This window comes from Mobula birostris, chromosome 22 (assembly GCF_030028105.1).
Source record: "Mobula birostris isolate sMobBir1 chromosome 22, sMobBir1.hap1, whole genome shotgun sequence".
In the NCBI taxonomy this organism is placed as follows: Eukaryota; Metazoa; Chordata; class Chondrichthyes; order Myliobatiformes; family Myliobatidae; genus Mobula; species Mobula birostris.
The window spans coordinates 60,282,231-60,343,178 of record NC_092391.1 but is presented as its reverse complement, the minus strand read 5'-3'; the positions used below and the strand labels follow the sequence as shown (position 1 = coordinate 60,343,178).

The window sequence follows — 60,948 nt, the reverse complement described above, 5'->3', positions numbered from 1 at the left end:
TTCGATAATAAATTGTACCTTAAACTCACAAAGGAGTAATGGGCTCTCTTGTCTACACTTTTATTCCTGATGGAGGGTTTCAACCCAAAATGTCAACAATTCCTTTCTGCTCCTCCCATGTAGGTGTTGCACAATACCCTGAGTTCCTGTAGCAGATGTTTTGTTGCTCCAAGTAACAGATTCTGCAGTCTCTTGTGTCTCGATTTGTACATCCAGCTGGAACCAGATGGGGCTAGGATCATGTGGAGAGACCTTGTCCCCATTTGCTTCCATCTTCCCATCATGCCTGCTCATCTGGATCCACCAGTCTCCTGCCAGCCTCTATCTCTGCCCCCATTCACTGCTATACACTGGTAATCCAACTTCCCTCTTAGTCTTGATGCAGAGTTTAGACCAGAAACATTGCCTTGCACCTTCCTGCCTTCACAGATGCCACTTGGCCCCTGGAGTTCTTCCAACATTCTGGTTATTTGTTAAAGATTCCAGCATCTGCAGCCTCCTGTTTTCAAGGCATTGAAAGATATGGGCCGAATGCAGGGAATGGAATTAGTGTAGATGGGCAACAAGGTTGGCATGGATGCGTTGACTGAGAATGTACACCTTCTTTACCGTACAACCATCAATCCTGAACCACCGTGGATCCTTTCACTCACCTCAAATCTGAGCTGATTCCACAACCTACAGACTCACTTTCAAGACTCCACAACTCATGCTCTCAGTTCCCTTATCCTGTGATGCAAGCCAATTTGTAAATGTGTGCACAGACACTCATATTTAATAAAATATTGGATCCTTGTGGTTACCGCCAGTGGTTTTGATCAGTCAAGTAGTCAGCAGATGCTTCCATGGTTGTGGCACTGAGTGAGAACATGGCAGAACATAAGCGGGGAAGATGGGCAGCTACACTGTCTTAGACATTGTGGTTTGGGATAGGTGACAAAACCCACCCGGTCACAAGGAGAACTTCTCACAGACAGTGGCAGGGATTGAACCCCGATCGGTGACTGCTGGTACTATCAATGATGTCTGATCGATTTAAGCACCAGGCTGAATGGGAAAGATCGGGTATGGGCTGGATTGTGGTGGCGGGGTCCAGGTCCTGGAGCGCTGCAAGAGTGAGGAACGACCCGGTGTTTGAACAATTTAAACGCTGGACCGGATTGAAAAGGTCAGGGTGTTGGGACCCGAGGTGAGGGACAGGCCAGTTCTGCCTGGTTCTGCTTGCTTGCTCCATGATATTTACTCGGCCCTGCTCCGGCTGCAGTGATGACTGTTTTCACGCCGGTGGTCCCGTGCTGTTTACTCGGCGCTGCGCTGAGTGACGAGGTTTTGCCCTGCTCCAGCTGCAGTGATGCCTGGCTTCGTGTCTTTCATCGAACTTCAGTTCCGAATGCTAATTGCTTACTTATATCCCTGAGTGGGCACGTGGCCAAGTGGTTAAGGCATTTGACTTGTGATCTGAAGGTCATGAGTTCGAGCCCCAGCTGAGGCCACGTGTTGTGTCTTTGAGCAAGGCACTTAATCACACATTGCTCTGCGACGACACTGGTGCCAAGCTGTATGAGTCCTAATGCCCTTCCCTTGGACAACATTGGTGTCGTGGAGAGGGGAGACTTGCAGCATGGGCAACTGCTGGTCTTCCATACAACCCTGCCCAGGCCTGCGCCCTGGAGAGTGAAGACTTTCCAGGTGCAGATCCATGGTCTCGCAAGACTAACGGATGCCTTTACCTTACTTATATCCTTGTTCTCCCTGCGCATTGGGTGTTTGATGTTCTTTTTAATGGGTTCTTTTGGGGTTTCTTTGTTTTGTGGCTGCCTGTAAGAAGTTGAATCTCAAGGTTGTAAAATGTATACATACTTTGATAAAAGTGTACTTTGAACTATAAACCATAAAGGTTGCACTAACCACTAAGCTTCCTTGTCCTTTTGAGGACAAAAATCTCACACAGTATTTCTTGTAGTTACATCCTCACGCACAGACTTAGCGAAAACGCGGCTAATTCACTCCTGGACCTGAGTGGTTTTGGTAACCGCCACTGCTCACTGCAGAGGACTATCTATCAAGGCCGGGCTGGACTGGAGAAAGGCATCTCACTCCAATCACGATATCTGAAAGGAGCCACAAAGAATTCTAAACTTTGTAAAAGGAAAAAGGAGAGTTAAATCAAAGATAATAAAAGTAAGCAACATTTGGCCCAGAGGGGAACAGCAGAAAAGGTCAAATATTGCCTTTTTCAAGAATGCTCATTCAAAGCAGATGTCAGTTGTAATAAGGGGAGAATGATGTAATGGCCTTTGATTGACACTACAGATCTCTACCCAAACAAGATCTTGTAGAAACCAGCTCGTAAAGAGGGTGAGTGTGTCTGAACAAAGGTAATTACTAATATTTCTATAATAAGTATGGTTGGATAAACTGTGATTGAATTTTTTTTACAAGGAAATTACATTACTTCATCCCACTATCATTACCCCATGAAGCTAATGACAAATTTATTACAGGTCAGTTCTACTGGTACAGTTTTATATTATAATGCAGGAGTAGTGGACAGGTTAATTGATTATCCTTTGAAGTGACTGTCTTCAACATGGAATTAATGTCATTAAGATTTGGAGAGAACAGTTTTAGGAAAATACTCGTCAGTATTTTCATGCAGGTGCATTATATCCAGAGGGTTGTCAGACTGTTACCGTGACAACCGGACAGTCTCTGTATTCAGCTCCTTGACTGGAAAAGTCATTAAGAAGAAGCGCGGGGACGTTCTCGTTTCGTCTGAGAAGCAATGTGAGGGGAAGCCAAAGGAGAGGAGTAAAAGACTTGTCTGCTGACACAAAGAGGCACTCTGAGGGGCAGAATAAACTCTGCTGTCGGAATTGGTGAGCTTTCTCCCTCGGTGCAGTAACAACGGTAAGAAACACCATCACTTTGACTTGCAAACTCTTGTCTTTCATATACAGACTCTAGATGCAAAGACAGTGCAGGGGATCTCCTTGCATGAATATATTACTGTCCCGAACATTGCTGCCTCCAAGCCAAGAAAAAGACAATTGGAGGAATGAAATAAATTCTGTTTATTCATAATCATTGTTTGCTATAAATCCTTCCCTAATATTTTTATGTTAAAAAAAGGTCTCTTCGCTGGTCAGTTGGATACTGAAGATCATGTGGAATGACCCCATGAATGAGTTCTATCAGTGACCCTGTGGCCTCTTTCATCGATTGGCCCCGATTAGCTCAGGAACCAAGGTCAAAGGGATCCCAGCAGCAGGCAAGTGATCAGCTGCAAGGATCTCCTTTTTGGATCTTTGTGTAAGACCTTCAGTGTCGCACAATCTAAGCTGGAATGCTTTCTGCCTGACTTCCTGTGAGTTGGCAGATTGTTACTTAGTCATACTGGTCACAACTCTGGTGATCTCAACAGGGCAGGAGGTGGCAGGAAGAGGAGGAGAAAGTATGGTACATACACCTATGTTCTCGCTGTTTCTTGGAGTATCTATCTATCTATTTATTGATTGATTGATTGATTGATTGAGATACAACACAGAATAGCCCCCTCTGGCCCTTTGAACCATGCCACCAAGCAATCCCCCAATTTAACCCTAGCCTCGTCACTGGCCAAATTACAAAGACCAGTTAACCTACCAACCGGTATGTCTTTGGACTGCGGGAGGAAACTGGAGCACCTGGAGGAACCCCACGCCATCACAGGGAGAAAGTACAAACTCCCCACAGGCAGCATGGGAATTGAACCTGGGTCATCTGTACTGCAAAGCGTTGTGCTACCTTGCCACCCTTATAAGACCATAAGACACAGGAGCAGAATTAGACTATCTGGCCCATCGAGTCTGCTCCACCATTCCATCCTGGCTGATTTATTATCTCTCTCAACCCCATCCAACTGCCTTCTTCCCATAATCTATGACGCCCTTACCGTCGAGAACCTATCAGCCTCCGTTTTAAATATACCCAATGAATTGGCCTCCACAGCCACCTGTGGCAATAAATTACACAGATTCAAAACCCCCTGGCTAAAGAAATTCCTCCTCATCTCTGATCTAAAGCGATTTTGAGGCTGTGCTGTCTGATCTTAGACTCTCCTATTATTGGAAATATCCTCTCCACTTCCACGCCAATTATGATGGCTAAAGGCTGATTTATACTTTTGCTTCAAATGTACGCCGTAACCTACACAAGTGGCCTACGCGCATTGTGAGCATTTATACTTGTGCATTGGTGTGTCTGTGTCGCTCTACAATTCGGGCACGTCATGCATGCGCACACACCTGCCCGTGCAAGGCTTCATGGTCATGGTAGTCTCTCTCAGGGTAAACAAGTTTAAAGTGAACGTCTTTTTTCGTAAGAGCGAAATGTGTCCTCCATAATTTTGGAGGTCTGTAAAGCTTTATGGAAAGCATTGCAGCCAGAGTTCCTTCCCTGCCCTTCAGTCGCCCAATGGGAAGCTATTGCAGCATAGGAGGAAATGCGATGCTACCAAGTGGACTAATCACGGTTGTTGCGGTCTGCGTTACCGTGACGCATAGTTACATTTTGGGAGAGGTGCGCATCAGGCTACAGCATAGGGATCCACGTAGGCTTTGTGTATGTACGGGGTCTTTCTTTTGTTACATTTAAAATGGCGATTTTTGTTATGTTAATCTGTGGAATGCGGCTTTGTTGTGTTTTAACGCTGCAGAGAGTTTGCGCTAGCAGCTTATTGTGGTTTAGAGGGTGATAAGAGGGTGCTATTAGCCAATGGGTGGTTATGTATCGTTTTGTTTTCGGATGCCATGCTGTATGATATGACTGTGGACTGAGTTTTGGCGGGGAGTCGGGAGGAGAGACGAGGAGGACGGCGGACGTGCGGAGAGGCTCCGGTCGATCACTTCGGGTGGTCCCGAGCCGTGGGTCGACGGAATTCGGGTGGTCGTCTGACGTCGAACTTGAGCTCCAACGGTAGCGCGCGAAGAACTTGGACTTTGATAAGTGTTGGCGCCTTTTTTTTCATTACTTTCCTCTCTGTATCAAATGTATATTAATGCCCTAGAATTAGTAATATCTATAAAGTGTATGTGTTAAAATTTACTGGGTGTGCTGGCTGATGATTGATGTTTGTGATTGATTCGGGCGACGATTGACCCTGAGGGGACTGCTGAAGCAGGTGCTGGGCGGGATTTCCCCTAGACATACACGAGCCAAAATAATGGAACGTTACAAGTGGGGGCTACCGTCAGGGATTTGGATTTTTTTTTCGGGAAAGTTGTACTTGTGGTTGCGGTAAGTGGTGTGAAGATGGAGCGAGATAAGATTGTAAGTTGGTGTGAAATGGAGGAGGTACGGGTGAATCATGCGTGTGTGGTAAGCGGGGTCGATTATCGCATTCCGGCAGAGGTACTGGTGCGAGGGTTGAGTTTGATTAAAGGTATCGGGCAGGTAGAACTTGTAGCTAGAAGGGGTGGGAAAGAACTGGATTCCAGCTGGATGTTGGTGCGGACGAGTGCCGACGTCATGACTTTGGAACTACCAGCGACAGGCCATGCCCCAGGGGAGGCGGGGCCGTGGGGTCTCCACACTCTCCCCGAGGATGCAAGTGAGGAGGTGCCGGAGGAGGAGGAGCTAGATGAGGCCCCCGGCCGGGTGCCCGTAGCAAGAGGTAGAGGTGTGGAGTGGGAAGGTTTGGCCAGGCCTCGCCCCCATGGGCTTGAGGAGACCGCCGAGTTAACGGCTGCCATTACCTCCCTGGCGAGAAGGGTTTGGGGCATAAGAATTTTCTTGGGAGCCAAGCCCACCCCAGAAGGGGAGGATGACTAGGAGACCTGGGTTGAAGATACATCCCAATTGTTAGAGGTGTGGCCAGTTTCGGATGAGGAAAAGAGACAGCGATTGGTGGAAAGCTTAAGGGGCGGGGCAGCCCGGGTGGTCCGCGATCTGAGAGCGGCACGCCCCTTGGCTTCCCTATCGGAGTGTTTAGACGCTTTGGAGGAAGTGTTTGGACTGTCAGGGGATCCCTGGCGGCATTTAGCAGAGTTTCAACGGATGGGGCAGAGAAGAGGGGAAAAGCTCTCCGACTATGCTTTCAGGCTGGAAGGAAAGCTTACGGGGTTGCTGCGACGAGGTATAGTGAGGGAGGACGATGTGGCGGAGTTAAGGATGAGCCAGATATGTAGCGGTTCCCGGGAGGATGACAGGGTGGCTTGGAGTGTACGGCAGTCATTTAAGCAGAGCTCCCCTCCATCATTCGGACGGCTGATCCGAGAGGTACGGGCCGAGGAGTGTGCTTTGGGCCGACCAGGGGGCTCGGACCCTCAGGGACGGTCTTCAGCGGTTCAGGAGGTGGTAGCCGGGATGAGACCAGAGAAATCCAAGGGGTCCTCGGGGGCCCGTATCGGGAGGAGAGAGGCGGCGAGTAGTGGGTGCTATAACTGTGGGAGAGAGGGGCATTTCCGCCGGGAATGTGAGTGGCCGGGGGCGTGCTACCACTGTGGGGAAGCTGGCCACTTACGGAAGGATTGTGAGAGACGAGATGCGCCGAGGGGGGAGGGCCCCCAGGCCACCAAGAAGGGAGAGGTGTCGGGAAACTTGAGAGGCTCAGTGAGGGAACGGACTGGAGTCTCGGGAGGAACACGTTCCCAGAAAACCCCTATGGAACCCCGGAACGAACAAGCCCAAATTCCTGATGGACTGGTGGGACTCTGTTCCAGCGTGTCCCTACGGATAGAGGGAATCTTTGCGAAAGCCATCCTTGACACCGGGTCGCAGGTTACCTTACTGTACCGGTCGTTCTACAACAAATAAAGCATTTGGCAGTAACTCCGTTTAACGCATTGGAGATTTGGGGCATAAGTGATGGTGATTACCCGTACGATGGATACTTGTCAGTGAGATTGGAATTTTCAGAGGGAGATGTGGGAGTATCGGAAGCCTTTGAGACGCTGGTGTTGGTTTGTCCGGACCCGGTGGAGACCGGTGGTGCTGCCCTGTTGGTGGGGACTAACTCCCCTCTGGTGCGACGGCTCTTGGGAGCCTGTAAGAAGAAGGGGGGGGAGAACTTTTTGGAGACCCTCTCAGTACACCCCGTGTTCCGAGGAGTGTACGAAGGAGTGAGTGACCCCCAGGGGCTGGACCCGGAGTGCAAACGAGGGACGGTGTGGTGCACTCAGGCGAGGCCTAAGGTGATACAGCCAGGGGAGGCGGCATTAGTGATGGGAACCCCCAGATTCCCCGGATTGCCGCCGGGAGAGGCCCTGCTAGTAGACGTCCCCGACGACCTGGAAAGGGAGTCCTGGTTCCCGGCTGGGGCGCTGGTGAGACCTGAATTGCAGAGGCCCTCAGCTGTACAGGCACGGCGGATGGGGGTGATGATAAGGAACATAACGGAGAGGGAGATCACCTTTAAGCGCGGGATTGTTCCCGGTGACGGTGATGTCCAGCGCCCCCGTGAATCCCACTGGAAGAGAACTATTGGGAGACGGGGGGGCGGCTGACCGAGGAGGCCTTTAATTTTGAAAACTCCCCTGTACCGCCGGCGTATAAGAGCAGGCTGGTGGAGAAGATGCTGAAGTTAGGGGATGTCTTTTCTCAGGGCGAGTTTGATGTTGGGTTTTCCAAGAGCACTCGGCACACCATTCGGGTAACAAATGACACCCCGTTTAGGGAGAGGTCGCGGCGGTTGGCCCCAGCGGATGTGGAGGATGTGCGGCAGCACTTGCGGCTGTTGAAAGATGCAGGGATTATTGCGGAGTCCCGAAGCCCATATGCGTCCCCCATAGTGATGGCAAGGAAGAAAAATGGGAAGGTACGCATGTGCGTGGACTATAGGACCCTGAACCGCCGCACTGTTCCCGACCAATATACGGTCCCGAGGGTGGAAGATGCATTGGCCTGTCTGAGTGGTGCACAGTGGTTCAGTGTATTGGATTTGCGGAGTGGGTATTACCAGATTCCGATGAGCGAGACTGATAAAGAGAAGACAGCCTTTATCTGTCCCCTGGGGTTTTTCCAGTTCGAACGAATGCCCCAAGGTATCTCGGGGGCCCCAGCCACCTTTCAGCGGCTCATGGAGCGGACAGTGGGGGACATGAACCTGCTGGAGGTATTGGTGTACCTGGACGACCTGATAGTGTTCGGATCTACGTTGGAGGAACATGAGGAGTGGCTGCTGAAGGTGCTGAGTCGGCTGAAAGAGGAAGGGTTAAAACTTTCCCTGGATAAATGCCAGTTCTGTAAGACGTCGGTCAGCTATATCGGGCACATAATCTCGCGAAATGGAGTGGCCACCGATCCGGGTAAGATAGCCGCAGTCACCACCTGGCCAAGACCTCAGAAGGTGAGCGCGTTACGCTCGTTTTGGGGGTTTTGCGGATATTACCGGCGGTTCGTGAAAGGATATGCGAAAATGAGTCATCCATTGAACCAGCTGCTGTGTGGCTATCCACCTGTGGGGAGGAGGAGGAAGGGAGACCGAGGGTCGGAGGTAGGAGGATACTTGAACCCGGGGGAGCCTTTTGGAGTGAGGTGGGATGCTCAATGTGAGGAAGCGTTCCAATCTGTAAAAAGGGCGCTGACACAGGCCCCAGTGTTGGCTTTTGCTGATCCCCGGAAGCCATATGTTCTACACACTGATGCCAGTCACGACGGTCTGGGGGCTGTTCTGTACCAGGAACAGGGAAACGGATTGAGGCCAGTGGCGTTTGTCAGTCGGAGCTTGTCGCCATCTGAGAGAAACTATCCCACTCACAAGCTGGAGTTCTTGGCATTGAAATGGGCGGTGGTAGACAAGTTGAGTGACTACCTATACGGGGCCCAGTTTGAAGTGAGAACTGATAACAACCCCCTCACTTATATCCTGACTTCGGCGAAGCTGGACGCTACTGGGCACCAGTGGTTAGCAGCCTTGTCTGCCTATGAGTTCAGCCTGAAGTACCGCCCGGGGAGTCGGAACATCGATGCAGATGCCCTGTCTCGTCGGGCGCACGACAAGTCGGGCACGGCCGAGGAGTGGAAGAGTGTCCCTGCCCAGGGAGTAAAGGCCATGTGTCAAGTTGGGAGCGACGGGGAAGTAGGAGCACAGATGGGAACGGATCGGGCAGTAGATCAACTGGGGGCTGACGGTGACGCGCTGCCCACTGTTTACTGTAATGTGACTGCTCTGAGGAACCGGCAGCTGCCGGAGTTGAGTCACCAGGAAGTACAGGCGGCTCAGCGTGATGACCCAAGCCTTGGCACTATCTGGTACGCGGTGAGCCAGGGTGATATGGGGCAGGTGGAGAAGGCGAAACATGCCTCCGTTCCTCTACTACTGAAGGAGTGGCGAAGGTGTTATGGGAGAAGTACTTTGTTCATTATGGCCTTCCCTGGCGGATCCACAGTGATCAGGGACGGGACTTCGAGAGCAGGCTTATCCATGAATTGCTGGATATGCTTGGGGTTGAAAAGTCCAGAACCACTCCCTATCACCCGCAGGGTGATCCTCAGCCCGAAAGGTTTAACCGGACCCTGCTGGACATGCTCGGCACCTTGGAGATTGGACAGAAGAGTAAGTGGAGTCAGCACATCGCCCATTTGGTTCATTGTTACAATTGTACTCGCAATGATGCTACGGGGTACTCGCCCTACTATCTGATGTTCGGACGGGAAGCGAGGTTGCCCATTGATCTGTGTTTTGGGACTGAAGCGGGGGAAATACCTTCGAAGCCATGTCTGAAGTACGTGTCCGATATGAGGAGAGAGTTGAAAAGGGCGTACGAGTTGGCTGAGGTGGCAGCCACCAAGCAGAACCAGCGGAATAAAAGGAGGTATGATCAGAAGGTAAAGTTCGTCCAGCTATTGCCGGGAGACCGAGTCCTTATCCGGAATTTAGGACTACAGGGTAAGCACAAGCTGGTGGACCGTTGGGCAGCCACCCCATATGTGGTGGAGAGTCAGATGCCGAATCTCCCGGTTTACCGGGTGAGACCTGAGGGCGGGCAGGGGCCTGTCAAGGTACTCCATCGGAACCACCTGTTGCCTCTGGGTTGAGAGGTGAAGATGGACCCAGAGTCCGAATGGGAGTTTACTCCTAGTATGAGGACTCTGCGAGGGTGCGGGGCGCGGGAAGAGGCCGCTGCGAAGAAAACGGGGCCAGTCCCCACCTCGAGAAGGGATACGTCATCGGAAGATGATGATTCGGACGTGTGGTACCTGCTTCCGTTCGCTGATTCCCCGGTGCCAGGAGAAGAGACCCTTGGCCCTTCCATCACTGAGTCAGGGGAACCGAGGGAGGGTGTTGCAGAGCCGCCTGTATTACAGCCGGCATTGGGGGAGGAGAGGGTGGAGGCAGAGCCCGAGCCAGAGGGCTCACCGGGGCAGAGGGATCCCGGTGAAGGGGAAGGTCCGTCAGATAGGCTCGAGGGGTCAACTGAGGTGTCTGAACAGGGAGAGACGGCAGAGGAAGTCCAGAGGCCTCAGAGGAGTAGGCATCCCCCGGAAAGACTCACTTATATAGCGCCGGGAGAGCAGGGTGTGATCTCTACTGCCCTGCAAAGTTATGTCACTGCGTTATGCACCTGGGTTGGGTTTTGTGTTTTACAAGGAGTACTAGTGAATTCTGTTAACGTCATGAGGGCATGACTTTTTTAGGTGGGGGGAGAGTGTACGGGGTCTTTCTTTTGTTACATTTAAAATGGCGACTTTTGTTATGTTAATCTGTGGAATGCGGCTTTGTTGTGTTTTAACGCTGCAGAGAGTTTGCGCTAGCAGCTTATTGTGGTTTAGAGGGTGATAAGAGGGTGCTATTAGCCAATGGGTGGTTATGTATCGTTTTGTTTTCGGATGCCATGCTGTATGATATGACTGTGGACTGAGTTTTGGCGGGGAGTCGGGAGGAGAGACGAGGAGGACGGCGGACGTGCGGAGAGGCTCCGGTCGATCACTTCGGGTGGTCCCGAGCCGTGGGTCGACGGAATTCGGGTGGTCGTCTGACGTCGAACTTGAGCTCCAACGGTAGCGCGCGAAGAACTTGGACTTTGATAAGTGTTGGCGCCTTTTTTTTTCATTACTTTCCTCTCTGTATCAAATGTATATTAATGCCCTAGAATTAGTAATATCTATAAAGTGTATGTGTTAAAATTTACTGGGTGTGCTGGCTGATGATTGATGTTTGTGATTGATTCGGGCGACGATTGACCCTGAGGGGACTGCTGAAGCAGGTGCTGGGCGGGATTTCCCCTAGACATACACGAGCCAAAATAACGGAATGTTACACGTAGGTTTCGTGTCTACGCCGTACCTACGGCGTCGATTTGACGCAGAAGTATAAATCAGCCTTAACTCTCTTCTTTAGATTCTATACCAACTGCTAGCATGCACGCTCAGTTGGTAATATGTAAACCAAATTGATAGCTGGCACTGGAGAGGCCTCACTTGAGTATTGTGAGAAGTTATGGGACCCTTATTTAAGAAAGATTGTGTTGACATTGGAGAGACTTCGGGGGGGGTTCACGAGAATGACTCTGGGAATAAAAGGGTTAACATATGAGCAGCGATTGAAGGCTCTGGGCCTGTACTTGCTGGAATTTAGGAGAATGAGGGGAATCTCATTGAAACCTATTGAATGTTGAAAGGCCTAGATAGAGTTGATGTGGAGAGGATGTTTCCTTTTTGTGGGAAAGTCTGAGGTTGGAGGGCCTAGCCTCAAAACAGAAGGACGTCTATTTAGAACAGAGGTGATTTCATTGCCAATGGCAGCTGTGGAGGCCAGGTCGCTGGGTGGGTTAAGGTGGAGGTTGATAGGTTCCTGATAAGGCAGGGTGTGAAAGGTTGTGTGGAGATGGCAGGAGAATGGGATTGAGAGGGAAATGGATCAGCCATGATGAAATAGCAGAGTAGACTCGATGGGCTGAATGGCCTAATTCTGTTCCTCTGTCTTGTGGTCTTATTTGCAAAGGAAATGGAGTACATTAGGAGAGAGGTTTTGCTACAAATTGTAGAGTTTTAGTGAGACGTAACCAGGAGCACTGCATACAATTTTGGTCTCCTTATTTACCTTTATCAGTGTGAGTCATGTTGTATTATGTGGGCAATCATGGTCTTTCAATGAATATGATTGTTCTTGGCAATTTTTTCTACAGAAGTGCTTTGCCACTGCTTTCTTCTGGGCAGTGTCTTTACAAGGCGGGTGACCCCAGCCGTTATCAATACTCTTCAGCAACCCCAATTCAACTTCTGCTGCTGTCTGTAAGGAGTTTGTATGGTCTCCCGGTGACCGTGTGGGTTTCCTCCGGGTGCTCTGGTTTCCTCCCACAGTCCAAAGATGTACTGGTTGGTAGGTTAATTGGTCATTGTAAATTATCCTGTGATTAGGTTAGGGTTAAATCGGTGGGTTGGTGGGTGGCACGACTCCAAGGGCTGGAAGGACCTGTTTCCCACGGTATCTCTGTAAATAAATAAATCAGAATCGGGTTTAATATCACCGGCATATGCCATGAAATTTGTTAACTTTGCGGCAGCCTGAATGATTCAGGAACAGCTCCTTCCCCTCTTCTATCTGATTTCTGAATGGACATTGAACCCATGAACACCACCTCACTACTTTATTTTATTTCTATTTCTGCACTACTTACTTAATTTAACTATTTCATATACACATTATGCAATTCACATTTTTTCTATCATTATGTATTACATTGTAGTGCTGCCACCAAGTTCACAAGTTTCACAACATATACCAGTGATATTAAACCTGATTCCGATCTGATTCCGTCCTTGGAAGTTGTGAATGCTGAGAACATTAAAAATATTTGAGGCCGAGATAGATAGATTTTTGGAATAATGGGGAATCAAGGAGAAGGGCTCAAAAGCGGCTGCTGCCTCAGTCAGAATAGCCATTGAATGGCAGAGGAGGCTTTTGTTCTTATTTCATGCCTGTTTTTACAAGGCAGAAGATGCATGAGTGTCTGTTTTCTTCTCCCTAGATGGAGGTGTACCTTGCAGCCCTCAGCATCTTATTGACCAGTCTCCTTCTGCTTTTCTTCCTTCTTCCCATCCTGCTTAAAAGCAACAGCAGAGCAGCAATCTTCTGGCACACTGTCCTGGAAGAGAAGATGGCAGAGCTTATGACTGGGACGAGCACAGAGAGCAGAATTTTAGAATACGTGTTGCGAAATGCTGTGCGAGGTGATGCAAAGAGCGTAGTGGACAACATCGACAACTACTGCAGGGAGAAGGAGTGGGCGATGAATGTAGGGGATGAGAAAGGTAGGCTTTTTTCTATTTAACAACATGTCATGGTTACATATAGCAATATTGAATGGATTATTTTGGTATGAAGTCCTTGTCATCTGGCTCTTTGGCACAGGCCAAACCCCAAAATTACTTACAGGCTCAATATCTAACATCTCATGTAACAAGCTCTTCAGACCTGTGCAGAACACTGGGCTCCATGGCTTTTAAAGCACCTTAATTGGTTAATTGTTGTCTAACGAGAGTTACAATCATTTAGGTTTCCTTGTGTTTTTCTCCAGTGACTCACTCTCTGTAACATGGTCTCCTGGTGCTTTTTGCTTAAACTTGTTAAGTTTATTTTGACGGGCTTGGGGATTCCGTGTTACACGTATTATTTGAGTAGTTGCCTGATTAGCACTAATCGAGGGGTCCTAGTTTTCAGGATGCTGCTTCTTGTGGTGTCACTAGGCCGAGCCAAGAGGTTGTTTAGGGATTACCGTTGCCAGATCTACATCAGAGTCTGTCCGTCCTCTGCACATCGGGACAACTCACCTTTCTTTGCGTATGTATTGAACAGTTCGAGGTTTAAAGTAAATTTATCATTAAGGTATGTAAATGTTTTCATATACAACAACGAAAGTTGTGTATCCTGGGAAGGACGTACAAACTCCTTACAGAGGAAGCCAGAATTGAACTGTGACACTTACTGCATGTCACCTACTGGCGTTTAGGGCAACAATGAAGGGCCTCCATCTCTGGCTGTGTTCAGGGCTTCCTTCATCGTGTCAGTAGCCTCCTCTCAGCTTTCACTACTGTCGGTCATGTAAGTCCCGGGTGGAGTCTCAGGAATACCGTCGCACTCAGATGTAGAAGGATTCTTCATTGTTGTTTCCATAACAATTTTGTTTGACCAGTCAGGGTTGTTAGCCCTGAGCTGAACCCCCGAACCTGGAGGACCGGTGGACCACCCCTAATCTGGCCTCTACTCTTTGACCTGTTTGGCATGGGTGACTTCACCAACAGCCCCTGACTCCAACCAACATAGCTCTCCGGGCCATTGAGGCATGGCAAGCTTCGGAACCCTACGACGAGTTTGTGGTCCCCTTGCAGGTGGGCTGTAGGAGCTTTCCGCTAAGTGCTACTGTGCGCTGAATTCACTGTCCACAGACTGAAATGCTGAATTATGATTCCTAGATTTCAAATGTAACTGGGATTTTGATGTAAAGTTCCTTTAACGCTGGACAAAAGAGTTGCTTTATTATTTGCCAGTATGACCTTTCTTGGTGAAAGTAATTTTGATTTTCATTCAGCTTCAGCAAGCTGCCAGGTTGTTCTGGCTTCTCTGATAAAAATCTGTGTGGGGTTCACGCCTTAAATACTAAGTGACATCCGTGATTAATGAACTGCATGAGAAGACAATGTACTTCAGCTGAAATGTGGAGCTGAGGACTGCGTTCCTGTCTGTTACCATGGCAGCTATCTAGTGGCTAGGCTGAGTCAAGGGACATTGTAGATTACCTGCCAAATTCAATATAAAAGAAACTGATATGATCACAGAATAATTTACCCTTTGATAGTAAAATGCTGGAAGACATTGTTTTCAAGGGAAAGGTATAAGTATTGATCTAAGTCATTACGCAAGTCCAAGTTTGTAAATAGGATTTAAAATTTGAAATTAAATAAGACCATAAGATATAGGAGCAGAATTAGGCCATTTGGCCCATCAGGTCTGCTCTGCCATTTTATCATGCCTGATCCATTTTCCCAAACTCCTTCCTTCTCCAAATAAACCTTCATGCCCTGACTAATCAAGAATCTATCAACCTCTGCCTTAAATATACCCAATGACCTGGCCTCTGCAGTCGCCTGTGGCAATGAATTCCACAGATTCATCACTCTCTGGTTAAAGAAATTCCTCCTCAACTCCATTCTAAAAGGACGCCCCTCTATTTTGAGGCTGTGTCCTCTGGTCTGAGACTCTCCCACCATAGGAAACATCCTCTCCACATCCACTGTATAGAGGCTTTTCAACAGTTGATAGGTTTCAATGAGGTCACCACTCATTCCAGTGAATACAGGCCCAGAGCCAGCAAATGCTCTTCAAATGACAAACCCGGAATTATTTTGTGAACCTCCTTTAAACCGTCTCCAATGTTAGCACATCCTTTCTTAGATAAGAGGCCCAAAATTGCTCACAATACTCCAAGTGAAACCTCACCTGTGCTTCATAAAGCCTCAATATTATATCATTAAATGTGTTAGTGAACAGAGATTCCTTGGTTTTTTTTGCATTTAAGTCTATTGGTATTTGTTCCTGCTTTACTGAGGGACGTATTCCAAGCAAAGACAATGGAGTGAATTCAAGTTTCACAAGAGGATCTCACAAAGGCAAAACCCATTGGACATACTCCAGCAGTGATCTGGGAGTTACCCACACACACACAGGGAAGGTCCTGATCTGTACATGTCCAGTGGGTCTCTCTCAAAAGGCTAGCCTAACCGAGACCACTTTTGCCCTGTCACAATTGCTGGTCCTAACAGATCGAGGCAGCTATAAAGAAGGCAAGACAGTGGCTGTACCTTGTTAGGGGCTTGAGGACATTTGGTATGTCCTGAAAAACACTCAAAAATTTCACTCGAGCATTCTGACTGGTTGCATCAGCTGCCTGGTGTGGGGGTGAGGAGAGGACTACTGCACAGGATCGAAGGAAGCTGCAGAGGGTTGTAAACTCAGTCAGCTCCATCATGGACACCAGCCTCCGTAGTGTCCAGGACATCTTCAAGGAGTCGTGTCTCAGAAAGGCGGCATCCAGCATGAAGGGCCCTCATCACCCAGGACATGTCTTCTTCTCACCAGGAAGGAGGTACAGGAGCCTGAAGACACACACTCAACGATCCAGTAACAGCTTCTTTCCGTCCGTCATCCGATTTCTGAATGGACATTGAACCCATGAACACCACCTCACTGCTTTTTATTGCACTACTTATTTAGTTTAAGTATTTAATATATTTTTTTCACCCCTTATGGGTGGTGTGAATGTGTATTTTTCTCTCAATCTTGGGTCCTCTACCAGAGACCTGACAGTGTGAGGGTTCAGCTAGTATCCTTGCTGTTCTTCGTAGTGCGCTCTTCTGGTCCGAGATCTCAGATGTTGTTCCTGGGATTTGTTGGAGACACTCTCCCAGTTGGAGTTACAGCTCCAAGTGCCCCCATCACCAATAGGATTACTCTAGCTTTAATCTTCCACATCCTTTCTATCTGCTCTTTCAAGCCCCGGTACTTCTCCAGCTTCCCATATTCTTTCTTCCTGATGTTACTGTCTTTCGGAATTGCCACATCTATTACTATAGCTTTCTTCTGTTCCTTGTCCAGTATTCCTATATCTGCTTGGTTGGCCAGTACCTGCCTATCAGTCTGCATTTGGAAGTGCCACAGGATTTTAGCTCTGCCATTCTGCACTACATCCTCTGGTGTTTCCTCTCTGGATTTGGGAGTATCCAATCCATACTCAGCACAGATGTTCCTGTAAAAATTCCTGCAACTTGGTTGTGTCGTTCAGTGTATGCTGTCCCTGCCTGCACCTTTCACCCTGCTACTATGTGCTGGATGGTTTCAGCTGGTTCCTTGCATAGTCTGGTCTGGTGTGATGGACCCTGCTTTTACTGCTGTTCTGCTCAATGCCTGTCCTTGTGCAGCCATGAGCAGAGCCTCTGTGTTGTGTCTCAGCCCTGTCATTTCCAGCCATTGGTAGGACTTTCTTATGTCAGCCTCCTCTGATATCTGGCGATGGGACATCCCGTGCAGTGGCTTGTCCTGCCATGGCCTCTGGTCCTCCAGCTCTGCTTCACCCGCTTCCATTTCCATTTCCATGTCCTTGCCTGCTGTCTGAGATACTCTCCAAGCAGGTTGTCCTTGGGGTCATCTTCCTGACATACACATGCAGGTTTCACATTTCCTCCAGGGTTGTGACCTTGACTTTTCAAAGTCCCCATCTTCCTTTAGTATATGTATATATACTTACTGTATTTCACAGTTTTTCTTTTGTCTTGCATTGTACTGCTGCTGCAAAGTTAACAAATTTCACGATAGATGCCAGTGATATTAAACTTTATTCTGATTCTGATTTCTGCAGCTAAGTTAGTTGATACTGGCTGACATTTTAATTTCGAAGATCATTTTGAAAATGATGGTGGATGGTTTGGGATGGTGGTATGGAGTGTGTGCTCTCGGCTAAGGTGACTCGACCCAGGGACATGGGTGCAAGGCAGCAGGCAAGTTCAAATAATCACCTGGGTCTGGAATAAAAATGCTGATGGTGACTGACTGAAAAGGAGTCCAGGAGTGTGGGTCTAGCTTCGTGTTTACTTGAACCGGGGTGTGGACATTTTGCGTGGTATTGTGATGACGTATGCAATTTGTGTATTTAGATTAGATTAGATTATGAGGACCTTATACTGTCATTTAGTAATGTATACATTAAGAAATGATACAATGTTTTTCCAGAATGATATCACAGAAACACATGACAAACCAAGACTGAAAAACTGACAAACACCACATCATTATAACATATAGTTACAACAGTGCAAAGCAATACCGTAATTTGATAAGAACAGACCATGGGCACGGTACAGTCTCGAAGTCTCTCAAAAGTCCCATCATCTCACGCAGACAGTAAACCTCCAGCACTGCCAACTTGCCGATGCAGCATCCCGGAAGCATACGACCACAGTCTGACTCCGAGTCTGTCCGAAGACTCCAAGCCTCCGACCAGCTCCCCGACACCGATGCACCGAGTACCATCTCCACTGAGCACTTTGACCCCAGCAACAGGCAACAGGCAAGGCCGGGGATTTGGGCACTTGCCTCCGGAGATTCTCGATCGCACAGTAGCAGCGGCAGCGAAGCGGGCATTTCAGAAGTTGTATATGTATTTATACATATAACCCGTAATGAATTATTTAAACATAGAATGCTTAACCAGTCTCTATATATACACACATACATACAAGATTTCTCAAACATTACTGAAATAATAAATACACAACAGTGACCACGAACAAGATTTCCATATAAAAAAAATGCCTGGTCCTTCCCCAGTCTGGTCTCTATGTAGTCCTGGACTTGAGGAACTGTTGTACCTAATCTATATCAGTATCAGAATCAGAATCAGATTTACTATCAGTGACAGATTATGAAAATTTTTTCATTTGTGGCAGCAGTACAGTGTGTTACAAGGAAGTCCCCTTAATAATAGTATTCAGTTTGGCAATGAGAGATTCTGTACTTACCGACAAATTCCTTCATTGTCTCAACTAAAAAGCACGTGGGTTTACGAGCTGACTGACTGTGCGCACACTCACTAGCTTTCCCTGATCCTACATGGACAGTCAAAGAATAGAAAAGCTAATAGCAGGAAGACGAGTCTGCGCTGGCTAGGTGTTCCTCGTGATCCCGATGTGAACTCCACGTGCCCGGCTCAGGGTCCTCAACATCCGCGAGTGTTGGTCTCCGGAGAGTTGTTGCTGCTTTGTGTGTGGATAGTCAGAGGCTTTTTTCCCAGGGCTGAAATGGCTGACATCAGAGGACATAGTTTTGAGGTGCTTGGAAGTAGGTACAGAGGAGATGTCAGGGGTAAGTTTTTTATGGGGTGAGTGTGTGGAATGGGCTGCCGATGATAGTGGTGGAGGCAGATACGATAGGGTCTTCTAAGAGACTCTTGGATACGTACATGGAGCTTAGAAAAATAGAGGGCTGTGGGTAACCTTAGGTAATTTCTAAGAAAGTACATGTTTGGCACAGCATTGTGGGCCAAAGGGCCTGTATTGTGCTGTAGGTTTTCTATGTTCCTATGCTTTGCCTTCGAAGCTTCTTACTTTTAAACATCGGTTCAAATGGTGCATTTCAATTTTGCTGGCTCAAGGTCATCTGACTGACCTGTGTTAGATTCCCATTGCATGTAGCCCAGGATAACAAGCAGTATCATTTTATCGCCTTCGCCTACAATTTCATAAATTAGGTTATGACTCTTGTTCTTTTCAACTCTGACTGGTTGAAACTGCGTCACCCAGACACAGGGCCCAGATGACGAGATTATTTATGCAAACCCGCCATGTTACACAATAAACATCTTCTTACTTGAGAATGGTCATTCGCAGAAACTCCCTGTACCCACTTTCAACTGCTCTGATTAAGTTATCCCAGAGCAAGAATCAGTTCACAAGATGGCGGCTACAAGGACCGTTTCACAAAATGTCTGCCTCCATAGAAAAATAGAGGGCTATGGGTAAGCCTAGTAATTTCCAAGGTAGGGACATGTTTGATACAACTTTGTGGGCCGAAAGGCCTGTATTGTGCTGTAGGTTTTCTATGTTTCCATTTCTGTTCACTGATTGGCATTCTTTCTGGTCAGTAAGTGTAATACATAAAAATTAAGTTACAGTAAGAAATATAAAAAATAAATAAGTAGTACAAAAAGAGAGCGAAATAGTGAGATAATATTCATGGGTTCATGGCCCATGCTGGCAGTTTAAATGGTTCGGCGCGAACTAGATGTGCCAATGTCCATTACATTTCTATGACTCTATGACCCTTTCAGAAATCGGATTACAGACGGGAAGAAGCTGTTCCAAAAATGTTGATCAGGCTCCTGTACCATCTCCCTGATGGTAGCAATGAGAATAGGGCATGTCCTGGAGGGTGACTGTGCTTCATAGTGGGTGCTGCCTTTTGGAAATGTCCGTGATGTTGACTAAGCTAGCGCCCATGGTGAAACTGGCTAAGTTTACGGCTCTCTGCAGCTTTTTCTGATCCTGTGCAGTGCCCCCCCCCCATACCAGTCGATGAAGCAACCAATCAGGATGCTCTCCATGGCACATCTGTAGAGATTTGCCAGAGTCTCTGATGACATGCCAAATCTCCTCAAACTTCTAATGAAATATAGCTGCTGATGTGCTCTCTTTGTAATTGCATCAATATGTTGGGGGCAAGGATAGATCTTCAGAGATTATGACCCCTGGAATTTGAAGCTGCTCACCCTTTACAATACTGACTCCTCAATGAGGACTGGTGTGTGTTCTCCTCACTTCCCCTTCCTCAAGTCCATAATCCTGTAGTCCTTGTTCTTCCTGACCAAATAGCAATGATGCTGCTGCGAGCAAGTATGAATTTCCACGTACTTCACTGTACTTGTGTACAATAGACTTGACGTTAATCCTTTACTGAACTCAGCATTGTGAGACACCTTTCAGGGGGCATAATTATCATTATGTGCCCTGTCATATGACATCATCATTATGTGACATATCATATGACACCATTATTATGTGCCATTCATATGGCATGTGCAAACATGGTGACCATAATAGTTCTTCGCTTATTTTTCTACAGAAGTGGTTTGTCATTGGCCTCTTCTGGGCAGTGTCTTTACAAGACTGGTGACCCCAGCCATTTTCCATATTCTTCAGAGATTGTCTGCCCGGCGTCAGTTGTCTCACAACCAGGACTTGTGATATGCACCAGCTGCTCATACGAACATCCACCACCTGCTCCCATGGCTTCTTGTGACCCGGATTTGGTGGGTAGGGGCAAAGCAGGTGCTACACCTTTCCCAAAGGGTGACCTGCAGGCTAGCAGAGGGAAGGAATGCCTTACACATCCTTTGGTAGAGACTTATCTCCACCCACCACACATTTCAGGGGATAGTCAATTGTAAATGGAACTCGAATATTTCTCAAAGCTCAGGAGGCCCATTACAGTACTCACTTACACCCCGTGTACTTGCAGCTGACCTGTTCTCTCTCACACGCCCATCAATTCCTTACCACTCATCTACCCTAGGCTCAACTTACAGTAAGCTAATAACCTACCAGTCCTGCTGAAGGGAACTGGCCTGAAATGTCGACTGTTTATCCGTTTCCATGGATGCTGCCTGGCCTGTTCAGCTTCTCCAGCATCTTGTGTGTTTTGCCTTGGATTTGCAGCATCTGTGGATTTTCTCTGTTTGTGAACCTACCAACACAGACTAGGATGTTTGAGCTGAGGGCATCCAGGGGAAATCCACACCATCACAGAGAGAATGCAAACCTCCTCACAACGATGTATATGGGCACATGGTAGCAGTTAGCGTGATGCTCTTACAGCTCATTGCATCGGAGTTTGGAGTTCAGTTCCACAGCCTCTGTAAGAAAGTTTGGACGTTCTCCCTGTGACTGCATGGGACTCCTCCAGGGCCTCCCACAGTCCAAAGATGTACCAGTTGGTAGGTTAATTGGTAGTTGTAAATTCTCCCGTGATTAGACTAGGGGTAAATCGGTGGGCTGCTGGGTCGCATGCCTCGGTGGGAAGGAAGGGCCTATTCCACACTGTATCGCTAAATAAAATATAATGAAATAAAGGCTAGCCGTGACTGTGTAATCTGTGAACAGACTTCGTAACAAACATTTACTCGAAGAGCTTCTCTAGCCACTATGTGTTTGATACCCTGGAGAGCATTCTAACTGGCTGCATCACATCTGGTATGGGGGAGGGTGCGGATGCCTACTGCGCAGGATCAAAATAAGCTGCAGAGAGTTGTAAATTTAATCAGCTCCGTCATCAGTCTGCCTCCATAGTATCCAGGACACCTTCAAGGAGCGATGCCTCAAAAAGGCAGCATCCATCATTGAGGACCCCATCACTCAAGGCATCCGTCTTCTATCAGGGAGGAGGTACAGGAGCCTGAAGACACACACTCAATGATTCAGGAACAGCTTCTTCCCCTCTACCATCAGATTTCTGAATGGACATTGAACCCATGAACACCACCTCACTACTTTTTTATTTCTATTTTTGCACCACTTATTTAATTTAACTATATATTTTCTCTCATTGTAAACAGCAACAGGAACTATCCCAATTAAAGATAAAGATTAGCTTTATTTGTCACATATAAATCAAAATATACAGTGAAATGAGTCATTTGTACAAACGAACGACATATTCTAGGTTGTGTCGGGGCAGCCCACAAGTGTCACCACCAGCAAAGTGTGCTCACAACTCACTAACCCTGAGCCATAAGTCTTTCGATGTGTTGGCATTGAAGAATCTGCAGCACCAAGAGAAACCCTTGGGGAGAACGTACCCATGGTGACAGGGAGAAGGTACCCGCGGTGACGGGGAGAAGGTACCCACGGTGACGGGGAGAACGTGCCCTCGTTGACAGGGAGAAGGTACCCACAGTGACGGGGAGAACGTACCTGCGGTGACGGGGAGAACGTGCCCTCGGTGACGGGGAGAAGGTGCCCACGGTGATGGGGAGAACGTACCCACGGTGACAGGGAGAACGTGCCCCTGGTGACGGGGAGAACGTACCCCCGGTGACGGGGAGAACGTGCCCCCGGTGACGGGGAGAACGTGCCCCCGGTGACGGGGAGAACGTGCCCCCGGTGACGGGGAGAACGTACCCGCGGTGACGGGGAGAACGTACCCGCGGTGACGGGGAGAACGTACCCGCGGTGACGGGGAGAACGTGCCCCCAGTGACGGGGAGAAGGTACCCGCGGTGACGGGGAGAAGGTACCCGCGGTGACGGGGAGAAGGTACCCGCGGTGACGGGGAGAAGGTGCCCCCGGTGACGGGGAGAAGGTACCCGCGGTGACGGGAAGAAGGTACCCACAGTCACGGGGAGAACGTACCCCCGGTGATGGGGAGAACGTACCCACGGTGACAGGGAGAACGTGCCCCCGGTGACGGGGAGAACGTGCCCCCGGTGACGGGGAGAACGTGCCCCCGGTGACGGGGAGAACGTACCCGCGGTGACGGGGAGAACGTACCCGCGGTGACGGGGAGAACGTACCCGCGGTGACGGGGAGAACGTACTCCCGGTGACGGGGAGAACGTACTCCCGGTGACGGGGAGAACGTACTCCCGGTGACGGGGAGAACGTACCCGTGGTGACGGGGAGAAGGTACCCACGGTGACGGGGAGAACGTGCCCCCGGTGACGGGGAGAACGTGCCCCCGGTGACGGGGACAAGGTACCCGCGGTGACGGGAAGAAGGTACCCACAGTCACGGGGAGAACGTACCCCCGGTGACGGGGAGAACGTGCCCCCGGTGACGGGGAGAACGTGCCCCCGGTGACGGGGAGAACGTGCCCCCGGTGACGGGGAGAACGTGCCCCCGGTGACGGGGAGAACGTGCCCCCGGTGACGGGGAGAACGTACCCGCGGTGACGGGGAGAACGTACCCGCGGTGACGGGGAGAACGTGCCCTCGGTACGGGGAGAACGTGCCCGCGGTGACGGGGAGAACGTGTCCGCGGTGACAGGGAGAACGTACAAACTGCTCACAGACAGTGCTGGGAATTGAACCCTGATTGCTGGGACTGTTGTAGCATGGGGGGAGGGCAGGTTCGAGGATCCAATGAGTGAAATAGAAAACACAGATTTAAAATGGGTGCGTTGAATATTTATTTAAAAAAGAACAATAAAACACTAAACTGGGTATCAAGGACACGACCCACCCAGCCAACATGCTTTTCCTCCCTCTTCCCTCCGGGAGAAGGCTCAGGAGCTTGAAGACTCGTATGGCCAGATTTGGGAACAGCTTTTTTCCAACTGTGATAAGACTGCTGAACGGATCCTGACCCGGATCTGGGCCGTACCCTCCAAATATCCGGACCTGCCTCTCGGTTTTTTTGCACTACCTTACTTTCCCTTTTCTATTTTCTATTTATGATTTATAATTTAAATTTTTAATATTTACTATCGATTTGTACTCCAGGGAGCACAAAGAGCAGAATCAAATATCGCTGTGATGATTGTATGCTCTAGTATCAATTGTTTGGCGACAATGAAGTATAAAGTATCTAGCTAAACAAGTGTTCATCCAAAACCACAATACAGGATATTCCGCTATCCTTTAATTGAAAGGATACTCTGCTAAATCTTCCCAAATTATAAAACTCAAGAAGTAGGTATACTCCGAACAGATGCTTAACCAAACAGACACAGGGGCCTGTCTATGTGTCTGCAATGCTCTTTCTCAATGGTCTCTCAAGCAGTAGTAAATCAAGACAGCTGGACTTGCTGAGTTGTCTAGAAGGCATTTCATCATCAGCCAAGAGGCTTCAGTTCTGAACCATGGTGGTAGTTTTCCGGCTTATAAACTCTGTGAGTTGTTTAAAGGTACAGCAATCACATGAGTGTTATTAAGAGTTGTAGAGGTAATGAGAGGGTCACTAGTCTTATCTTTTTGCAAGAGTTGAGGAGTGAACTGTTGTGGAGACTCCGGGGTAAAGATGTTTGGATTGCATTGTAAGTAGCTGATAGACGATGTCGTACCCCACCCCCTGTGTTCAGAGATGGGTTTTCTAGTTTGACAAAGATGGCTTCTTTCAAACCAGCTTGGGGTAGACGAGTTTCTGTCTGAATGAAACAACATAGTCTAAAAAACATAGTCATGCCATATGTGGCTGGAGTTTCAGAGAAACTCAGAAGGATTTTCAACAAACATCAAATCCTTGTGTTTTTCAAACCTACAAACACACTCCGATGGAAACTCATCCACCCCAAGGATCCTACACCCGAACGTAAACAGAACAATGTTGTATATGCTATCCAATACAATGAGAACTGCACAGATCTGTATATCGGCGAGACAGAACAACCATTTCATAAATGGTTGGCCCAGCATAGGAGGGCAAACAGCACAGGTCAGGACCCGGCTGTATATCTACAGCTAAAGGACAAGGACACTCCTTTGAGGATAACAATGTGCACATTTTGGACAGGGAGGACAGGTGGTTTGAAGAAGGGGTTTACGAAGCCATCTTTGTCAAACTGGAAAACCCATCCCTGAACACAGGGTACGAAACCACCTAACAGCTACTTACAATGCAGTCCGAACATCTTTACCCCAGCGTCTCCACAACAGTTCACACCTCCATTCATGCAAAGATAAGACTAGTGACCCTCTCATTACCTCTATGACTCTTAATGACCCTCACACGTGCTATTCTTATACCCCAAGAGGTGCCAGAACCGGAAATGGGTATTGTGGCATACATGCCAACCAATAGGAAAAGAACATTGCAGACTTTAAATAAACCAATCACTAACCAGCATGACAGAAGCATCTTTTGACTGGCAAATAAGCCATGCCCCCTCTCAGGACAACTGTAAGTTATTATGCTAACTGCTACGCTCCCACCCTGCCTCTTTAAATGCCCGCTACACTGCCGCTGCTACTGTGTGATCGAGAATCTCCGGAGGGGAAGGACCCAAATCCTCGGCTTTGCCTATTGCCTGTTGCTGGGGCCGGGGTCGAAGCGCTTGGCAGAGATGGTGCTCAGTGCTCGGTGTCGGAGGGCTGGTTGGAGGCTCGAAGTTTTCAAATGGACTCAGAGTCAGGCTGTGGTCGGGTGCTTCCAGGATGCTGCATCGGCAAGTTTGTGGCGCTGGAAGCTCATGGCAGGGGGAGTTTTTCTTCCTTCTACCATCTGTGTGAGATGTTGGGACTTTGGAGAGGCTTTGAGACTTTTTTTTTACCGTGCCCATGGTCTGCTCTTTATCAAATTACAGTATTGCTTTGCACTGTTGTAACTATATGTTATAATTATGTGGTTTTTGTCAGTTTTTCAGTCTTGGTTTGTCTTGTTTTCTGTAATATCATTCTGGAGGAACATTGCATCATTTTTTAATGCATGCATTACTAAATGACAATAAAAGAGGACTGCGTGTCATCATCGTCTAATCTAATCTATTCCTGTGTTTCTGTCATAACAGCTATGTGTCTCAATGCAGGTGCAATTTTGGACCGGGTGTTGGAAGAGACAAACCCTTCAACGGTACTTGAGCTGGGGACCTACTGTGGTTACTCGGCTCTACGCATGGTCTGTGTGCTTAAACCTGGTGCTCGCCTACTGACCATCGAGTTCAATCCCACCAGTGCACGGGTTGCAAAGCAAATCTTCCACTTCGCTGGAGTTGAGAACAAGGTAAAACTTCTGAAGCCCACGAGAGAAATTCGAGCATTCTTTCAAACAAAACATCTACTCTTCTGCCTATGTTATGGATACCCATTAAGGTACTGCCAGCCAATCTCAGTGCTAAATTGGGCCCCATATCTAAGGAAGAATGGGCTGGCATTGGAGAAGATCCAGAGGATGTTCACGAGAATGATCCCAGGAATGAAAGGGTTAACATTTGAAGAGTGCTTGATAGGTCTGGGTCTGTACTTTCTGGAGTTTAGAAGAATAAAGGGGGATTTCAGTGACATCCCTTTCGAACTGACAGGAAGTGGAATTTTTTTAGCCAGAGGGTGGTGAATCTGTGGAATTTATTGCCACAGATGGTTGTGGAGGCCAGGTCATTATTTAAAGCTGAGATTGATAGATTCTAGATTAGTAAGGGTGTCAGAGGTTACGGGTCGCGTGATAGTATATCAGGCACAATGATGGCTGATTTATTATTCCTCTGTGTAATGAATGGTGGAGCAGACTCAATGAGCCAAATGCTCCGATGTCAGAAGCAGAATCAGGTTTAACATCACGGGCACGTGTCGTGAATTTTCAAACAAGAGAATATCTGCAGATTCTGGCAAATCCAAGCAACAAACACAAAGTGGTCTTGGCCCAAAATGTTGACTGTACTCTTTTCCATAGATGCTGCCTGGCCTGCTGAGTTCCTCCAGCACTTTTTGTCTGTTCCTTGTTGTGAAATTAGTTGTCTTTGTGACAGCAGGTCAAAGCAATGCATAATAGAGAAAAACAGCTGTGAATTACAATAAGTGTGTATGTATATAAGATCATTACATTAAACAAGTAGTGCAAAAAATAGAAATAAAGAAGCAGTGAGGTAGTGCTCATGGGTTCAATGTCCATTCAGAAATCAGATGGCAGAGGGGAAGAAGCTGTTCCTGAATCACTGAGTGTGTGTCTTCAGGCTCCTGTACCTCCTCCCTGATGGTAGCAATGATCTCCACAGTACATCTGTGAAATTTGAGAGTGTCTTTGGTGACTTCCCGAATCTTCTCAAATTCCTAGTGAAATATAACCACTGTCTTGCATTTTTTATGGCGGCATTGATATGCTGGGTCCAGGTTAGATACTCAGAGATATTGACACCAGGAACTTCCTTTATGGTTAAAGAAAAGATCTTTAAATGTGATATGTTTGAAAAAGACTTAGATAGGATCTGAAATGTAAATAATTTTCTTAATATCAGGATATCCCAAAGTACTTCAAGTACACCTAAAATGCTTCAAGAAATGGGTAGCCAATGGATGTGATGCACTGAGTCACACAGAGCAAATAATCTCAGGATTAACCTGTCTCAAGATAGAAGATCTTTTCACATCTGAAGCCTGTTTCAACATTACCAAGAAAAGTAAAGACCCCCTCACCCAGGACATGCCCTCTCCTCATTGCTACCATCAGATAGGAAGTACAGAAGCCTGAAGGCACACACTCAATGATTCAGGAACAGCTTCTTCCCCTCTGCCATCTGATTTCTGAATGGACACTGAACCCATGAACACTACCTCACCACTTTTTTTTGCACTACTTATTGAAGTTAGTGATATATATATATATATATATATATATATATAATCACTGTAATTTAGTTTTTATTATTGTGTATTGCATTGTACTACTGCTGCAAAGACAATAAATTTCTTGATGTATGGTTCAATGGTTCAATTTAATATCAGGGAATGTATACAGTATACAACCTGAAATTCTTATTCTTCACAGACATCCATGAGACAGAAGAAAAACCCCAAAGAATGAATGACAGAAAAACATTCAAACCCCAAAGCCGCCCCTCCCCATGCACTAGCAGCAGCTAAAGCATCAACCCTCTCCCCCCACTTATTCCAGCAGAAAGCATCAACCTCCTCATTACCCACCATGCAGGCAATAGCAATTTCCCCAAAGAGAGAACATGATCTGCAGTCCAATAAAAACCATTGTTAACCCAGCAGTTTGACATGCCACGGGCTCTCTCACACTAACAAGGAACAGCAAGGTCTCGCCCCTTCCACAGCAAGAGGAGAGGTCAAAAGATCTTCTATCTTGCGACAGGTTAATCCTGAAATTATTTGCTCGGTGTGACTCAGTGCTCCCCATCTATTGGCTACCCACTTCTCAAAGCATTTTAAGTGTATTTGAAGCACTTTGGGATATCCAGATATTAAGAAAATTATTTACATTTCAGATCCTATCCAAGTCTTTTTCAAACATATCTCAATGTTACAGTCTGAAGCAATACTTAGTCGAGCTCACCCAACTTCAGAACCAGTAGTCTCTCCTCAGAGAGAGAGAGCGAGAGAGAGAGCAAGCACGATATTATATATATATTGCTTGATTTCAGAAGGTGCATATCTTCCAAACCACTTCTGGAACTATCAGCCAGTTGGCGAGCTCTGGGAGCAGGAACCCACCACCATGAAGAACCACAGTTTGAGTGCAGCTGTAGATCACGACTCTGACAGGACCCCGACCACCTTGAAAAGGAAAATAGAGACATTAAAGAGAGCAATTTAAGCTGTTTTGCTGATGAGCCTGAAGAAATCGCTGTCTTAGCACCTGCCCTAGTGATACTAAACCTGATTCTGATACCTGCTTGAAGGATGAAAACAGGAGTGGGTAACTATGATTGGGAGACCTGTCCAAAGTGCAGAAAGTAAACAACAACAGAAACCATACCATTTAAAGATGAAGATTGGCTTTGCTTGTCACATGTAAATCAAAACATACAGTAAAATGCGACATTGTGTGTCAATGGCCAACACAGTCTCAGATGTGCTGGGGGCAGCCCACAAGCGTCACCATGTTTCCAGCACCAACATAGTATGCCCACAACTGACTAACTCTGACCTCGACCTTACTGAGAAAAAATGGATAAAATTATCTGCCAGGGTTCTAACTCCTCCAAGAGAATCCAGGGAAGGAGTGGGAAGGTACCAGTTCCCCTGCAACAGGTTCATGTGGAATTTAAAGTGGAGGTTGATAGGTACTTGATTAGTTAGGGCATCAAATGTTACAGGGAGAAGGCAGGGGAATGGGGAAGAGGGATAATAATCGATATTGTGGGTCAACACGGTAGTGTAGTGGTTAGCACAACGCTTTACAGTACCAGTGACCTGGGTTCAATTCCCATCGCACGGTAGTGTAGTGGTTAGCACAACACTTTACAGTACCAGTGACCCGGGTTCGATTCCCATCGCACGGAGGTGGAGTGGTTAGCACAACGTTTTACAGTACCAGTGACCTGGGTTCAATTCCCATCACATAGTAGTGTAGTGGTTAGCACAACGTTTTACATTACCAGTGACCCGGGTTCAATTCCCATCACACGGTAGTGTAGTGGTTAACACAACGCTTTACAGTACCAGTGACCCGGGTTCAATTCCCGTCACACGGTAGTGTAGTGGTTAGCACAACACTTTACAGTACCAGTGACCCGAGTCCGATTTCTGCTGCTGCCTATCAGGAGGTTATATGTTCTCCCCGTCAGCACGTGGGTTTCCTCTTGGTGTTCCAATTTCCTCCCCACAGTCCAAAGATGTACCATTTGGTAGGTTAATTGTTCATTGTAATTTGTCGTGTGATTAGGCTAGTCTAGGGTAAATCAAGGGATTGCCGGGTGGTGCGGCTCAAAGGGCTGGATAAGTCTATTCGTGCTGTATCTCGATAAATAAATAAATAATCAGCCATGATCAAATGTCAGAGCAGACTTGATGGACTGAATGGCCTAATTTTGCTCCTATGCTCTTACGGGTCTGTTGAATTGCAATGCAGAGGAAAAGGGCTTACTCTAGGAGAGAGCAAACAGCACAGTTTGTTGTTGCAGTGTTCACTGAGCTGGGCAATTAGCTTGTAGACATGTCACCAGTGAACAGAAGCTCCAGTCCATTGCCTGAACATCCAGTTATGAACTCACACAGAATGCTGGTGGAACTCAGCAGGTCAGGCAGAGTCTATGGAGGGGAATAAAGCATCAACTCCTTGATCTCAGCTCGAAACATCCACTGCTTATTCCTCTCCACAGATGCTACGTGACCTGCTGAGTTCCTCCCTCATGTTGTGTGTTGCTCTACATTTCCAGCATCAGCAGAATCTCTTGTGTTTGCCAGTTCATTAATCTACTGAAAGAGAAAAGCACTGTTCCAGCTGCCATTTCACAATGAAGCAGAGTTTCAATGATGGGGCTCAGGTGGAAGCTGGGTCTCACCCTTTCTTGCCGTCTACATCCCAATTTACTCACGCAGTCTTGTCCAATATTCCCCGCCCCCCCATCCCGTTGTCTGTCTCCGGTCCTGTGGCCTCAGGTGGAACTTCTGGAAGGTGCATCTGATGACATTATTCCTCAACTGAAGAATCAGTACAGGGTGGACACAGTGGATTTTGTTTTCCTCGATCACTGGAAGGACCGTTATCAACCTGATACCCGGCTCCTGGAGGTAAGACTTTGGCTCGCAGGAATCTGCTGAAAGGAGGCTTTTCAGCTTGCCTTGTTCACTAACCTCTTATTAGAAATTCAGTACCTGCTTCAGAGATGAGCATAGGCAACAAACCACAGGAGTGTGAGCAGTACCTGTGACTTTATCGCTAATAGAAATCACAGATATGGTCATATCACATTACAGTTGTTATAATATCATTTATGGCATGCTCATCACTACTTCGAAATGACAGTGGTTATTAAACCTGTCGCTAGAATCGGAATTAGGTTTATTATCACCGATATGTGTCATGAAATTTGTTAACTGAGCGCCAGCAGTTCAATGCAATGCATAATATAGAAAATAAATAAATTAGTTACAGTAAGTATATGTGTATATTAAATATAGTGCAAAAAACAGAAATAATATTAAAACAAAGTGAGGTGGTGTTCATGGGTTCAACGTCCATTCAGAAATCAGATGGCAGAGGGGAAGAAGCTGTTCCTGAATCACTGAGTGTGTGTCTTCAGGCTCCTGTACCTCCTCCCTCACAGTAACAATGAGAAGAGGGATGTCCTGGGTGCTGGGGGTCCTTAACAATGGACCTTTCTGAGGCATCGCCCCTTGAAGAAGTCTTGGATGCTACAGAGGCTAGTTCCCAAAGTGGAGCTAACTAATTTTACAAATTGCTGTAGCTTTTTTCGGTCCTCTGCAGTAGCCCCTCCAACCCCGCACCAGACAGAGATGTCGCATGTCAGAATGTTCCCCACAGTGCATCTGTAGAAGTTTTCAAATATTTTGGGTGACAAACCAAATCTCCTCAAACTCCAAATGAAATATAGTCGCTGACATGCCTTCTTTGATTCTGCATCAATATGTTGGGTCCAGGTTAGATCTTCGGAGGTATTGGCACCCAAGGACTTGGTCAAATGCAATTGCAGTCTTCCTGTCTGTAGACACTCGCGTGATGTAGCTGGCCAACTGTCAGGCAGCTCTGGGCCTAGGAGCTGTTGAGCCACCAAACAGTGAAGACGTGTGTTCTCACATTTGTGACCCAGACATCTATGTTGCTCTCTACAACTGCTAGATGATCAATGCATAGAAGGAGGTTAAACCCTGTGTATTTTATTTTATATGTTTAAACACATTATTTTGAGAAGGGTCCATAGGTTTCACCGGACTGACAAAGGGGTCCATAGGCTTCACCAGACTGACAAAGGGTCCATAGGCTTCACTGGACTGAAAAAGGGTCCATAGGCTTCACTGACTGACAAAGGGCCCATAGCATAAAAAAGGTGAAGAACCCCGACTCAGAGATGCAGTACAGTAAGAGGCTCTTCTTGCCCAACGAGCCCATGCCACCCTCACCACCCTCATTAGTCTCCATGTGACAGATTAAACTACTAACCCAGGCATCTTTGGACCACAGAAGGAAACTGGGGCACCCAGAGGAAACTCATCTTAAGCGTGATGTGCGTTTTTTTTTGCCTTCATTGTTCTTTCTGAACCTGAACTCACTTCCTGGCTGAAAATATTTTATCCTCAAACTTCCTTGTGGCACTTTGACACATGAACTTTTACCTGCGTTATGCTAAGGATGCCAAAAGTTCAGGGGAGAAGGTGGGAGAATGGGACTGAGAGGGAAAATAAATCAGCCATGACTGAATGGCAGGGTGGACTCAAAGGAAGAAGTAAAGGGCTGAACAGGGAGGAATACACAGTCAACTGGTCAAATGGCCAAATTTACTCCTACATCTTATGGTTGTGAACTCTCTGCTAAGGGAAGCAGGTGCCACAAAGAACAGTGAGTGGTGGAGAGAGAAACAGAGTGAATATATCAGGTCAAACACCCTTCATACGAACTGAAAACAGGACAAAAGATGCTCACTTGAGACCCATAGGAGATCCGTCCAGCATCTTCGCTTCATTCGCCACCAAAGACATAATATCCCAGTGGCCTCCCATTATAATTCTACTTCCCATTCCCATTCCGACATGTCAGTCCATAGTCTACTGCCATGTCAGTCCTCGGCCTCCTCTACTGCCATGAGGCCACTCTCAGGTTGGAGGAACAACACTTCATATTCCTGCCTGCGTAGCCTCCAACCTGACAGCATGAACATTAATTTCTCTGGTTCCGCCCTTATCCTTTCTCTTTGGCGATCCATCACCTCTCTCCGGTTTCCCTCCTCCTTTCCTTTCTCCCATGGTCTACTCTCCTCTCCTATCAGATTCCTCCTTCTTCCTTAGCACTTCACTTCTTCCACCTATCACCTCCCAGCCTCTTACTTAATAACCCCCTCACTTGGCTTTGCCTATCACTTGCCAGCTTGTACGCCTTCCCCTTACCCCACCTTCAAACTCTGACTTCTGCCCCTTTCGTTATCAGTCCTGATGAAGTGTCTTGGCCCAATATTTTGACCGTTTATTCCTCTCCATAGATACTGCCTGGCCTGCTGAGTTCCTTCAGCATTTTGAGTGTGTGTTCCTGCAGACTTCCAACATCTGCAGAGTCTCTGTGTTGTTAGATCTCTATTCATTTTCTGATCCTTGGGGTACTTCCAGCAGTCAGGAATGACAAGCAGGCTAGTCATTCCTAGTATTCCGCTTATTTTAGAGTACAAACAAATATACAAATACCAAGCAATCTAAAGAAAGGGTTGAGAATTGATGCTAAGAGGTGTATGGTTGTGTAGACTTGTCCAAAAAGGACAAGTATTTGGAATTGAAACAGAAAATGCTGAAAGGATTCAGTAGGTCAGGCAGCACCTGACAAAGGACTGTTGGTTTGAAATATTAACTCCGTTTTACTTTCCACAGATGTTACCCAACCACAAATGAGTGTTTTCTGTTTTTATTTCTGATTTCAAGTATGAGCAGATTTCCAAATTGTGTTTTGGTCTGGTTGGTGAGGCCTTCTTGGATAATTCTGAGTTCAATTTTTCTCTTTCCTATTTGTATCTTCCTGTGCAAACAGCACCCAGTCTTCCAGCTGTTCAATTTAAAACTTGCAACCCACTCCCTGTATTCATAGAACATAGAAGAGTACAGCACAGGAACAGGCCCATCGGCTACAATGTTGTGCCAATCCAGCTAAATCAAAATACCCCATCCCAGAACTTTTGTTCTGGGACCTCTACTTTTCCTGATTTTTATTGTTCTGGGACCTCTACTTTTCCTGATTTTTATTGTTCTGGGACCTCTACTTTTCGTGATTTTTATTAACGACCTGGACGTGGGGGTAGAAGGGTGGGTTGGCAAGTTTGCAGACGACACAAAGATTGGTGGTGTTGTAGATAGTGTAGAGGATTGTCAAAGATTGCAGAGAGACGTTGATAGGATGCAGAAGTGGGCTGAGAAGTGGCAGATGGAGTTCAACCCAGAGAAGTGTGAGGTGGTACACTTTAGAATGTAGTGTGGAGAAGCAGAGGGATCTGGGGGTACATGTCCACAGATCCCTGAAAGTTGCCTCACAGGTGGATAGGGTAGTTAAGAAAGCTTATGGGACATGTTTCATAAGCTTTCATAAGTCCAGGGATAGAGTTTAAGAGTCGCGATGTAATGATGCAGTTCTATAAAACTCTGGTTAGGCCACACTTGGAGTACTGTGTCCAGTTCTGGTCACTTCACTGTAGGAAGGATGTCGAAGCATTGGAAAGGGTACAGAGGAGACTTACCAGGATGCTGCCTGGTTTAGAGAGTATGCATTATGATTAGAGATTAAGGGAGCTAGGGCTTTACCCTTTGGAGAGAAGGAGGATGAGAGGAGACATGACAGAGGTGTACAAGATAATAAGAGGAATAGATAGAGTGGATAACCAGCGCCTCTTCCCCAGGGCACCACTGCTCAATACAAGAGGACATGGCTTTAAGGTCAGGGGTGGGAAGTTCAAGGGGGATATTAGAGGAAGGTTTTTTACTCAGAGAGTGGTTGGTGCGTGGAATGCACTGCCTGAGTCAGTGGTGGAGATACACTAGTGAAGTTTAAGAGACTACTAGACAGGTATATGGAGGAATTTAAGGTGGGGGCTTATATGGGAGGCAGGGTTTGAGGGTCGGCACAACTTTGTGGGCCGAGGGGCCTGTACTGTGCTGTACTATTCTATGTTCTATGTTCAAACTAATCCCTCCTACATAGATAATGTCCATATCTCTCCATCTTCCTCATTTTCATGTGCCTATCTAACCATCTCTTAAAAGCCTCATTCATTATGTGCTGTGTCATATGACATGGGTGATCGTGGTCTTTTGACCATGATTGATCTTGGCAAATTTTTCTACTACGGAAGAAGTTTGCCATTGCCTGCGTCTGGGCAGTGTCTTTACAAGATGGGTGACCCCAGATCTTCAATACTCTTCAGAGATTGTCTGCCTGGCATCAGTGGTCACATAATCAGGACTTGTGGATCTGCACCAGCTGCTCACACGACCATCCACCACCTGCTCCCATGGTTTCACGTGACCTTGATCGAGAGGCTAAGAAGGTGCTACACATTGCCCAAGGGTGACCTGCAGGCTAGCGGAGGGAAGGAGCACCTTACACCTCCTTTGGTAGAGACGCATCTCCACCCCACCACCCAAGCACTCCCTACATCTACATTGGTTCACAGAGTCAGACAGCAGGGGAACAGGCCATTCAGCCCAGCTGGTTCTTGCTGACCCCGATTCCCATTTAAGCTAGACCCATTTCCCCATGTTTGATGCATGAGTCACTAAATCAGGGTTCTCAACCTGAGGTCCATGGCATTAGAAGGCTTGGGAAGTCCTGCACTATCCATTAACCCACACCAGTGCCTTTCAATAGTTCCATTTAATATCAGATTACATTTAATATGTAATCCACATCCTGAAATTGTTGTTCTTTGCAGACATCCACAAGAACAGAAGAGTGCCCCAAAGAATGAGTGTCAGTAAAAATATTAGAGCCCCACACCCTCCTCCCATACATAAGCAGCAGCAAAGCAATGGCCTCCCCCTTCCCTATTTCAGCAAAAAAAATGGCACTAGCACCCTCCACCCACCAAGCAAGCAATACAAAGACCCCAAGAAAGACCATGATCTGCAGTACAACAAAATCTCATTGTTCACCCAACGATTCGACATACCACAGGCTCTCTCTCTCCCTAATAAAGGGACAGATAGGTGTCACCCTTCCACAGCGAGAGGGAAGGCATATACAAAATAACTTACCGATTTGCGATGATAAAGTCTGTCATGTCACTTATTTTTTCCCCTGAGGTCTCTGACTCCAAAATTGGCAACAAACTCTCCCCCACCAACGAGAGAGAAAGCATGTTTTGCCAAGTTCAGAGCCGCCAACAGCTGATCCACTGTTCCCAGTGTTCCGTTTGCACAACTCATCCGCAGGGCCACGACGCCTCGGAATCCCGAAGGCACCCTCGTCTTCTAGGCTGCATCCTTGGGATCTCATAAAGCAGCCGGTTGCAAGCCCCAGGAGCGGGTCCCACCGAGCAACTTCACATCAAGGTTTCCCTCTGAAAAGGAAAAAGAAAGACATCAAAGGGAGAAATTAAGGTGCTTCCGCAGATGAGCTCGAAGGGGTCGCTGTTGACCGCCATCGTAGCTCCGCCCCAGGATCCATTTTAAATGGGAGGGTCCGGTTTCCTCCCATATTCCAAAGCTAGAGTCCGGGTTAGTGAGTTGCCGGCATGTTATGCTGATGCTGGAAGTGTGACGACACTTGTGACTGCCCCCAGCACGTCCTCGGACTGTGTTGGTCACTGACGCAAAAATTTTATGCATCTCATAATATATTTCGATGTTTCATTATAAATGTGACCAATAAATCTAATTTTTAAATCTCTCCTGGGTGGTGGGGTGGAGATATGTCTCTACCGAAGGAGGTGTAAGGTGCTCCTTCCCTCCGCAAGCCTGCAGGTCACCCTTGGGCAAGGTGTAGCACCTGCTTAGTCCCCCCCCCCGATCAGGGTCAGGTGAAGCCATGGGAGCAGGTGGTGACGGTCGTTTGAGCAGCTGATGCAGATCACAAGTCCTGGTCATGTGACCACTGACACCAGGCAGACAATCTCTGAAGAGTATTGATAATGGCTGGGGGATGGTCATACATCTTGTAAAGACACTGCCCAGAAGAAGGCAATGGCAAACCACTTCTACAGGAAAATTTGCCAAGAACAATCAAGGTCAAAGACCATGATTGCCCACGTCATACAATATGGTACATAATGATGCTGGACAAGCAACACACATCAAAGTTGCTGGTGAATGCAGCAGGCCAGGCAGCATCTCTAGGAAGAGGTACAGTCGATGTTTCAGGCCGAGACCCTTCGTCAGGACTAACTGAAGGAAGAGCTAGTAAGAGATTTGAAAGTGGGAGGGGGAGGGGGAGATCCAAAATGATAGGAGAAGACAGGAGGGGGAGGGATGGAGCCAAAAGCTGGATAGTTGATTGGCAAAAGGGATATGAGAGGATCATGGGACAGGAGGCCTAGGGAGAAAGAAAAGGGGGCGGGGGAACCCAGAGGATGGGCAAGGGGTATAGTGAGAGGGACAGAGGGAGAAAATGGAGAGAGAGCGACAAAGCATGTGTGTATATAAATAAATAACAGATGGGGTACGAGGGGGAGGTGGAGAATTAGCGGAAGTTAGAGAAGTCAATGTTCATGCCATTAGGTTGGAGGCTACCCAGACGGAATATAAGGTGTTGTTCCTCCAACCTGAGTGTGGGCTTCATCTTTACAGTAGAGGAGGCCTTGGATAGACATATCAGAATGGGAATGGGACGTGGAATTAAAATGTGTGGCCACTGGAAGATCCTGCTTTCTCTGGCAGACAGAGCATAGGTGTTCAGCGAAACGATCTCCCAGCCTGCGTCAGGTCTTGCCAATATATAGAAGGCCTCATCGGGAGCACCGGACACAGTATATCACCCCAGCCGACTCACAGGTGAATTGTCGCCTCACCTGGAAGGACTGTTTGGGGCCCTGAATGGTGGTAAGGGAGGAAGTGTAAGGGCATGTGTAGCACTTGTTCCGCTTACACAGATAAGTGCCAGGAGGGAGATCAGTGGGGAGGGATGGGGGGGACGAATGGACAAGGGAGTCGCGTAGGGAGCGATCCCTGCAGAAAGCAGAGGGGGGGGAGGGGAAAATGTGCTTAGTGGTGGGATCCCGTTGGAGGTGGCGGAAGTTACGGAGAATAATATGTTGGACCCGGAGGCTGGTGGGGTGGTAGGTGAGGACAAGGGGAGCCCTATTCCTAGTGGGGTGGCGGGAGGATGGAGTGAGAGCAGGTGTGCGTGAAATGGGGGAGATGCGTTTGAGAGCAGAGTTGATGGTGGAGGAAGGGAAGTCCCTTTCCTTAAAAAAGGAGGACATCTCCTTCATTCTGGAATGAAAAGCCTCATCCTGAGAGCAGATGCGGCGGAGATGGAGGAATTGCGAGAAGGGGATGGCGTTTTTGCAAGAGACAGGGTGGGAAAAGGAATAGTCCTGGTAGCTGTGAGAGTCAGTAGGCTTATAGTAGACATCAGTAGATAAGCTGTCTCCAGAGACAGAGACAGAAAGATCTAGAAAGTGGAGGGAGGTGTTGGAAATGGACCAGGTAAACTTGAGGGCAGGGTGAAAGTTGGAGGCAAAGTTAATGAAGTCAACATAATGATGATGATTTAATCTCAAAACCCATCAACCACCAGCTACACTATTCATCTGAACTATAGCATAATACATTGCACTCCTATCAAATGCCTAGAAAAGTCCTGTCAGTGATAATAGCAGATTGTGGAGCAGAGTCAAACATGGAATCTAGACTCCTGTGAATTGCTTCAGAACCTTTACACAAGCTGCTGTTTAATGTTCTGGAAACCATTGTAATGGGCAGCGAGGATTGAGAATGAGATTTTTATTTATTGAGATACAGTGTGGAATTCCAGCCCTTCCAGCCACGCTGCCAGCAATCCCCCAGTTTAATCCTAGTTTAATCACATGACAATTTACAATGACCAAATAACTTACCAACCGGTAGGCTTTGGTCCGTGGGTGGAAACCCACGCGGTCATGAGGAGAATGTACAAACTCGTTACAAACCACAGCCGGAATTAAACCCCAGTCTTCTGTGCTGTAAAGTGTTGTGCTAACCACTACACCTCTGTGGATTAGACTGAGGCGGGTCTCAGTTGAAAACAGTATATACAGCACATTGAAAGGCCTGGATAGACTTGATGTTTCCTAGAGTGGGAGAGTCCGGGACGAGAGGGCACAGCCTCAGAATAGAAGGACATCTGCCGTCAAGGCATAATAAACCTGTGGAATTCATCGCCACAGGCAGCTGTGGAGGCCAGGTCATTGGGGATATCTAAAGTGGAGGCCAATAGGTCCTTGATTAGTAAGGCTGCCAAAGGTTACGGGGAGAAGGCAGGAAAATGGGGTTGAGGGGGAAAAAAAGCAGACATGATCGAGTATTGGAGAAGACACGATGGGCAGATTGGCTTAATTCTTCTCCTATAGTACTGTGCAAGAGACTTGGGAGCATATATATAGCCAAGGTGCCTAAGACTCTTGCACAGTACTGTATTTATCAATGTGGAGTGGAGTGAGTTTGTAAATCTGACAGGAGTGAAGATGTGGGAATGGCGAGGGGGGAGCGCCATGGGAGGGGTGTGGGACAGGTGGCAGAGGAGGAGTGCCAGGGGTGGGATGGGGGAGGGTGGTGTGGATGCAGACACCAGGCAACATCATTTGATTCCAAACAATTGGTTTATTGATCATTTCAGAATGTCTCTCTGGTGCTTCCCACTCCCTCCCCTCTCCCTTCCCCTTTTCCCAACCATGATTCCCCTCTCCCTGCCCTCTTTCCACTCTCAGTCCACAATAGAGACCCAGATCAGAATCAGGTTTATCATCACTCACTTATGTCATGAAATGTGTTTTTTTGCAGCAGTACAGTGCAATACATAAAATTACTACAGTACTGTGTAAGTCCCAGGCACCCCAGCTGTATATACCTGTGCCTAAGAATTTTGCACGGCACTGTACGTCATATGGCCTTAACGTGCTGACAAGACAAATTTATTTTAAGCAAAGTACATGGGTGAACAGTGCTCTGAAACTAATCCTCCAAATCATTGTTTGTAAATAAATTCATTTCTACAAATAACCACAGTAGGTTATATACCTAATCTACCCAAGAAAAGATGTCACAACAATGGAATGAGTTTACCTTTTCTAAATCATGTGTATATAAAACCTGCCTTACATTAAATTTCTTTCATTAACAGGAATTTGCAAAGGAAATTCATTGTTAATACTTCTGAATTCAACAGAAGTTTTTTAAAAAAACTAAACTAAATCGAAAATGTCACAATCACTTTTGCTCGGCTTAAACAAAATCCTCACTCACCAGCTGTTGACTTAATTGAAACTAACCGTCATTTTTTAATAAGTATAATCAACTGGTTACAATTAGATCTCACCAGGTGAAACACATCAGTTTTACACAACTTTATACAAGGTAATTTGCTTTGTAAGATATCAAATAACTTTATTATTGTTTCTAAGAATCTCACTGAACTTTAACTGATAACAAATCCTGTTGATAAAAACCAGCTCCCTTTGGATATATATTTAATTTTATGAAGTTGGAACATTGCTGGAATTGGAATAAGATGTGAAAAATTGTCATCAGGCTTGTTAGTTGCTTCACACTGAAGAATTCTGCCTGCCCAGCATTCGTTACCTCTGCTGCTAATTCAATAACACGAAGCAGCCACTCAGTGTGTCACTTTCTCAATTGTCCTGCAAGACGACCACAACCTTGTCATGGGGTTTACAGGTTTGTGTGCACCAATGACCCAGACAGCCAGTTTGGCTGAAGTCAGAGCTTTATGCTTTTGCTCTTGCTAGGGTCACCCATACCAAACAGGTCAAGAGGTAGAGGCCAGACTAAGAGTGGTTCACCGGTCCTCCAGGTTCAGGTTAGCTCAGGGCTAACAACCCTGACTAGTCAAACAAAATTGTTACGGAAACAGCAAAGAAGATGGAGGGCCTGTATTGTTGCCCTAAGCGTCAGCAGCGTTATGGGCAGTAAGAAAGTTACTCTATTGCCCACATAATGAAATTAAATTCCACAATGCAGGAAGACATTCAAACTCCACTAGGTGAGATCCCCCGAGATACTTAAAGCCCCAGGAAGAACTATGGATTGAATGGCCATTCTCGTTTTGGGGTGCCGTTGTTCGCAGGGCATTGTTCCCCTCACTCCCTGGCTGATGAAGCAGAGCACCCACTGTTCCTTTTAACCACCCTGATCCAACAGTCCTGCTACCTTTGAAGATCTGTGATAAAAGATCTGAAGTCTCCTTGTACCTTTTGGGAACCTCTTGAGATTCTGCATGCTTTCCAACATTGCACCTGTAGAAATCTGTAAGGGTAGCAAATCTCTTCAAACTTCTAATGAGGTAGAGCTGTTGCTGTGCCTTCTTCATGATTACATCGATGTGTTGGACCATGGATAGATGGTCTGAGATGGTGACAGTCAGGGACTTGAAGCTGCTCACTCTTTGCACCATTGACAGCCCTCAATAAGAACTGGTGGGTGCTCCCCAACTTCCCCACTCCAAAGTCCACAATCAAGGGCTCTTGAAAGAATAGGACTTTATTGCTTATCCCACTTATTCAAGATTCAAAACTGTTTAATATCATTTCCAGTTCACAAATAAGGTTGGTTTATTTATTATCAAACCGTACAACTCTGAAGTTATTCTTCTCGAGATAGCCATAAAGCTACAAAGGAAAAGAAAGGCAGCATAATCACCAACTCCCAAATCCCTCCTCCCGAACAGAAAAAGAACAAAAACAGAACAGGCACGTTGACCCCCATATCACCCACCCCACACAAAAAAACGAGGAATGTCGGGCGAGAAAACGCAGAATATAAAAAACTATAAGACTGAAAAAAAAAGTCCATGCCTGTCCCATAGCCTGCCCACCATGAGGTTCACTCTGCCTCCCGGAATCCTCTCAGAGACTTCAGAGTGCTGGAACACCCAAGCGACCTCCAAACAGCAAATCAGAGGCTCCAACAGTTCCGGAATCACATCCAAGATGAAAAACAAATGTAAAAGCCATCAAAGAGGTGAGATAAATAGCTTCCTGATCTATCCAGATGTCAACCGAAGGAGCATTGTGCACAGGCGCCATCTTGACCAGCAGGATTGCAGTATGTAAAAGAGAATGAAATAATTGATACTCCGGTTCCGATGCAACACAAAACACACACACACACAATAAGGTACACAATAATAATAATAAAAACTTAATAAATATACATACATCAGATAACATACATACATTGATTGTATGTCCATAAAATGACACTAGACACAGGACTGTCTGTACATAAGGTACTCTGACAGGAAATGATAAAGTAGTGGTGGTTGGGGGTGTGGAGGGGTGGGTTAGTGGGTGGTGTTGGTCAGCCTTACTATTTGGAGAAAGTAACTGTTTTTGAGTCTGGTGGTCCTGGTGTGGATGCTACGTAGCCTCATCCCTGATGGGAGTGGGACAAACAGTCCATGAGCAGGGTTGGTGGGATCCTTCATGATATTATGATATTACTGGCCCTTTTCCATCACCGTTCTGTATATACGTCCTTGATGATGGGTAGACTCATTAATATTGCTCATTACTTCATCTCCTTGCATCTCCCCAAATGATTAACCCAACAACTCCCTTGACTAAATTCCAATGGCTGCTCTCCCACCCAACTGACCAAACTAGGCACATATACATAGCTAGGGTGCCTAAGACTTTTACACAGTACTGTATTTGTCGCCGTGGAGTGGAGAGTGAGTTTGTAAATCTGGTGGGAGCAAACGATGTTGGGAGTGGTGAGGGTGGAGCCCCACGCGAGGGGTGTGGGACAGGTGGCAGAGAAGGAGTGTCGGGGTTGTTGTGGGTGCAGACACACCCAGCCCTGAGACACCAGACAAGGTCACTTGATTCCAAATAACTGGTTTATTGATCATTACAGAATGTCTCCCTGGTGCTTTCCACTTCCTCCCCTCTCCCTGCCCCCTTCCCACTCTCAGTCCACAGTAGAGACCCACATCAGAATCAGGCTTATCATCACTCACATATGTCATGAAATTTGTTTTTTATGTGGGAGCAGTACAGTGCAATGCATAAAATTACTACAGTACTGTACAAAAGTCTTAGACACCCTAGCTATATATATGTGCCTAAGACCTTTCCACAGTACAGTACATTACAAAATGTGAAGGACCAAGTGTTGAGACTTGTAGAGAGCCTCAATAACAGTCCTCAAGACAAAACCCTCTCGTTTCCTGCCACTGACCCAATTTTAATCAGAATCAGGTTTAACATGACTGACATACTGTATGTTGTGAAATTTGTTGTTTGAAATTTTAAATCCGATTTGCCATCTCCTTTGATTTGAGGAGGTCTCGGGGCCATGAATAGGTGTGGGTCGAATAAGGCTTGTGGTCGAATAATTGCCCGGTGAAATCGGCCCCGCCTGCTCCACACCATTGACTTCAACAGAAACCGGCATCTATCATCAAGGACCCCGTCAACCAGGCCAGGCTCTCTTTCTCATTACTACTATCAGACTCACACACCCAGGTTCAGGAACAGGCATTACCCTCAACCATCAGGTTCCTGAGCCAGCGTGGATAACTTCTTTAGCACATTGAATGTTTGTCAGTACTTCTAATTTATGATTTTTCATAAATTCTGCTGCGTTTCCTCATTTTCCTGTAAAGGACTGCAAGCAAGTGAATCTCAGGCAATGTACCCTCTAATCAAATTTCCTCTTAGTCTTCTGTGTTCCAAGGAATAAAGTCATAATCTATTCAATCTTTCCATATAACTCAGGTCCTCCAGACCTGGCAACAAACTTTTGAATTTTCTCTGTACTCTTTCAACCTTATTTACGTCTTTCCTGGAGGTAGATGACCAAAACTGCACACAGAATTCCAAATTAGGCCTCACCAACGTCTTATGAAGGCCAAATGCCAAAGGCTTTCTTTATGGCCCTATTGATCTGTGACACAACTTTCAATGAATTATGGACCTGCATTCCCAGATCCCTTTGTTCCATCACACTCCTCAGTGTCCTACTGTTCATTGTGTTAATTTCTATGTGTGCAAAATAGAAACATTTTGAGCTGTAAAGTTCTACAGTGAATTCACTCGCAGTTTCTACATCTGGGAAATTGAATATTATTATTTTAATAATTTAATATGCAATAATTCTAGTTTTTTTTAAACGGTGCCTTTTGTTGCTGAGAAAGGTCCAAATACAAGGGCAGAGACATGGTGAGCCTGTTTGGAATTGTGACTGTTGGAAGAAGGGAAGGTAAAGAGAGAGGAAGGGGAAAAAAAGAGGAAAGTCAAGGGAGATTGGAATGGAACAGACACAGTTCAGTGGGAGAGCTGTATAAAACAATTTGGATTTATCTAGAAAATGTTGGCACCTTGGGATATCTAGTCAATACCGAGCTGACAAGGGCACACAGCCCAGGCTCTTACAAACCTCAGCGTGCACAGGACCAGGCAGTGACTTAATAAGCTTGATGCAGGAATAAATATTGGCCAAGACGTATCCACTGCAGTCAAATTGATTGCCTGCACATCAAGGCCAAGCTATTTAGGTGAGGCTGCGGAGAGGGTAATTTAACACCTTTGAAGTATTAATGCCTTCAAGGCAAGAAGATTGATACAACATTATTTCACCCACACTTCCTTTGTAGAATCAGACAGACACTGGTCACCTTCCCATGAATGCTTAGGGTTAACTTCTACGTGTGCAAGTTCATAACGCCAGATCGGCTTGATTTTCAAAACTGGGTCTGGCAGAGAAGGAAGATCTACAAATAAGCATTCAATTTCATCGTTTACCAGCATGCTGCTTCATTCAGAGGCCACGTGCATCACAAGAGGCTGGATAGACATGGGTTGCTTTTCTTTGGAGAGGCAGAGGCTGAGGGGGGATCTGAGAGAGGTATATAGATTACGAGAGGCACAGACAGAGTGGACAGGGAGTATCTGTTTCCCAGGGGTGAAATGTCTGATACCAGGGGCGTGCATTGAAGGGGAGAAGGGTTGTGAGAGGTAAGTTTTTTTACTCAGAGAGAGCTGGATGCCTGGAATGTGCTTCCTAGTGTGGTGGTCGAGGCAGATGGTGTGGAGGTGTTTACATAAACACACAATGTGAGGAAGATGGAGGGATATGGATATTGTGTAGGTAGAAAGGATTAATGTTATGGTGTTTTTTTTAAATTTGCTCTTTTGCTGGTTCAGCACAGCATTGTGGGCCGAAGGGCCTGTACCTGTGCTATACCTCTATAATCTATGTTCATCGTTCGGATTGTACTCAGTGCCAGAACCATACTGCTCTTGAATCGAATTCTCATCCTTCTGCATTTGTTGACCATTCTTTGCCCTCCCTTTAGGAATGTGGTCTGTTGAGAGAAGGTTCAGTTCTCCTGGCAGACAATGTCATTTCACCAGGAGCCCCAGAATTCCTGCAGTATGTGCGGAACAACCCTCGCTACGAGTGCACTCACTACGCTTCGCATCTGGAATATACAAAGTTAAAAGACGGAATGGAAAAGGCTGTTTTTAAGGGCTAAAATGTGCAAGAAAAGTAAGTTGAGAGTGGTTGTAAAAGTTCTCACGTGCTGTTATACCATGTACGTGCAAAGTGTGTACACGTGATCATTTCCAGCCTCTGGACAACCAGAACACCTCGTGTTTGTGTTTAAATAATAAACCGCAGTCCCTCTTGTTGGAACCTGTCGAGTTGCTTCTTGAATCTTAATACTTATTGCAACACGCACTAAATCCTGGAAGAACTCAGCAGGTCCGGCAGCATCTAGAGAAATGAAGGAACTGTCAATATTTCAGGCTGAGACCTTTCTTCAGGCCTGGAAAGGAAAGGGGGAGGTACCAGAATAAACAAGCGATGGGGAGGGGAAGGAGGAAGGAGGATAGCTAGAAGGTGATAGGTGAAGCTAAAAGAAATATTACCTGCTATGCCACAGGCATTTAGGGCAGCAATGAAGGTCCTCCATCTCTGGCGGTGTTCATCATGTCAGTAGCTTCCTCTCAGTTTTCACTGCCGCCAGTCATGCAGGTCCTAGGTAGAGACTCAGGAATACTGTCACACTCAGATATAGAAGGATTCTTCATTGCTGTTTCCTGACAACTTTGTTTGACCAGTCAGGGTTGTTAGCCCTGAGCTGAATCCCCGAACCTGGAGAAATGGTGGACCACTCTTAGTCTGACCTCTGCCCTTTGACCTGTTTGGCATAGGTGACCCTACCAAGAGCCAAAGCACAAAGGCCTGACTCCAGCCAACATAGGTCATTGAGGCACACTAGCCTCCAAACCCAATGACAAGGGTCTGGTCCTCTTGGAGGATAGGTGAAGCCAGGTGGGTAGGAAAGGTAAAGGGGTGGAGAGAAAGGAACCTGATAGGAGAGGAGAGTGGACCAAGGAGGAGGAATGTACCCAGAGGGGTATGATAAGCAAGTGAGAAGAGGTAAAAGTGAGAGAGGAGAACAGAAGAGGGGAGGAGAACGGAACTTTTTTTTACCGGAAGGAGAAATCAATATTTATGCCATCAGGTTGGAGGCTACCCAGGTGGAATACAAGGTTCAGCTCCTCCAAACTGAGGGGGGCCCCATCTTGACACAAGGGGTGTCCATGGAGCGACAAGTCCGAACTGGAATGAGAATGAGAATTAAAACGTTTGGCCACCAGGAAGTTCACCTTGTGGCATATGGAGCTAAAGTGCTCATTAAAATGGTCCCCCAGTTTTCGCCAGGTCTTCCCAATGTGGAGGAGGCCACATCGGGACAACTGGACACAACAGATTCAAGGGGAAGCGTTGCCTCACCTGGAAGGACTGTTTTGGGCCATCAATACTTAATGAAACGGACACAAAACTCTGGAGAAACTCAGCAGGCCAGGCAGCATCTATGGAAAAGAGTAAACAGTTGAAGTTTCGGGCCAAGACCCTTCATCAGGTCTGGAAAGGAAGGAAGGGGGAGTCAGACTAAGAAGGTGGGGGAGGTGAGGAAGAAGTACAAGGTGGCAGATGATGGGTGAAACTGAGAGTGGGGAGGGGTGAAGTAAAGAGCTGGGAATTTGATTGGTTAAAGAAATAAAGGGCTGGAGAACAGGGAATCTGATAGGAGAGGACAGAAGACCATGAATGAAAGGGAAGGGAGAGGAGCACCAGAGGGAGGTGATGGGCAGATAGGGAGATTAGATGAGAGGGGGGAATCGGAATGAGGAATGGTGAAGGAGAGGGGAGTTCGTGACCAACAGTTCAAGAAATTGATGTTCATGTGATCAGGTTGGAGGCTATGCAGGTAGAATATAAGGTGTTGCTCCTCCACACTGAGGGTGGCGTCACCTTGGCACAGGAGGAAGTCAGGGACTGACATGTTGGAAAGGGAATGGGAATGGGAATTAAAATGTTTGGCCACCGGGATGTTCCAATTTTGGCTGATGGAATGAAAGTGCTCGACCAACATGGCCCCCCAATTTACAATGGGTCTCAACAATGTAGAGGAGGCCCAACGGGAGCACTGGACACAATAGATGACCCCAGCAGATTTGCAGATAAAGTGTTACCTCATCAGGCAGAACTGCTTGGGGCCTTCTGTGCTTAATGTGTTCTCTGTTCTTGATTAAAAACAATGTGGAACATAGCAAGTCCCTCCACCCATGGTAGATTCCTCTGAGTCACTTTGCAAAAGAGGCAAAAATTACAAATTGCAAATGGTTGAGCAATGGTGGATTGGTGTGAGAAGAACAACCTAATTCTGAACTTGGAGAAGACCAAGGTAGTAATTGTTGACTTCACAAAGATGCAGATGAACCATCCCCTTCTGTATATACATGGCTCTTCCAGAGAAAGAGTTAAGTGTGCCAAGTTGCTGGGAATTCACATCACGAATGACCTCACCTGAACCCTCAATATCACCTCCCTGAACAAGAAGACACAACAGTGTCGTCACTTCCTATGGAGACTGAGGGAAGCGAGGCTCCCCCTCCCTCCACCATCTAAACTGAATTTTACAGGAGCACCATTGAGAGTGTGCTGACACGTTGCATCTCCATCTGGTCTTGGTGCAACCAAGCATTGGACCAGAAGTCCCTACAAAGGACAGAGAGAACAGCTGAGAGGATCATATAGGTATCCCTCCCAATCATCAGGGACATTTACCCATGCCTATAAAAAAGTATTCACCCCTTTTGGAAGTTTCCACCTTTTATTGTTTTTCAACATTGAGTCGCAGTGGATTTAATTTGGCTTTTTTTGACACTGATCAACAGAAGCAAGTGGCTGAGAGTGAAGGAGTAAGTAATCTCGGAGAGAAGTGTTGTTTTTTTTCTCCACTGCTTGGGGAAAAGAGGCTAGACTGCGCAGGCGCATGACGTAGAGCATTAAAGGTTTAAAAAAAAGACCACCATATACAGCAGGCAGTGCTGAGAGCGGGCAGCGGAGTGAGAGGGAGCAGAGTGGGATGGCTTTGGCTCAACAGGCTTCGGCGTAAACAGGCAGAGGCGAGGGTAGGCTCCAAATTTCAGTCCTGGGTATGACTCTAAACTGCAACCGGTGATGAGGCTCTGACTGGGGACTTTCAGAGGGGGGAAAGTGGAGTTACCCCTTAGTCATTCATTGCTCCCAGGGCCACTCTGATCCGGAAAGGTAGCACCTGCAAGGGTTCCTGCTCAGGATACGAGCGAAGGCCAACGGCAGATCCGGCAGGTTCAGTAACTGAACTTATGACAGAGAAGGCAGATGAGCTACAACCTCAAATGTCAAGGGCTATAGTATAGGCGGATGAACATTTGGGAAGTGAAATGGCAATTTCTTTAGTTCGCCCAGTGGTAGGCAATAGCAAACCACCGTTGCAATTTGCTAAGAAAACCATGGTCAAACTCACAAAATGTGTCACACAACAACAGCGTCAAGAGGATCTTCAAAATAATTCTGAAGATGTTTCGCTCGGTAGGGTTGATTCTGGCCAGCAGGGGATCCCCAACCGTCGTCAAGCTACTGCTCATAAAATTAAAATAACACAAAAGAAGATTATTGCCACTTGGAATGTAAGAACCCTATATCAAGCAGGAAGATTGGACAATGTGATAAATGAAATGGAAAGACTAAAGATTAACATAATGGGAATTAGCGAAGTTTGTTGGATAGGTGCTGGAACATGTCAGATTAGAAATAAAACACTAGTTTATTCTTGTGGAACATCCCATACCAATGGAAAAGGAATTCTTATGGATGAAAACATGGCAAAAAGTGTTTTAGAACATTGGGCAATATCAGAAAGGATACTCCTTGTTAGATTCAGAGGACAACCATTTGATTTAGCAATTATACAGGTATATGCACCATCAACGGATGGAACAAATGAGGATATAGATAAATTTTATGAAGAGCTTGAACAAGCAAAGAATGGATGCAAATCTCAAGATATTGTTATTGTCATGGGAGATCTAAATGCTAAAATAGGACAAGGTGCTGATGGAAATACCATAGGAAAATTTGAACTCGGGGAAAGAAATGAACGAGGTGAGAAATGGGTAGAATGGTGCAAGATGAATAATCGGATCATTATGAATAGCTACTTTAAAAACCATCCAAGACACTTGTGGACCTGGAGAAGTCCAGGTGATAAAACCAGAAATCAAACTGACTTTATTACTATAAACCAAAGATTTAGAAACTCAGTGAGTCAATGCAAAACATATCCAGGTGCAGATTGTAATAGTGACCATAACCCAGTAGTATGTCATGTAAAAGTAAAACTTAAAAAACTAAAGAAACAAATACCTGAACAATCCCTTGACTACTCACGATTAATTAAAGAAGAAAACTTAAGACAAAAATTTACAATTGAAGTAAGGAATAGATTTCAAAGTCTAGAAATAGAATCTGTTGAAGATGATAGCAATCATGTAGAAATGAAATTTAACTCTGTAAAGGATGCCTTGGTAGAATCAGCAAAGTCAGTGATTCCTAAAAAAGAAATAAGCACAAAGAATAAATGGATGGCAGATGAAATCAAAAATCTAATGGAAGAAAGGAGATGGAAGAAAGCAAATCCTATAGAATATAAGTCCTTAGATAAAAAAGTTAAAAGCTTATGTCAAAAAGCCAAAGAAGAATGGTTAAACCAGGAATGTGAGTAAATGGAAAGAATCCCTATTACTGATCCAAAAAGGTTACATCAACAAATCAAGAATATCACTGGTAAAAATCTCCTCTGTTCTTCAGGTGGATGTTTGAAAGCAAAGGACGGCACCATTATCATGGAAAAAGATGAGATTATGAACAGATGGACTGAGTATATTCAGGAATTGTTTGAAGACAATTGAGGCGAAAAAACAGAAATTAAGAAAAACATTGAAGGTCCAAGTATTTTTAAATCTGAAGTTCATAATGCAATAAATAAGATGAAGAAAGGAAAGGCAGCAGGTCCTGATGGATTAGTAATAGAACAAATTATCACCCTTGAAGATTATGGAATTGAAAAACTTACTGATTTAATCAATGACATTTATGAGACTGGAATAATACCAGAAGAGATGAAAAAATCAGTACTTATCACTCTTCCTAAGAAAGCTGGAGCAATAGAACGTGAATTACATAGGACCATAAGTTTAATGAGTCATATCACCAAGATACTTCTAAGAATTTTGATGACAAGAGCTAAAAGTAAGATACAAGCTGAAATAAGTAAAGAACAATGTGGTTTTGTTAAAGACAAAGGTACAAGAAACACAATACTGATGTTAAGGATACTATCAGAATGAGCTATTCAAGTGCAAAAAGATTTGTTTGTTTGTCTTATCGACTACACAAAAGCATTCGATAAAGTGAAGCACAATAAGTTATTTGAAATATTACAGAATACTCTAGATCTAGATACGAAAGACCTCCACCTAATCAGAAATCTGTACTGGGAACAAACTGCCAATAGATGGAGAAGTGAGTCAGTTTACGAAAATCAAGAGAGGCGTCAGACAAGGGTGTGTTTTCTCCCCTGATTTATTTAATGTGTACAGTGAAACAATATTACAAAAAATAAGAGACATCTTGGGAATCAAAGTTGGTGGTGAAAGCATCAATAATTTCAGATATGCGGATGACACTGTGTTAATTGCAAGTATGGAGGAAGAACTACAAAACTTAATTGATATAATTGTTGAAGAATGTGCAAAAATGGGTCTATCTATCAATTGCAAAAAGACAGAATGTATGGTCTATCCAAAAAGAAGGAGAATCCTATCTGCAGGCTGAGAATAAACGGGGAAGACATAAAACAAGTACAAAACTTTTGCTACTTAGGAAGCTGGGTGACATCAGATGGCAGGTGCGACATGGACATCAAAAGAAGAATAGGGATGGCAAAAGACACCTTTATGAGAATGAAGAGTATAATGACCAACACTAAACTAGGCATGACAACCCGCCTCAGAGTACTGAAATGTTACGTTTATCCAGTTATGTTGTATGGCTCAGAATGTTGGACGATATCTAATAACATGAGGAAATGAATTATAGCAGCAGAAATGTGGTTTTTGAGGAGGATGCAAATATCATGGACGAAACGAATATCTAACGAGGATGTCATGAACAGAGCAAACACAAAAAGAGAAATAATGTATGAGATCATGAAAAGGCAACGTAACTTCATTGGACATGTGATTAGGAAAGAGGAGTTAGAATGCACGGTAATTATGGGAAAGATTGAAGGGAAGAAAGCAAGAGGAAGACAAAGACAAATGATGATGGAGACAGCAGCCAGATAACTGGAAATGAATACCAATGAATTGATCCACTTGACCCAAAACAGGAGTGTGTGGGCCATGGCAGTCAAAGCTCAAACTGGGCATGGCACCTGATGATGATGACGATGATCAACAAAAAGAGACACTTTTGTGTCAAAGTGAAAACAGATCTCTACAAAGTGATCTAAATTAACTACAAACATAAAGCACAGAATAACGGTGGGACATGCACACAGAAAGCACAGCCTTTTCTCCTTTAGTATGACACAACAAATCACCACTGGTGCAGCCTAATTAGTTAAATAGAGATCTGTTCTTGGAGACCTGTGCAGTCAAAGTGTTTCAATTTATTGCAGTGAGTCAGTATCCTGACTACACCATGAAGACAAAAGGACACTCTGCAAAAAGGTTATTGAAAACCACAAGTCAGGAGATGGATGCAAGAAAATTTCCAAGTCACTGAATACCCCTTACGGTACAGTTAAGTAGATTGTCAAGAAACGAAAAGAATATGTCACAGCTGTAAATCTGCCTAGAGCAGGCCGTCCTCAAAAACTGAGTGACTGTGCAAGAAGGGGACTAGTGACGGAGACCATCAAGAGACCTGTCACAGCTCTGGAGGAGTTACAAGTTTCAGTGGCTGAGAAAGGAGACTGCACATACAACAACTGTTGCCTAGGTGATTCACTAGTCGCAGCTTTATGGGAGAGTGGCAAAGAGAAAGCCACTATTTAAAACAAAACTCACATGAAATTTCAGCTAGAGTTTGCAAGAAGGCATGTGGGAGACTCTGAAATCAGCTGGAAGAAAGTGCATTCCATAGTCTGATGAAACCAAAATTGAGCCGTTTGGCCATTAGACTAAAAGCTATGATTGGCAAAAGCCAAATATAACACATTATCAAAAACACACCACCCCTACTGTGAAACATGGTGGTGGCTGTATCATGCTGTGGGGATGCTTCACTGTAGCAGGCCTTGGAAGACTTGTGAAGGTAGAGGGTAAAACGAATGCAGGAAAATACAGGGAAATTCTGGAGGAAAACCTGATGCAGTCTGTGAGAGAACTGCGACTTGGGAGATTTGTTTTCCAGCAAGACCAACACTCCAAACATAAAGCCAAAGTTACACAGGAATGGCTTAAAAACAACAAAGTTAATGTCCTGGAGTGGCCAAGTCAGAGTCCAGACCTCAATCCAATTGAGTTTTTGTGGCTGGACTTGAAAAGGGCTGTTCACTCCTGATCCCTGTGCAATCTGACAGAGCTTGAGCAGTTTTGTAAAGAAGAATGGGGAAAAATTGCAGTGTCCAGATGTACAAAGCTGATAGAAACCTATCCACACAGACTTAAGGCTGTAATTGCTGCCAAAGGTGCATCTACTAAATACTGACTTGAAGAGAGTGAATAATTATGCAATCAATTATTTTGTGTTTTATATTTGTAATTAATTCAGATCCCTTTGTAGAGACCTATTTTCACTTTGACACAAAGGAGTCTTTTTCTGTTGATCAGTGTCAAAAAAGCCAAATTAAATCTTCTTCTACTACTATTACTACTACTACTACTATGTCGACTCAGGCCCAGGGGCCCTGCCTTGCTACTGGTGCCACGTAGCCCAATACGACCTGTCTCAGGTCGGGTTGTCAGAGACTCAACCGGCACACCCCCGGTGAACCGAGGAGGAGGGTGTGTCGGCACTCAGCAGGACTAAAAACAAAACCTGTCAAAGGGTGGATTAACTCTTTGTGAGTCAACGGCCACCTACTGTCTGTGTGAGGAGTGGTGCGCCACACAGTCTTTCGTTTTGTGCCTTGTAAGGCATATAAGGCATAAATTAAATCTACTGTGATTCAATGTTGTAAAACAATAAAACAAAAACTTCCAAGGTAACTGACTACTTTTTATAGGCTCTGTATCAGGAATGCTGTGTATACAGGGCCCTTGGTATTATCAGGGATCTTACCCATCCACCCAGCATCCTCTTTGACCTTCTACCAACAGGGGGTGGGGACCAATATTCTTGCAGGCAGATTTACTAGAGCTGTTGGGAGTGGATTAATAGACGATAGGTGCAAGAGTAGGCCATTCGGCCCTTCGAGCCAGCACTGCCATTCACTGTGATCATGGCTGATCATCCACAATCAGTACCCTGTTCCTGCCTTCTCCCCATATCCCTTGACTCTGCTATCATTAAGAGCTCTATCTAACTCTTTCTTGAAAGCATCCAGAGAATTGGCCTCCACTGCATTCTGAGGCACAGCATTCCACAGATCCACAACTCTCTGGGTGAAAAAGTTTTTCCTCAGCTCCGTTCTAAATAGCTTACCCCTTATTCTCAAATTGTGGCCTCTGGTTCAGGACTCCCCCAACACTGGGAACATGTTTCCTGCCTCTAGCATGTCCAATCCCTTAGTAATCTTATATGTTTCAATCAGATCCCCTCTCAGCCTTCTAAGTTCCAGAGTATACAAGCCTAGTCGCTCCAATCTTCCGACATATGACAGTCCCACCATCCCGGGAATTAACCTCGTGAACCTCCGTTGCACTCCCTCAATAGCAAGAATGTCCTTCCTCAAATTTGGAGACCAAAGCTGTACACAATACTCCAGGTGTGGTCTCACCAGGGCCCTGTACAACTGCAGAAGGACCTCTTTGCTCCTATACTCAACTCCCCTTGTTATGAAAACCAACATGCCATTAGCTTTCTTCACTGCCTGCTGTACCTGCATGCTTACTTTCAGTGACTGATGAACAAGGACACCAAGATCTCGTTGTACTTCCCCTTTTCCTAACTTGACACCATTCAGATAGTAATCTGCCTTCCTGTTCTTGCCACCAAAGTGGATAACCTCACATTTATCCATGTTAAACTGCATCTGCCATGCATCTGCCCACTCACCCAACCTGTCCAAATCATCCTGCATTATCTCAACATCCTCCGCACATTTCACACTGCCACCCAGCATTGTGTCATCGGCAAATTTGCTAATGTTACTTTTAATTCCCTCATCTAAATCATTAATGTATATTGTAAACAACTGTGGTCCCAGCACTGAACCCTGTGGTACCCCACTGGTCACTGCCTGCCGTTCCGAAAGGGACCCGTTAATCGCTACTCTTTGTTTTCTGTCAGCCAGCCAATTTTCAATCCATGTCAGTACCCTACCCTCAATACCATGTGCTCTAATTTTGCACACTAATCTCCTATGTGGGACCTTATCAAAGGCTTTCTGAAAGTCCAGGTACACTACATCTACTGGCTCTCCCTTGTCCATTTTCATAGTTACATCCTCAAAAAATTCCAGAAGATTAGTCAAGCATGATTTCCCCTTTGTAAATCCATGCTGACTCGGACCGATCCTGTTACTGCTATCCAGATGTGCCGCTATTTCATCTTTTATAATTGACTCCAGCATCTTTCCCACCACTGACGTCAGGCTAACTGGTCTATAATTTCCTGTTTTCTCTCTCCCTCCTTTCTTAAAAACTGGGATAACGTTAGCTACCCTCCAGTCCTCAGGAACTGATCCTGAATCTCTAGAACATTGGAAAATGGTTACCAATGCGTCCACGATTTCTAGAGCCACCTCCTTAAGTACCCTGGGATGCAGACCATCAGGCCCTGGGGATTTATCAACCTTCAGTCCCATCAGTCTATCCAACACCATTTTCTGCCTGATGCAAATTTCCTTCAGTTCCTCCATTACCCTAGGTCCTCTGGCCACTATTACATCTGGGAGATTGTTTGTGTCTTCCCTAGTGAAGTCAGATCCAAAGTACCTGTTCAGCTCATCTGCCATTTCCTTGTTCCCCATAATAATTTCACCCGTTTCTGTCTTCAAGGGCCCAACTTTGGTCTTAACTAACTTTTTCCTCTTCACATACCTAAAGAAGCTTTTACTATCCTCCTTTATATTCTTGGCTAGCTTGCCCTCGTATCTCATCTTTTCTCCCCGTATTGCCTTTTTAGTTATCCTCTGTTGCTCTTTAAAAGTTTCCCAATCCTCTGGCTTCCCGCTCATCTTTGTTATGTTATACTACTTCTCTTTTATTTTTATAGTATCCTTGACTTCCCTTGTCAGCCACGGTCACCCCTTACTCCCCTTAGAATCTTTTTTCCTCTTTGGAATGAACTGATCCTGCACCTTCTGTATTATTCCCAGAAATACCCGTCATTGTTGTTCCACTGTCATCCCTGCTAGGGTATCTTTCCAGTCAACTTTGGCCAGCTCCTCCCTATGGCTCCATCATCCCCTTTGTTCAACTGTAATACTGACACTTCTGATTTTCCCTTCTCCCTCTCAAGTTGTAGTTTAAAACTTACAATATTATGGTCACTACCTCCTAACGGCTCCTTTACCTCGAGTTCCCTTATCAAATCCGGTTCATTACACAACACTAAATCCAGAATTGCCTTCTCCCTGGTAGGTTCCAGTACAAGCTGCTCTAAGAATCCATCTCTGAGGCATTCCACAAACTCCCTTTCTTGGGGTCCAGTACCAACCTGATTTTCCCAGTCTACCTGCATGTTAAAATCCCCCATAACAACTGTAGCATTACCTTTGTGACATGCCGATTTTAATTCTTGATTCAACTTGCACCCTATATCCGGGCTACTGTTTGGGGGCCTATAGATAACTCCCATTAGGGTCTTTTTGCCCCTTACAATTTCTCAGTTCTATCCATACTGACTCTACATCTCCTGATTCTGTGTCGCCCCTTGCAAGGGACTGAATTTCATTCCTCACCAACAGAGCCACCCCACCCCCTCTGCCCACCTGTCTGTCCTTTCAATAGGACGTATACCCTGAATATTCATTTTCCAGCCCTGATCCTCTTGAAGCCATGTCTCTGTTATTCCCACAACATCATACTTGCCAATTTCCAACTGAGCCTCAAGCTCATCCACTTTATTTCTTACACTTCATGCATTCATATATAATACTTTTAATCCATTACTCCCCTCACCTTACACATCGATTCCTATTGCACTTGGCCATACTCTCTGATCCCTTCCTGAGCTTTCTGTCCCATTAATTCTGTTGTCTTTCTTAACTTCCCTTATTCTCTCTTTCCCTTTAATTCCGTCTTTATATTTCCTCTCCTCCCCTCCACTACTTAGTTTAAACACACCCATGTAACAGTGGCAAACCTGCCTGCCAGAACGCTGGTCCCCGGCCTGTTAAGGTGCAACCAGTCCCTTCTGTACAATTCATCCTTGCCCCAAAACAGATCCCAGTGGTCTAAGAATCTAAATCCCTGCTTCCCGCATCAGCTCCTCAGCCACACATTCAGATCCACTATCTCCTTGTTCCTGTGAGTGGGAAGTTGGATTAAGCTAATATGGCAGGGCGATGGGGACCAGGATGATAAAAATGAGGACAAGCCAGCAGGTTTACAAGTAAATGATGGGTGTAATATGAACGTAAGGAAGGACAAGCCAATGACTGAGTACAAATGCAGACAGAGCAACGAACTAAATTGTACCACAGAGGCAAAATTCAAAAGGCTGAAGAATGCAGGACTGAAGGTGTTGTATTTAAATACGTGTAGCATTCAGAATAAGGTGAATGAACTCGTGGCGCAATTAGAGATTGATCAGTGTGACACTACGGGCATCACTGAGCTGCGGCTGAAAGAACACCATAGTAGGGAGCTTAACATCAAAGGATATACTTTGTATCAAAAGGCAGGCATGAAGGCATAGGCCGTGATGTGGCTTGGTTGGTAAGAGATGGAATTATATCTTTAGAAAGAGGTGACACAGGGTCAGAGAATGTTGAATCTTTGTGGGTGGAGTTAGGAAACTGCAAGGGTAAAAATCCCATTATGGGAATCATATATAGACCTCCAAACAGTAGCCAAGATGTGGAGTTGAGATTGCAAAGGGAGCTGGAAAGGCATGTAATGACACATATTGTAATGGGGCACTTCAATATGCAAAGGCCTTTGGAAAATCAGGTTGGTGTCAGATTGCAAGAGAGGGAATTTGTTGAATGCCTACAAGATGACTTTTTAGAGCAGCTTGTGTTTGAGCCTACTCAGGGAAAGGCTATCTTATTAGGGAGCTTAAAGTAAAGGAACTCTTAGGAGGCAGTGATCAGAGTATGATTGAATTCATTCGAAGTTTGAGAGGGAGAAGCATAACTCACATGTATCAGTATCACAATGGAATAAGGGGAATTATAGAGGCATGAGGGAGGAGCATGAGGTGGATTGGAGGAGGATACTGGTAGGGATGATGGTAGAGCAGAAATGGCTGAAGTTTCTGGGAATAGTTCACAAGGTGCAGGATAGATATGTACCACAGAGGCAGAAGTTCTCAAATGGCAGGGGTAGGCAACCATGGCTGACTTGGGAAGTTAAGGGCTGCATGAAATCCAAGGAAAGGGCATATAAGGTAGCAAAAGTGAGTGGGAAGTTGGATGATTGGAAAGCTTTTAAAATCCAACAAAAGGCAACAAAAAAGCTATAAGAAAGGAAAAGATGAAGTAGGAGAGCAGGCCAGCCAATACGGAGGTTACTAAAGGTTTTTCAGTTACATAAAGAGTAAAAGGGAGGTGAGAGTTGATATTGGATCACTGGAAAATGATGCTGGTGGGGGACAAAGAAATGGCAGATGAAATTAATGAGTTTGTTGCATCAGTCTTCACTGTGGAAGACACTAGCACTGTGCCAGAGGTCCGTGAGTATCAGGAAGCAGGACTGAATGCCACTGATATTATAAAGGAAAAACTGCTAGGCAAACTCAAAGGTCTTAAGGAGGATACGTTACCTGGAACAGAGGACTACATCCCAGAGTTCTGAGAGAGGCTGCTGAAGAGATGACAGATGCATTGGTCATGATCTTTCAAGAATCACTTGATTCTGACATGGCCCAGGAGGGCTGAAAGATTGCAAATGTCACTCCACTCTTTAAAAAGGGAGGAAGGCAAAAGAAAGGAAATTATAGGCCAATTAGCCTAACTTCAGCGATTAGGGAAGTGTTGGAGTCTATTAATAAGGATGAAGTTTCTGGACTTAGAGACTAATGATAAAACAAGGCAAAGTCAGAATGGTTTCTGTAAAGGGAAATCTTGCCTGACAAATCTGTTAGAGTTCTTCGAGAAGGTAACAAGCAGGGTGGACAAAGGGGAGGCAGTGGATGTCATTTACTTAGATTTTCAGAAGGTATTTGATAAGGTGCCGCACATGAGGCTGCTTAAGAAGATAAGGTCCTATGGTGTTACAGGAAAGACACTGGCATGGATAGCGGAATGGCTGACAGGCAGGAGGCAGTGACTGGGAATAAAAGGGGGCCTTTTCTGGTTACTAGTGTTGTGCCTCGGGTCAGTATTGGGACTGCTACTTTTCACATTGCTTGTCAATGATTTGGATAATGGAATTGATTGCTTTATGGCAAAGTTTGCAGATCATACGGAGATAGATGAAGGGGTAGGCGGTTTTGAGGAAGTAAGGCGATTGCAGCAAATTAGACAAATTGGAAGAATGGGCAAAAAAGTAGCAGATGGAATACAGTGCTGGGAAATGTACAATAATGCATTTTGGGAAAAAAGAACAGAAGTGCAGACTGTTATCTAAATGGGGAGAAGATTCAAATATCAGAGGTGCAGAGGGACTTAGGAGTCCTTGTGCAAGGTTCCCAGAGGTTAATTTAAAAGTTGAGTCTGTGGTAAAGAAGGCAAATGCAATGTTGGCATTTATTTCAAGGGGAATAGAATACAAAGCAAGGAGATAATGCTGAGCCTTTATATGACACTAGTCAGGCCACACTGGAGTACTGGCAACAGTTTTGAGCCCCATATCTCAGAGAGGATGTGTTATCATTGGAGAGAGTCCAGAGGGGGCTTACAAGGATGATTCCGGAAATGAAGGGGTTAACATACGAGGAGCGTTTGGCAGCTTTGGGGCCATACTCACTGGAATTTAGAAAACTGCATGGAGACCTTATTTAAACCTACCAAATGTTGAAAGGACTAAAGAGGGTGGATGTGAAGAGGTGGTTCTTCTGTGGCAGTATCTAACACTAGAGGGCAGGGCCTCAAAATTGAGAGGTAACCCTTTAGAACAGAGTTAAGGAGGAATTTTTTTGACCCAGTGGGTAGTGAATCTGTGGAATGCTCTGTGGTGGAGGCCAAGTCTGCGTGTATAATTAAGGCGGAAGTTGATCATTTCTTGATTGGTCAGGGCATCAAGGGATATGGCGAGAAGGCAGGTGCATGGGGTTGAGTGGAATCCGAGATCAACCATGATGAAATAGTGGAACAGACTCAATGGGCTGAATGGCCTAATTCTGCTCCTTTGTTTTATGGTCATAGCATGCAGAAGACCCCAATGCATAAATCCAAGAACGGTCAGGATGAGAAACAGATTCCTCAGGCTATTAGGCTTTTGAACTACCTGCTGTATTGCATTTGAAGTGTCACCGGTTAATCTGTTGTGTACCTTACAATATTTAATTTATGCACTTTACTTATTTACGCATAATTCATCTTTAGATTTTATTCTTACCTTCACACCCTGGTTCGGAGATTCATTGTCTCGTTTGACAGTATACATATATATAGTTAAATGACAAAAATCTTGACTTGACTTGACTTTGGTTTTTATAGTAAAATTGTACCCAATCAGGTTCCTAAGTGTGCAGTAGCAGGGCTAATGACAGTGACTGGAATTCCTTCTGTGTTCAAGTTGAGCTTCATATTAATAGTTCTGAAGAGTCAAGGCTGTGCTTTGTGAAACAGATATCTCGATCTGATTCAATCCTTTCATCTTTACCTCTGTCAGCTAAGAGGCTTTTGTTGCATATCTCTTGTGGAACATTAGTTGAAAACACCATCTGTCACATCTAACAGCCAAGCTTAAGGCTCTCATCTAGGGCGGGTTTGCCAAATATGACTGAGCTAACAGTTGGGTTAATTAACCTTAGAACAAGGTCAGGGCAAAGCTACAAAGAAAATTTTTTAAAATCTTTACATTAGTAAAGCATCCTCCACAGAATAAGACAAGTCAAACGAACAAGTTTAATCCTCAGCCAGTAGAGGAATGGGGTCCTAAATCGACTGCAGTGATGACTGGCTTCCTGGCTGTGGATTCACTTCCATGAACTTCAGTTCTGAATGTTACTTGCTTATTTTTACTGTGCACAATTTGTTTTTTCCTGCACATTGGGTGTTTGATGGTCTAATTTCCCTCAGTTCAACTGGTCTTCAAATAATATACTGATTCCATACTTTCATGCACTCCATGTCTGATGATGGATGCTGCTTTCTTGTGACAGCATTTTTTGCAGATCTGCTCAATAGTTAGTTCGGCTTTACCCATGATGTACTGAGCCAAATCCACTATTTTGTGTAGGATTTTCCGTTCAAGGGCATGGTGTTTCCATACCAGGCTGAGATGCAGCCAGTCAATATATTCTCCACCACACATCTATGGAAGTTTGTCAAAGTTTTAGATGTCATGCTAAATCTCTGTAGGCTTGAAGCCAAATTATCAGTGT

General features: G+C 45.7%; 1 protein-coding gene across 7 annotated transcripts; it reads left to right on the top strand.

Moving 5' to 3' along the window:
- Window positions 1-2,792: 2,792 nt before the first annotated feature.
- LOC140186232 (catechol O-methyltransferase-like) lies at window positions 2,793-45,397 on the top strand. Of its 7 annotated transcripts, none has more exons than XM_072240236.1 (5): window positions 2,793-2,910; window positions 13,034-13,233; window positions 25,965-26,176; window positions 30,514-30,645; window positions 45,077-45,397. In XM_072240236.1, exons 2-5 carry the CDS (start codon window positions 13,080-13,082, stop codon window positions 45,254-45,256), a joined length of 678 nt encoding a protein of 225 aa, XP_072096337.1. In that variant the 5' UTR covers window positions 2,793-2,910; window positions 13,034-13,079; the 3' UTR covers window positions 45,257-45,397. The 7 variants fall into 7 exon arrangements, with proteins under 7 accessions (XP_072096337.1, XP_072096335.1, XP_072096342.1 ...); XM_072240234.1 differs by having other exon boundaries at window positions 12,951-13,233; XM_072240241.1 differs by having other exon boundaries at window positions 2,897-2,910; window positions 13,040-13,233.
- Window positions 45,398-60,948: the final 15,551 nt, after the last annotated feature.

Excerpts from the sequence above, each read along its gene's own strand:
- LOC140186232 (XM_072240234.1), top strand. The coding sequence starts at position 12,951 with ATGGAGGTGTACCTTGCAGCCCTCAGCATCTTATTGACCAGTCTCCTT. Across the intron at positions 13,234-25,964 it reads GAATGTAGGGGATGAGAAAG|CTATGTGTCTCAATGCAGGT; the intron begins GTAGGCTTTTTT and ends CTGTCATAACAG. Across the intron at positions 30,646-45,076 it reads CTGATACCCGGCTCCTGGAG|GAATGTGGTCTGTTGAGAGA; the intron begins GTAAGACTTTGG and ends CCCTCCCTTTAG.